Source organism: Antechinus flavipes, chromosome 4, assembly GCF_016432865.1.
Source record: "Antechinus flavipes isolate AdamAnt ecotype Samford, QLD, Australia chromosome 4, AdamAnt_v2, whole genome shotgun sequence".
Classification (NCBI taxonomy): domain Eukaryota; kingdom Metazoa; phylum Chordata; class Mammalia; order Dasyuromorphia; family Dasyuridae; genus Antechinus; species Antechinus flavipes.
The window spans coordinates 57600903-57672991 of NC_067401.1; positions in this window are offsets into that span (position 1 = coordinate 57600903).

Consider the following 72089-nt stretch of genomic DNA (forward strand, 5'->3'; position numbering starts at 1 on the left):
CTATACTTAGAACTTTGTTCAGATGGTTAGGGACAGTCAGAACTTTTCCTTCAATGGTAAAGTTTCTGGGAGACCTACATCTTTTTCATCCTATCAGGCAGTGTTAGAATAGAATTTTGGTAGAGGATTGTTCTCTGTGCTGTATTGGAAAGAGTGCTGGGATTGAAGACAAAGGAACTATGTTTGAATTCTGTCTCTGCTGCTTTATATATATATGACTTTGTTCAAGTCACAACTCTTCTAAGCCTTAGTTTCCTCATTTGTAAAATGAAGATTTTGGTCTGGATGACCTTTTAGATCCCTTCTACTTCTAAGCTTATCATACTATAATATGATCTTAATATTGTGTCTTAACTATGTCTTAAGGTATAGCAGAAAGAGTATTATAGTACTATTTTTGAAGACAGAGGCTATGGATTTAAATTCTAGTTCTGCAACATCTTGCCTATATGATCTTAGACTAGTCATTGGGCTCTGAAGTCCATTCTAGCTGTAATCTTATGACACATGCATTTATCTCACTGAACAAAATATTTAAAGTTCAAAAACATATACAAAACACCTATTCTGTTGAGAGCTTCAGCTTTTATTATTGAAGAACAAAGGTGAATATGGCAAGACAGAAATCAATAAGTAGTAGGTGGAAAAGTGGCACAGGTTAATGAGACCTTAATAGGAAATGTGTTTCCTTTGTCACACGAACTGCTGGATGCTGAAAATCTGGTCTTTCCTTTCCCTCCTCTCTTCTTGCCATCTTTTCCTCTCCCTCCCTCCCTCTTTTCCTCCTCCTCCTCCTCCTTCTCCTCCTCCTCTTCCTCCTCCTCCTCCTTCTTCTTCTCTCTCTTTCTCTCTCTCTCTCATTTATAACATTTAAAGCACTAAATATATAAAAATCAACTGTTATTTATTAAGTATCTACTCTGTGCAGAGTACTATGTCATGTATTTGGAGAAAAGTTTAAATTAGATAAACTGTACTCTTTGTATTTGAATTTTTCATCTTCAAATTGTCACCTGTTTTTTGCCATTTAATAATATTTTATTTTTTCCCAATGAGATATATATGTGTATGTAATTTTCAACATTCACTTTGAATTCCAAATTTTCTCTTCCTTCTTCTCTTCTCCTCCTCCCCAAGACACTAAACAATTCTGGTATAGGTTCCATATGCACAATAGTATTAAACATATTTCTACATTAGTTATGCTGTGAAAGAAGAATCAGAACAAAAGGGAAAAAAAAACACAAGAAAGAAAAAACAAAAAAAGTGGAAATAGTATTCTTTGATTTATATTCAATTTCCATAGTTCTTTCTCTGGATGTGGATAGCATTTTCTATCATGAGTCCTTGGGAATTGTCTTAGATTGTTGAGAATAGTTAAGTCTATCATAGTTGGTTATAATTGTTTGTCAGCTGTTTTGAAGATGCACATTTACATTTTATGAGCCTCAGTTTTTTTATCTTAAAAGTAGGGATAATAATGCTCTTGGAGAGTGTTGTGGGGAAAAACTATTTGAGAAACTCTAAAATGTAAAAGATGGTTTATTATTATTGATAATTTGAAGAAGGGCATGCTGGTGTCCAGACCTGCTCACTTGAGGATTTCAGTACCAGCCTGAATCCTGATCATGGGTGAGGAGTGAAGGAGCAGAACTCTCAAAGATGGTCAAAAGAGGAGTTTGTTCATTCAAAATTCCCTCAGCCTTATACACCCTAATACTCATATAACTATAGCACACTGCACATGCACTAACTATATACTGCGAATGTAGGACCACATATTGTGTGCAGATATTTTCTTGTTGTCTTAAAAGGCCTGTATTCTTCCCAACTGTAATCCTGATTGCTTTTCTGTTGGTTGATGACATCAGAGTTCTGAATTTCTAAAGTCTCTCTGGGTGTGACCTCAGCTGCTATCATGCCCCACCTGTCCTTTGATTGATACTTTAGAGCTGGGCCCTGCCTCTCATTCCTCTGGGTCAATATACATTTAGAGGCCCAGTGAAAGCCTCAGTTACATTTTGGACATGGGGTTTTGGGTTTTCTCTCACCCTGTCTTCTCATTGTATCTCTGTATCTACATTGGGCTCTTAGATGTCCAATTTTTCCGCATTGAAAACATCGACGAGTTTCTCTAGAATTCCTCTGCCAAGAAGGACCTTGTCTTTCCATGTTCATCATAGTCTGGGCATAATAAGCATTTGTGCCCACTGTGGCACAGTGTCTTATAATTTCCTCTAAAGGAGCATCTTTGTCTAGCCCCCATATAATTCTCTTGCAAATCTCATTGGCATTTTCTTTAGCCAGATGTCTGGTCATTATTTCTGTTGCTGCATTATCTCCAATGGTTCTTATTACAGCTATTTGTAAACGTCCCACAAAATCTGCAAAAGGTTCGTTGGGACCTTGCTCTATTTTTGTGAAAGCATTATTTCCATCTTTCTGTCCAGGGAGAGAATTCCAAGCTTTTATTGCAGCCTTAGAAATTTGCTCATACACTGTTATGGGATAATAAATCTGTTCTGAACTCTCTGCATACTGACCTTCTCCAGCTAGTTGGTCAAAAGCAACTTGTACAATAGCTCCTGTTTGCCTATAGCGTTGGGCTTGAACCCTACATAATTCATGAAACTCCGAAAGCCACAATAAATTTTGTCCCGGTTCTAGACAAGTTTTCACTATGGATTTCCAGTCATTCGGGGTTAGGATTTCATAAGACAAATTATCCAGTAACATCTTCACATAAGATGATGTAGCCCCATAAATAGTGCAACCCTTTTTCAAATCTTTAACTTTTTCCAAATTAAAAGAAGTGTATTTTCTCTCTTTTTGACCTGAAGAGTCAATCTTTTCAATCACAGGATATGCATTTATAAAATCAGATATATCTTCTCCTTCATTTTTTGCTTTAATTAATGCTTTTTCTAATCTTGTCAAATTCTGCTTTATAGGAGAAGCTGACTGTGTTTTTGCCTCTCTCCCTCCCCCTTGTTCCACCCATGAAGGGTTAATTGCGGGGGGAGGGTCATGAGATGTGGAATCACCTAATTCCTCCTGCTGTGAAGTATCATACTCAGAATTGTAATTAACTCCATTCTCATCTGATTCGTCCTCCTTTTCACCTAGTAAAGTTGGCATTTCTTCCTCCTGTACTTTCCTTTTCATCATTCTATCACTTAAATAACTTCTTATAGCCAATTGTATTACATTATATGTATTAATTATTGAGTTAGGCCCATTTTTATCATAGAATTGACAAAGATCCTCTCCAACCAATTTCCATTCACTTAGATCTAATTCCTTATCAAGAGAGAAACAAGGACATATGTCCTTTATAGTTTGTAAAAGTTCAGTGATTTGCTGTAAACTTATAATTAAACCTTGGCTTTCCATAATTTTGACAATGCTCTCTAAACATTTTCCTTGAACAGAAACAGAAGGCTGTTTTCTAAATATCTGTCCCATCTTAGATGAAATTCTACTTTAACTCTTTTAGCAAAATTTCTTTATTGCACTCACCCTAATTTCTGGGTTGAAGTTTTTTCCACTGGATCAGGAACAGAGGCTTTTCCACTTGAATCAGGATCGGAGCTTTTCCACTGAAATCCACTGAGGGGTCTGTTTGTCCCACGTTCAGGGCGCCAAAATGTTGTGATCTAGTTCAGATGGATCTGAATCAGTCCCTGTTCGGGCGCCAAGATGTGGTGAGCTTTTTCTATACCACAGCAATATTCCAACCCAAGAACATTCTATCTGAGAGATTATCTATGAAAATTTATTCCCAACTTCCTGCATTCCTTCTATTCTTGGTTGCATAAGTTTTAATTATATAAGAAAATTTTAATTTAAAATAATCAAAATTATCCATTTTATACTTCAGTAGCTTTCTTATCTTATAATATAGTTTAAGATATGATAGTACTGAATCTGTTTCCTTTACATGTTTTCCCCCTAGTTCTTTTGAAGTTACTGACTCTTTGTTCTTTGTTATTATTTTTCTAACTTAGTAAGATAATGTTTTAGTCTTTTAATTGGGGTAACATTTCATAAGCATATTAGTTCAGTAAAATTGTTATTTGAAAAAAATTATCTTTACCTACCCATGAACAATAAATATTACTTCAATTATTTGGAGCTAATTTTAATTGCATAAAAATATTTTATGTTTATATCAGTTCCTGTGTCTGTTTTGGTGGGATACTCTCAGGATTTTGTATTGTCTAGTTATTTTGAATGGTCCAAAACAATAATAAATACTATGGCTGATATGGAATATAGTTTCTCTATTTTTATCTTTTGATTAAATCTATTTTAGTTTTAAATTTGTCTGAAATTGTGATTGCTACCCTGTTTTTTTTTTTTTTTTACATAATAAATTCTTGTGATGAATGCATATTTAAAATCAGCTGGAGTCAGGAATTCAGATTAAGGGAAAAATCTTCAATCTTTATTCTCGGTAGAGGTGAAGAAGGATTGTGATAGCAATATGGGCAGCTGCGACAGGAAGCCAGCCAGCAGAGGTGAGGGGGGATTACAGGTGAAAAGGGGATCGGAAGTGAAGGGTCGCGATAGCAATGTGAGCAACTGTGACAAGACACCAGCCAGCAGTCTCTCTTTCCACTTCCCTCTCCACTCTCCTGCCTCCACCAACCAAAAACATCATTTCCTATACCACACATCAGGACTTGAACAAAGAGTAGGCAGGGACCATTCTTTCTCCAAGCATATATATTAATAAAGTATGGTCCAATTACTATTTAGCCTCACGTGCTTGGGACTTCAGTGCATCAACTCAAGCCTCAGCCCATTACAAATTCTACTCCTAACCTTTATTTTATGTTTGTGTATGTCTCTCATTGTTTTAGCATTTCCTGAAAGCAACTTATTGTTGAGTTCAATTTTTAAAAATCAGCTATCAGTTTCCATTTTATGGGTAAATTTATCCTCCTTACAATTTTTGCTCACTATCCTTCTTACTCTATATCTATCATTTTCATTGCTCTGCTTTATTTCTACCCACTACTTTGCCTTTCTATTCTTTAATCACCTCAAGGTTGAAAAGAGTCACATAAAACAGAACTGATCATATAATCTTGTTGTTATTGTGTATAATATTTTCTTGCTTTTACTCCCTTCACTTAGTATCAGTTAATGTGAGTCTTTCTAGGCCTTTCTGAAATCATCCTGCTGATTGTGACTTATAGAACAATAATATTCCATAACATATTCAGCCATTCCACAACTGATGGCCATCCACTCAGTTTTCAGTTCTTTGCTACTAAAAAAAAGGCTCCTACTAATATTTTTTGCATATAGGATGCTTTTCCCTTTTTTATGATCTTTTTGGGATAGAGATCCAGTGAAAACACTGCTGGATGAAAGGGTATGATAGCCCTTTGGGCATAGTTCCAAATTGCTCTTCAGAATGGTTGGATCAGTTCACAACTCCACCAACAATGTATTAGTGTCCCATTTTTCCCACATCCTCTCCAACATTTATCATTATCTTTTCCTATCACCTTAGCCAATCTAAGAGATATGTAGTGGTACCTCAGAGTTATCTTAATTTGTATTTTTCTGATCAATAATGATTTAGAACATTTTTTTCATGATTAGAAATGATTTTAATTTCTTCATCTGAAAATTGTTTGTTCATACCCTTAAACCATTTATCAATTGGATAATGGATTGTATTCTTATAAATTTGAGTCAATTCTCTATATATTTTAGAAATGAGGCCTTTATCAGAACCCTTGGATGTTAAGGTTTTTTCCCAGTTTTCTGCTTCCTTTTAATCTTGGCCAAGCCCTTTTTTTTTTTTCTTATACTACCAAAGTAAAAATGATAGTCAAAAAAGAATAGATAATATTTTCATATATAAGAAGTAAACAATTTGATTTTATTGAGTCCCTTACAATTGGTACTTAATGTTTATTTTATATTTAGTCTGATGTTGAATTTTCTCTTATGTACTGTTGTTATTTCTCACAAATATCTAAAAGTCTTTCAGTTCATTAAATGTCCATTTCTCTCTCCTTCTCCCCTCCCCAATTAGGATTATAATTAACTTTGCTGGATAATTTGTCCTTGGTCATAACCTCAGCTCTTTTGCTCTATGAAATAAAGTATTCCAAAACCTATGATCCTTCAAACATAGTGTCTGCTTGAATAATCTTTTTTTTTTTTTTTGAAGTGGTTGATATAATGGTGATGAAAAACAAAAACATTTTATGGAATATTTCTTATTTTTTAAGGCTCAAATCTGTTATTCTTTTTGTACTAACAATCATTACCTTAAAAAAAAATACCTGCATTTTACTTTAAACTAGGTAATGCTTCCTTTCACTTTACTTTTCTTTCTGCCATGTTTATAATTCTGCAGATGGTCACTGCTGGCTTCTATGCTGGAATGACCTACCATCAACAAATGCAGAATCAGCTACATAGATTAGCTCCCTAGAGTCACATTATTACAAATTCCCTTCTGTCATGAAGTAAGTGAATATTGCAAGGTTGAATAGACCCACCTTTGTCCTTCTAAAGTAATTCATAGATCTTGAAGTCAGGATAAGACTGATTCCTTTGTAGTATGTAGGACTTGCATTGCCAGTGGCAAAAATTGGTTTATTTAAATTGATTGGATTTCCTGGTGACTGGAATTTTTAAATTTTTTCTCACCTTATGTCTGAGAGCAACTGAGATTAACAATGAGACATCATCAGTGCCTTGTTAGATGCTTTTCTAGGGCATCAGAAAAAAACAAAAGGAGTTTTTCTCCATCTCAAAAAGCTTTACTATTATTTTTTTTCCTCACTAGAACCCTCACTGAAAAAAAAGATGGTATTAAATAATAGATTCATAGAATTTGAGGATTGGAAGGGAACTCAAATGCTGTTCCTACATGAAAAGAATATCTGCTTTATGATACTTGTCAAGCAGTTGCCCTGTCTCTATGAAGAAATCCTAGAGAGTCAGATCCTGCTACCCATAAAGACAACTTTTCCCCCTGATGTTGATTATTATTATTTTCTACTCAAGACAAAGATTTACTTTTATGCCAATTGGCTTTCATCATATTTGAGCCCAAACAATACTCTACACTTGACAAGATTTCTTTGGGTCATAACTGTTAGCTTTTATGTTAGCTAACCATTCCAACTCAATTCCCTATCAATTTATTGTGGATCATGCCATCTATGACTTTATTCAAATCATTCAAAAAAGCCCATAGTGTGACATGAGCATTTTTTCCCCATTCAGATTTCTTAATATTTTTAGTGTCATCTTAGATGTTTAAGTAGAAGCAAAGAATTTTCTCCAATTTGGAAAGTCTGGAAAGAAGCTTTTATAACCTGTGCCAATACAGTTTGTATTTCTGTATTTGATTTATGATATTATGACTATGTAAAATGTGGAAAATATTCTCAAATGTGTGGATTTCAGGATCACAGACTAATAGTATCAGAGCAATTGTGATTCTACTTGCATTTGTGAAGTCAACAGGTATGTATGAAGCATTTATTATGAGCTAAGCATTATGCCAAATGCTTGTAACACAAAAATAGACACAAAGAGATAGAGTGTCTGTCCTTAAAATATATAGTAAGAGAGAAACCAAAACAAAAAAGGAAGCTGGAATAGTAGGGAATGGAGGCTGGAAGGTAGGAGGTGATAAATATATCTGGTGCTAAACCTTTGTAGAGAAAGTATGGGTAAAAGGATGGAGTAGGGCAACTTCTGAGGGTGAAGCCACGATGGCAGAGTAAAGCCAGGAAGTTGTTGAAGCTTTCCCAGTTTTCCTTGAAAACTATATGAAACGAAGCTTCTGACTGAATGAAACTACTCTGCAGCTCAACATAGACTGAAAAAATCTCAAGAAAGGTCAATCTCACTGGGGTGAAAAAGATGTCCAGCCAAGCTCAGATAGATTCTGGAAAAGCCAGTGAATGGGTCTAAATGACAGCAAACTAGCAACTAAGACTCTCAGTCCTGCTTCATTGGAGAAGCAAATCAGTGGGGCAGCTTCCAGTCTCAATTCAGATAGAAAACTCTGGGAAAGACTGTTTCCTGAAAAGAGCAGACAAAGTTATCCACTGAGAACAGAAGGTGTCCCAGAGTTGCACAGGAAACTTAGGACAGTGCCCCTTTACTCTAGGAACAGAGCTCAATCATAAAAGTTAAAAAAAAAAAAGAAATATCAAAAGAAAAGAAAAGAAAATGAGCAAGAAACAGAAAAGAACCTTAACTATAGAAAGCTACTATGTTGACAAAGCAAACCAAAACATAAACTAAGATAAGAAAAATGTCCATAAGAGAAATCTCAAAGAGTGTTATGAATTGGTCTCAAACCAAAGAGTCTTCTTGGAAGTATTCATAGAACACTTTAAAAGGCAAATAAGAGAGGCAAATAATATGAGAAAGAAATTGAGAGGTATGAAGCTTGGAAAAGGTTGACAGCTTGGAAAAGGAAGGGAAAAAATTGAAAATGAATCCTTAAAAAATAGAATTATCAAAATGGAAAAAGAGACACAAAAGCTAATTGAAGAAAATCCACACATTAAAAACTAGAGCAGGGCAAATGGCAGCTAATGACTTTATGAGATAGCAAGAATCAGTCATACAAACTAAAAGGTATGAAAAAATAGAAGAAAATGTGAAATACTTCATTGGAAACACAGCCAAACTGGAAAATAGATCCAGGAGAGACAAGTTAAAAATTATTGTCCTACATGAAGGCCATGACCAATAAAAGATTCAAGAGATCATTAAGCCAACTGTCCTGGTATTCTAGAAATAGAAAAGGACGTACTCATTGAAGGAATCCATTGGTCCCTTTTGAAAAGAGGTCCAAGAAGGAAAACCCCAAGGAACATTGTTGCAAAATCCCAGAACTACAATCTTAAGTTAAAAATACTGCCAGACAAAAAGAATTCAAATATCAAGGAGCAACAGTCAAGGATTGGAAGCTTCTAAATTAAAGGATCAGAGATGCTGCAATACCGTGTTCTAGAAGGCAAAGGACCTAGGATTACAATAAAAAATTAACTACTCATCCAGACTCAGGGAAGTTTTGATGGAGAAGATTTTCAATCATTTCTCTTGAAAAACCAGAATTAAACAAATTTTAATCTACAAATATAGGACTCAAGAGAAGCCTAGAAAGTTAAAAGGAGATATATATTATTAAAAGTTAAAATGTTTATATCCCTAGATGAGAAAACTATATTGTAATTCTTGAGAACTGTATCTGTCACTGCGGCAGAGGAGACCATCATCACAGATACTGAGGGTATGGTTGTGAATAGACTCTCATGTGATGACATCAAAGAAAGGACATTAAGAAGTGAAAAAAGATCTATACTAGAAAAAAGAGGAAAGGGAAGACATAATGGAACAATTATTTCCCATGAAGTACAAAAGACCTATTACAGTCATGGAGAGAAGGAAGGAGGAATGAAGTTGTCTGAAGCTTGATCTCATCAATAACTTAATAACAAGGAATAATTTAATCCTTTAGTTGAGTATAGAAATTTATCTAACCCTATAAAAAACTAAGAGGAGAAAGAGGAAAGAAAAAGGAAGGGCAGAATAGAAGGGAGGGCAGAATTATGTGGGAAAAGGTAAGAGAAAGGATGAAAAGATAATAGAAGATAAGAATTGGGTTAAAAAAACTTTACTGAGAAGGGGGGAAGGGTGATAGAAGATAAGGCAGTGGGTGGGACAGATTAAAAAAAAGACAAGGACAGGATGGAAAGAGAGAAGAAAAGTATATACAAAGGAGAAAATAGAAAGTAGGAAAAAATACAGAGCTGATAATCATAACTGTAAATGTGAATGGGATGAACTCCTATAAAACAGAAGTGGAAGTGAATAGCAGAGTGGATTAAAAAAACAGAATCCTACACTATATTGTTTACAAGAAATATATTTGACACAGAGACATATACAGAGTAAAAATTGGAAAAGTTTAGAACCAAATTTATTAGATTTCAGCTGAAATTAAAAAAGAAAAGCAGGCATAGCAATTCTGATCTCAGAGCAAATGTTAAAATACATCTTATTAAAAGAGATAAGTAAGGAAAGTACATCTTGATAAAGGGTATCATAAATAAATAGTAATGATACTAAATGTGTATTCTCTAAGTGATAGACCCTAAGAAAAAAATCTGAATTCTACCAAATATTTAAAGAACAATTAATTCCAATATTATGTAAACTATTTGGAAAAATAGTAAAAGAAAGAGTACTGGCAAATTCCTTCTTTGACACTAATATGGTATGGATATCTAAACCAAGAAGAGCCAAAACCAAGAAAGAAAATTATCAATCAATCTTCCTAATGAATATTGATGTAAATTTTTAAAAATAAAATATTAGCAAAGAGATTACAGCAATTTATCAGCAGGATAATATCCTATAACCAAGTGGGATTTATACTAGGAATATAGGGCTGGTTCAATATCAAGAAATCTATTGTTATAATTGACCATATCAATAAGAAAAACAACAGAAATCATTTAATAACCTCAGTAAATGCAGAAAAAGCTTTCAACAAAAAAATAGCTCCTATTCCTATTAAAAATACTAGGGAGCATAGGGATAAAGGGAGCTTTCCTTAAAATAATAAGCAGTATTTATTAAAGCCAATGGAGAGAACTGGACATATTCCCAATAAGACGTAATAAGGATGCCTATTATCACCACTATTATTCAACATTGTACTAGAAATGTTTGCTTTATCAATAAGAAAAAAAGAAATTAAAGGAATTAGAATAGGCAATGAGGAAATAAAACTATCATTCTTTGCAGATGATATGATGATATACTTTAAGAATCTTAGAAAATTATCCAAAAACCTACTGGAAAGAATCCACAACTTTAGCAAAATTGCAGGACATAAAACAAACCCACATAAATCATTAGCATTTCTATATATTACTGACAAAGCCCATCAAGAGATAGAGAAATTCTATTTAAAGTTGCTGTAGACAAAATAAAAAACTTGGAGATCAACCTGCCAAGACAAACCTAAGAACTATATGAATACAATTACAAAACATTTCTCACACCAAGTAAGATCTGAACAATTGGAAAAATATCAATTGCTCATGAGTAAGCCAAACTAATATATTTTAAAAGACCATTCTGCCTAAATTGATCTACTTTTTCAGTGCTATATGAATCAAACTGCCAAAACATTTTATAGAACTAGAAAAAATAATAACAAAATTCATTTGGAAGAACAAAAGATCAAGAATATTAAAAGAATTAATGAAAAAAAAAAGAATGGTGGCTTAGCAGTACTAAATCTAAAACTATACTATAAAGCATCGGTCATCAAAACCATTTGGTCCTGGCTAAGAAATAGAGTGGTAGATCAGTGGAATACATTAGATACATGACATAATAATCAAGACCTATAGTAATCTCATGTTTGATAAACCTCCAAACTCCAGCTTCTAGAATAAGAACTCATTATTTGACAAAAATTCTAGGAAAACTAGAAAATATGTCAGAAACTTGACATAGACTTACATTATACACTCCATACAAAAATAAAGTCAAAATGGGTACATGATTTGGGCATAAAAGATGATACCATAAACAAATTAGAAAAGCAAAGGACAATTTATCTAGCAGATTTTTGGAGAAGGGAGGAATTTATGACCAAAGAAGAACTAGAGAGCATTATGAAAAGCAAACTGGACAACTATGATTACATTAAATTAAAAACAAATTGACTAAAAATCAACAGAAATAAGATTAAAAGGAAAGTACAAAACAGGAAAAAATCTATAGCCAGTGTTTCTGATAAATGTCTCATTTCTATAATATATAAAGAAGTGTGTCAAATTTATAAGAATACAAGTCATTCCCCAATTGACAAACAGTCAAAGGATATGAACAGATAATTTTCAGATGACAAAATTAAAGCATCTATAGTTACATGAAAAATGCTCTAAGTCACTATTGATTTGAGAAATGCAAATTAAAACAAATTTAAACACCCCATATCTCTCAGATTAACTAAAATGACAAGAAAGGATAATGATAAATATTAGAGGGGTTTTGGGAAAACTGGGACACTAATGAATTATTGGTGGAGTTGTGAAATGATCCAACCATTCTGGAGAGCAATTTGGAACTATGCCCAAAGGGCTTTATAGGGCAAAGAGTAGATACCCATTACATTTCTAGATTGCCCAATCTACTTTTGGATTAATTGTTAATTTTTCTTCTTTCAACTTTAAATATATGTTTTTGTAACTTCCAAGTAATATAAAGAGAAAAGAGAGAGAAGCTGGCAGAGTGTATTTGATAAGATACTGAGCTTAATGTTAGGAAGATCTGGGTACAAAAGCTGCTTCAGGTTTTATTATTCTACATAGATCAATTAATTTAACATCAGTTTTCCCATCTGTAAAATAGGCAAAATAATGACACTTACCCCAGAGGGTTTTTGTGAGGGCAAAATGAGATTATTATGTAAAGTTCTTTGTAAACCTAACACATTACAAATTCCATCATTGGAGCTGATGATTGAAATGATGACAATGAGCTATGAATGAAAAAGGATCTCAGAAAATCTTGATATTCTAGAATATTGTGCTCAATTTGATGAAATGAAATTTCAAGGTCAGTAAATTTTCAAAACTAGGTTCAAAAATTCAACTATAAGGAGGAGTTTAAGATGGAGGAATTGCTTGATAGCACTTCTTGCAAAAAAACAAAAACAAAAAATATCTAGAGAATTAAAAAATCACAAGCTACATGAGTTAGCGGAGTGATATTACAGCAAAAAAAAATAATTTAATGTAATACTTGGTTCATTAAGGAAAGCATTTTGTCCCAGAATGATATAATCCCATTAAGCTCTGACAATGCCAGATTACTTCTAGAGCATTGTTTTTATTTCTGGGTACCATAATTTGGAAAAGACATTGAGAAATTGGGGTGTCACAGAGAAGAGTAGCAAGTTTTATGTCAAGATTTGAAATCATGATAAATTAAGATCAGTTAGAGGATTTGGGATATTTAGCTAGAGAAGAGAGAAAGTGGGGAGAAAAGTACTTCAGATAAACATAGATAGGTAGCTTAGTGGGTAAAGTGGTGAGATCAGGAAGATCAGGTTTCAAATCTGGTTGAAGTGATGCTAAGTGAAATGAGCAGAACCAGGATATCATTATATACGACAAAAGCAAGATTAAATGATCAATTCTAATGATGACTCTCGTCAATAATGAGATGATTTAGGCCAGTTCCAATGGTCTTGTGATGAAGACAGCCATCTATACCTAGAGAGAGGACAGTGGGAACTGAATGTGTACCACAACATAGCATTTTCACTCTTTTTGTTGTTTGCTTGCATTTTGTTTTCTTTCTCATTTTTTACCCTTTTTGATCTAATTTTTCTTTTGTAGCATGATATTTGTCGAAATACGTATAGAAGAACTGCACATGTTTAACACGTATTGGATCACTTGCCAACTAGGGAGAGGGGGGAAGGCAGGGAAAAAAAAAATTAGAACATAAGGTTTTGTAAGGGTGAATGTTGAAAATTACCGATGTATATATTTTGAAAATAAAAAAAGCTTTAATTTAAAAAATTAAAAAAAAATCTGGCCTCAGATATTTAATCACCGTTTAACCATAGGCAAATCACATAGCTTCTTCATGTCTCAGTTTCTTGTAAAGTATATCTGTAACACAGTTTACAATAATAATACTACCTTCCTCTCCATGATGTAGTAAGGTTTAAATAAATAAAATATATATGAAGTACCACATTTAAGTATTAGAAATTATTTTAAATTATTACTAATAAAATACATCAATGGGCTTGTTAACTCATCAATTGTAGTAACTTCCCATGTTTTGGATGCTTTCCCATGTTTCATACTTTTTTCAGTCAATAAAACTCTTGTTTATAACAATTGATCATTGTTTTTTAAAAGGGACCTAGAGATTATAGTTAATTTTTCTCTTTTAACATTTCACTGGTATCTATGTTTTATTTGGGCTGTCCATCTGTCATCCCATATTTTCACTAGAAGATCATGACCAATTATATTTTTAAATTTTACTCATTCATATAAGATGTAAATTGACCAATTCAGTAGCAGATGAACTTAATTTCTGTTTTGTAAGGATCAATCTAGCTAAGTATGGAGAGACAGGTTGGCCCTACACTCACACTAAAGCTTAGGAGACTGTTGACCAATTTGTAAGCTAAAGGCTTACATGGCTTGTATGGAGGAATTAAGTGACCTATCCAGGGTCATAAAGCCTGAGGCAGATCTTCTTGACATCAAGCTCATAAACCTAAGAGAGAATAATCTCATCAGTAAAATTGAAGACATTTGAAGTAGGGTTACAAAAGTTTTCAAATCATTTGATCATCATAGTATTCCTGGGTATTAAAAGACAGTGCAAATAAAGATTATATCTAGTTCATATATGAAGAAGTTGGTTTTTTTTTCAACAAGTTATATGAAATTTCAAATTAAATTGGTGGGGAAATTAAAATTCAACCCCATATTTAATTTAATTTTATTATTTTTTTTTAAATAACTTTTTATTGACAGAACCCATGCCAAGGTAATTTTTTACAGCATTATCCCTTGCATTCATTTCTGTTCCGATTTTTCTCCTCCCTCCCTCTACTCCTGCCCCCAGATGGCAAGATAACAAGCCTTTACATGTTAAATAGGTTACAGTATATCCTGGATACAATATATGTGTGCAGAACCGAACAGTTTTCTTGTTGCACAGGGAGAATTGGATTCAGAAGGTATAAATAACCCGGGAAGAAAAACAAAAATGCAAGCAGTTTATATTCATTTCCCAGTGTTCTTTCTTTGGGTGTAGCTGTTTCTGTCCATCCTTGATCAATTGAAACTGAATTAGCTCTCTTTACCGAAGAGATCCATTTCCATCAGAATACATCCTCAAACAGTATCGTTGTTGAGGTATATAATGATCTCCTGGTTCTGCTCATTTCACATAGCATCAGTTCATGTAAGTCTCGCCAGTCCTCTCTGTATTCATCCTGCTGGTCACTCCTTACAGAACAATAATATTCCATAACATTCATATGCCACAATTTACTCAACCATTCCCCAATTGATGGGCATCCATTCATTTTCCAGTTTCTAGCCACTACAAACAGGGCTGCCACAAACATTTTGGCACATACAGGTCCCTTTCCCTTCTTTAGTATCTCTTTGGAGTATAAGCCCAGTAGAAACACTGATGGATCAAAGGGTATGCACAGTTTGATAACTTTTTGAGTATAGTTCCAAATTGCTCTCCAGAATGGCTGGATGTGTTCACAATTCCACCAACAATGTATCAGTGTCCCTGTTTTCCCACATCCCCTCCAACATTCCACATTATTTTTTCCTGTCATCTTAGCCAATCTGACAGGTGTGTAGTGGTATCTCAGAGTTGTCTTAATTTGCATTTCTCTGATTAATAATGATTTATATGTCTATAAATAGTTTCAATTTCTTTGTCTGAGAATTGTCTGTTCATATCCTTTGGCCATTTATCAATTGGAGAATGATTTGATTTCTTATAAATTAGAGTCAATTCTCTATATATTTTGGAAATGAGGCCTTTATCAGAATCTTAGACTGTAAAAATGTTTTCCCAGTTTATTGTTTCCCTTCTAATCTTGTCTGCATTTATTTTGTTTGTACAAAAACTTTTCAATTTGATATAATCAAAATTTTCTATTTTGTGGTCAACAGTGATCTCTAGTTCTTCTTTGGTCATAAATTCCTCCCTCTTCCACAGGTCTGAGAGGCAACCCCATATTTTAGAATTGTTAATTTATTAAAACATTTAGAATCTATTAGTAACATATATCTTGTAAAGTGCCAACTATTATGGTAAGCAGCAAGTGAATGATTTGAACCAAGATTTGAAGCTCTATCTTTACTTCCAACTTGGATAATTTCTTTGTATTGTTGAAAACTCACCACTAAATGGCTGGCTTAAAATGCTGTGGCAGAAAAGTATTCAGGGGGTGGTGTCCTATTAATGAAATAAGGTCTGCTTCTATTAGGAATTGGTCATTATGAAAAGTCATTTAGACCATTTAAACAAAGAGCAAACTCATTTGAAAATATTCACTGTCCTTGGGCAACAAAACACCAATATACTAATTAGACCTATTAAGGAAATTAAAAATTCTATAAATGATGCAAAAAGTTGTGTTGGGTAATTCATGGTATTAAGGGCCCAAAATACATAAATAAATAAAGCTAAGCATTCCCTATTTTTCTAAATGGAGATAAGGAGTCTTAGTGATTAATGTTAACACTGTTCTGTTAATTTGCAACAAGGCAACTGCAGAAAACATTTCCATGGGCACAGAGTAATGATTACAAAAAGCTGTCTTACCATTGGGAAGTCATTCTAGTGATTTGTCAGGAAATGCTTTAGTAACAAAGGGGAAAACACAACCCACCTGTTGGTTAGAAGGAATTAATGCTAAAAACTTCCTCTTGCTATTTCACAATCCTTAGTAATGGTTATATCTTTGGGAGCTACTTTGATTAGTGAATAATGTATTGAGTCACTTGTATTAGCTTAATACTTTTTTTTTTTTTTTTGTAAGGGACAAAGCTATTGTGAATTGTCTTAGGCCACATCAAACTCAATATGAATTTCACCCCCATTCCCTAAATGAGCTGTTATTAAGGAGGTTCTTCTATCTGTTATATATTTTGTATCATGGTACATCAGTCAGTTAAAAGACATTTGTTAACACTTTTTATGTGTTAGTCACTGTACCAAGAATGTACAGGGAAGTAAAAGATACCTGCTCTTAAGTTGGGTGAGACTTAATCTGGGTGAGAGTCAACATGCAACCATTATGTATAAACAAGACTATTTATATACACATATGATAAATTAAGAATACTGGATGAGAGACAAGCAAAAATATTATACATAAGACATAAATACATACATGTATATGCATATATATTTGATAAATTGAGAATAATACAAGTTCTTTAGTTGCTTACAATTTACTGCATGAGAGACAACATGCAAACATTATGTGTGCACAAGACTATATATGAGTGAGTGAGTGTGTTTGTGTGTGTGTGTGTGTGTGTGTGTGTGTGTGTGTTTATAAATACATATTTGACAAATTGGGAATAACATAATTAAGGTTAATGGTTAATGATGGGTAGGTCACTTTGATTTGAAATTAGGATCAAATCTCACTTGAGATATTTGCTAGCTTTGTGGCCCTGGGCAAGACAATTTCTCTGTGTCTCAGTTTCCTCATCTATAAAATGAGAGATGTATACTAGATGACCTGGAGGTCTCTTCCAGCTTTAAATATTTGATTCTACCATTCTCATCTTCTATTTATGTCATATATCTGTGATTCAAGGAATATTATAGCTCCTAAAGAATTGAAGTTGGGAATTGACCAGAAGATAAGGAGAGGTATCTGATGGGTACAAGCAAGCTGCCACAGAGTATACAGCAGAAGTAATATTAAAAATGCCATCAAAATATAGAGAATTCAGTGAAGGTAATTGAGTGGACTGTCTATGATAAATTGATGGGAGAAAAAGAACACAAATGGTACTTGGATAGGCAGGCATGGATTGTGAACTCTCATTGTCATGAATTTCCACATGTATCCAATCCCTTGGTATAGAAATGCATCTGGGATCTACAAAACCTACAAAAGAAGTTGTACAACCCAGACTTTTGAGAGACTATTTTCTCAAAGTATTTAAGAAGCGTTAATTAATTTTCACAAGCCCTCTATGAGACATCTGCAATAAATATGACTATTCCCACTCTTCAGATGAATAACAGACTGAAACATTAAGAAACTTCCCCAAGGCTTCTCAGCAAGGGAGGAGCAGAAATGAGATCAGGACATAGTGTTCCTTACTCCCAATTCAAGCACACGATGGCTGCAATGAGATGCTCCATGATGTTATGTCCTTATTTCCCCAGTCTTTACTGCCTAATGAATTTTCTTGTGGTTCTGCCTTGCAGCAACACATTGCGCAAAAGCATATTTAATATTATTCACAAGATTACAACAGATGTGCAAAGCCAGTCAGGGCAGAATAAGCGTGAAGGAAGGGCAACTGACAGCATATGTGCAGATGTAACATCTATTAGAGACATCCTCAGTGGTTTTGCCAGTGAATGGAAACCATCATTGCAACTGCTTGAGGCTGCAAAATCTCAAATGATGCTAACTTCAGGAGCAAATGACAGCATAGCAGCTTAGTTGTTTTGATTTTGCATTAATGATTGTCATTCCCATTCAACGTTTCTAAAAATAACAAATATTTGTTTATAGATTGATATATACAGCATGCCAAAATGAAAGGGCTTTAAAGATAGAAAAAATAGAGCTTAAAATTATTAATAGTCTTTCATAAACTTCCAAAATATAACATTATCATGAGTCCCAATTTTAATAGTTATCTGATTGATCTCATTTTTCCCTCATAGCTATTTGACACACATACTATATGAGGATGTCTTCTGTGAAATGATGTATAAAAATCAACTCTGTTCCTTTTTAGTGTCTAATGTATTTTAATTGATCCTGGTGAAGTCATTTAAACTCAGTCTCAGTTTCCTCATTTGTAAAATGAGAATAATAATAAAAAGAGAGTAATCCTACTTCAGGATTGTGAGGATCCAATGAGATTAATATATGCACAATACTTCATAGTCCTTGAAACTCTACATAAATACTGGATGTTGTCACTAGCTAGTAATCTTAAATGAACTTGAGAGAGAAATAAATTCCCCTGCCATCTATTGTATAGGATAGTTCTTGATCTGTTTGCTGAGATTACCTTCTGATTGATTTAGAGAATATTAGAGTTCCTATGGATAGGCACTAATGTATACCACCTACACATCAACAGTTTCCTTTTAGTATATGGCAACTCCAAATATTCATGAAGACCTAAGTACTATCTGCCTTCAAAACAAAAATTCTTATTGTTTCTATAGCTTGTGCTCCATTTTTTGTTTCCATCATACCCTAGACTTAAAAAAATGACATTAATTTATACAAATTGTTTCCATTTTCATATTTTATAAAGTTATTAAAATTTAAATCTATTGCTTGTAACATTCTTTATACATCATTTCTTTTGAGCTCTAGGGCTGATATATACCTTAAAGGCTACCCAGTCCAATCTTCTTATTTTACAAAGGAAGAAATTGAGACATAGGAGTATTAAGTAATTCACCTAATGTCATAAATGTTAGAAGTTGGATTTCAATTCATGTAATGACTCTGGGGCTGGTCCTTTTTTTGCTGTACCACCCATAAAGTAGGCACTATGGGTATTATCTCTACTTTACATATGAAGAAACATCCTCAGAGAGGTTCATAAGACTACAGATTTAGAGCTGGAAAGGATCTCTGAGGTCACTGAAGCCAGCTACATTCTTTACAGATGGGGAAATTATGACTTATGACTCCAAATGGGTATCTATGGAGTTCTCGTACCCATATTTTCCCAATTCCACATCTGGTGCTTTAATTATTTTGCTGTTAAGAGACATTCTATGGTTATAGTTTTGGGGATGATATTTATATGTATATATGTATACCTATGCCTATACCTATACATACATATGTAGGTTTAAGTAAATCTATACTTAAACCTTCCTGATTGTAGAAATTCTCTCCAGTAGGCCATAAAAATGTCACAATGTCTGTAGGATCAGGCATTCAGCCTCCATTTTTTCCCCCTGATTCACCAGTATTCCTTCCATTCTAACATACTGATTCCTAGGTGTCCCCTAGTTGAAAAATGGTGGTTAGAGTGTTTTTTCCTTAGGAATCAGTTAGGTGGCAAAGTGGATAGAACACTAGGTCTAGAGTTAGACTGGAATTTAATTCCAATTTTATCTACCTGCTAGCTTTGGCTTAACAAATGACTTCAGTGAGTCCTTTAAACTCTGCTTGACTCAGTTTCCTCAGTTGTAAAATGAGATTAATAATAGCATCTACTTTCCCCAGTTGTTGTCAGGATCAAATGAAATAAATAATATTCTCATGGTATTTAGCACATAATAGATTATAAAAATATTTTTATGATTATGATTAATATTTTTATAATTATAAAACTATAATTATTTATAATATAAATTTCATCATCATCATTATTATCACTTTATTTCATTCTGGATCTTATCTATAAATGTTTATATTTTCTTGATTTGGTGAAATTGATTGATAGTGGTGGCAGATTAATAGGTATGAAGGATTATGAATGCTCATGATAAAGGCAGGGAATGGGTAAAATCCTTGTGGTGTTACTTCAAGTGAGCCTTATTTATAGCATAATGTTTGAGATCAGGATAGTGCTTGAATGCCCATCCCTGCCTAGCAAATAACTTTGAAAAGTGTTGAGACAAAACCTGTCTTATAGTCTCCCCCATCTCTAGTGAATGAAAATTGTCATCTAATGAACACCTGTTAATTGTTTAAAGCTCAGTATTGTTCTCTAAACTTCTCCAGGGACAGACACTATGTAGATATAAGAAAATGACTGCAAATAGCAGACCAATTTAACTAACTCTCTCAGTCATTATTTTGTAGTGTCTTGCAGTGATGGAAAACTGTTGAGCCATCAATAAGATCTTACTTTATCAACATGTTTCAACTCATGAAAGTGTTCCTATGTTGGTAGACTTATTAAACACTATGTGGGTCAGTGATATTCAGTTTTACTTTTGTAAATTTGAAGGCAGATTTATTTTTTACTCAAATTTATATTCAAATTTTCTTGGTGCCTTGAGAGGAAATATATTTTCCCTGTTCACTTTAGCTTTTTAGCCTTCAATGATATATTTCTGTTTACACGAACTAGAGGATGGCAATAATGACACTTTTAGATCCTAAACATAATCATTTATTTAGTAAAAAAGCAAAAAAAAATACTATTAGATACTAAATTCACACACACACACACACACACATATACATACATGCATGCACAGAAATCTGGGTCATGGTCTCCCACCAATGCATGTGATATCTATAAGGGAGAGTACACACATGCAACAATCTGGCACAGAAACACAAGAGAGAGAAAAATTCATGTTTAGGTAAATAATAACTTTGAACTACAGGCTGTGATGTCATTGGTCTTTTGAGGAATACAATTTCATAAGAACTCACTTCTCTGCTGACTGCTTGTTTATTGCTAACTCTCCCTGAACAAATCCACTTCTCTGGGAGAGTAACATATTTATAAGCTTTTTCAGTTGACAATCACTCATAAAGAAGCATTCAAAAAGAGCTAATTTTTTTTTTTTCCTGAAGCAATTGGAGTTAAGACTTGCCCAGGGTCACACAGCTAGGGAATATTAAGTGTCTGAGGTCACATTTGAACTCAGGTCTTCCTGACTTCAGAGCTGGTGCTCTATCCACTATATCAACTTGTTGCCCTGAAAGGGCTAACTCTTAAAATTAATAGCAGTTCCTTTTAATCCTAAGAGCTACAAAGATCATCAGGTTCAATAACTCTGAGATGTAAAGACTAGATCAACTCAGGTTCTGAAATGTCACAATAGATATCACAATGAGCAATTCAAATTGACTCTCTAATCAAAGCAAAAACATACTAGCCATGTCTTGTTACCTAGTAAAAACCTAATAGTACTTGTCTTTTCCTTTTATATTTCCTCCCTCTTAAACCAGAGGAAATAGAAAAGAGCAATATTCATTTTTGAGAAACTGAATTTTTTTTAAATTAAAAAAAAGTTAGCTTTAGATGTTGCTGAAGGGCAATGTCTGAAACTGAAGTGCAGGTCCACTGAAGTTGAACCTGTCTTGAAACAATCAAAAATCTCACAACTGAAGCCTTCTGTTGGCTGACTGCTCTGTTGCTTCTTTCCAAGCAATTCTGCAACAACCACTTTTGACCCTTGCTGTTTAATTTTCACTTACAAGTTTTTTTTTTTTCTGTCTCAGTCTCCCATCTCCTTTCTCTTATGATTTTAATGCCTTTAAATTGATCCTTCTTTACTTTCAATAAATCACCTCGCCAAATTTATCCTGTGAAATTTACAGTTATTTTAAAATATCTGTCCCAATATTTATGATTTACCTATTTTTAAGTTTTGCCTTCTTCAAACAAGTTGATGGGCTTCAAACACTTACAAAGTGTTAAGTCATTAGAATTGATAGAGACAATAATTATCTAATTTAGCATGGTTCTGTATGATTGATCTGATCCTACAAGAAAATGTTATGGGCCAGAACTTAAAACAAGGTACTAAGTGGAATTAAGGAGACAATGTTTAAATCTAGTTTAGAATTGATTTAATCCTACAACAAATAATCGTTTCCCCGTGATATAATGATTGGTGTGTACTAAGTGTACAGCATATAAGCAAGAAGCTCTCAGGGCCAAAGAGCAATCTGGGAGAGACAGAAGCCTACTTTCGGAGGTGGAGACAGTCATTCCATATTCTACCTTAGTGCTGGCTGGAGACATTCGGAGAGAGCTAGGGGCTGAAGCTCAAGACTTTGAAGGACACAATAAAGGACTGGATTTTAACTCCTGGCTATGTTTAAAGTGATTATTACTTTGAACTGAAACTAAGGCTGCCTCCAGAAAACCTCCCCAAGAAACCTGCTCTTGGAGAACCATTATATTATATAAAAGAAGAGAACACCACAATGGGCCATAATATTTTGCAGCTTTAAATTAAAGTCTCCAATATATAGCCCATTTTGTGTCCTTGAAATTGTTTTTCATATTATTCTTTTTTATAATTTTTTATATGCAAAATTTAATAAATGTTTTTCTCTGTCTTTTAAGCCATCAAATCATTTATAAACAACTCAAATATCCTATATTCAGTCCCCAGTTCATTTTATTCCCTCAACAGCTCAACTCCCATCTGAAAACTATGTTTCTTTATATTTATTTTTAACAGTTTTTGTTAAACTTCTTTTTATTTCCTGCTCCTTTTAGACATTAAAATGTTCATTTTTAACATTGACTATATCTTACACACTTGCAACAGTTTATTTAAATGATTTCCTTTGCATAAAACTTGTTTTTTTGCCCTTTCGAACTGCTTTATATGAAAAATACATTTTAAGTATACTTTAAAAGACAATATATTACATGAAGATAAGAATTTAATATGTTTTCTCTAATATTCCACAAGCAACTGTGATTTTTAAAATTTAAATTCTATGCCTTAGGAGATGCTCTTTGTCAATTTCTGTTGTTAAAATGTATAATTTTCTGTGTCCAGACTAGTGATTTTCCAAATTTCGCTCAACTGGTCTTTGAACAATATATTCAGACAATTTCTGACTCTAGAATTGCTAGCTTGGCAGGATATGTCATATTTATTTTATTCTCCAGACCTTTAAGATACCAAGTCACCTGACTATTAGACTTAAAAGTCTTATTTTAGTGAAAGAATATATGTTTAATCATTTTTACTTAGAGGAGAGAGAAGTCCAGAATACATGTAATATGTTCCTATTCCTTCTGAAAGACTAGATGAATCACTTCAAACAGATAGATATCTGTCACATATTTTAAAAAATATTTAGTGAACAATATTCCAAAATATTTTGTTTAAAATGGTTAAAATGGCATGTAGCATTTCTTTAAGGCTAACCACAATATTTCATGTCTTAATTTAAATTAATAACTTTACTAACAATATCTTAGTCTTTTTTTCCTTCCTAAGTATAGAGACAAGGGAAGTGTTAATTTAGAGTACAAATGATAAAGACAATTAGCAGTATTATCTAATGGGAAAAGATACTCTAGGAGAAATCAATTATAGTAATACATTTAAAATGGATTATGCTGAGGTCATTTGTATATGAAAATAGGAGGACAACACAAAGATGTGAAATGGAACAGATCTGCCAGCATTTTTATATTTGTCTGTCTCTTATGTAGTGACTTTGGAGCCAGTCATCAACCCACTGGCCATCTAGCAGCCCTGAAGTAGTAATTCTCAAGAAAACAAGATTGGGAAATACTGTTGAACTTGGCTTAGCAAACAAATCTGCATTTGGGATTTATATAATCTCAAAAGAATATAAGTATTGATCTAGATATTTAAAATAGAGAGAGGATTTCAAAAGAATGCTAAAGATCATGGATGGTGATTTTGTTAAAAAAAAAAAAAGGTTATAAAAACATCAACAGCTGTCCATTATACACATATACACTGTGTATACACACTATGGACATACACATACACGCACACATGCAAACATTTATACACAGCACCACACACAAGAATACGCACATGTGCACAATATACTCACACACAACACACCAAACATGCAAACACATGTGCACACACACAATACATGCATTGCATGACATCAGTGCATGTGTGCAATGCATGATAGCTATACACATGCATGTGCACATGCAAATACACACATGCACACACAAGTTTCCATGTGTGAACACAATATATATGTGGGCATGTGCACACATATACATGTACACATACGGGTATATATGCACACATATCTTTATATGCCTGCTTTTCCAAAGATATAAGATTTTCAAGCAGATGACCTGGGTATACTCTGTGGAAATTTTTTTTTTAAAAGGAACCTGCAAATTTTTAGGATCATTTTCGTCATTAGGACATCTTTAGTCAAGCAGTTGACTGAGAAATTTACAGAATTAGGATTCTATAGGCTTTATTGGTTATTGATTATAAGAAAGAATTTACCTAAATGGAGCAGAAGAAAGCCTTGAAAAATTTGTATTTGAAAACTGCATTGTTTTTATTTAGTGGGTGAGTGTAGTGAAAAAAATGCCAGCCTAGAGAGTTAAAAAGACTGGGTTTAAATCCTGCTGAATATGTTTACTAGTTATGTGACCATGTGCAAACCACTTAGATTCCCTGAGTCTTAGGAAAATGGGAATGATAATATTTGGGTAACCTATTTCATAGCTGTTTTGGTTGTTGTTTGTTTTAATGCCAATCATATGACATAATATATTTTTTAAAATTTCCATTAATTATTCCTTATGTAGCTACTATGTGCCAGACCCTATACTAAAGCACTCAGGATTTTGTAAACTTTAAACCACTATCAATGTGTTGTTAATTGTAGAACTCTATATCCTGATATATTCTTCCTCTGGTTTTCAGTTGTGGTTCATTCATTTATTAACTAAACACAAATTATTTAGAATTGTAGTCAGTTGTATGCCGAGCATTACACTGGTTCAACCATTATCTAACTAGGCCACCATATCCAACTTGTTTCACTTTTCCATGGTTTAAATGTAATGTCTAAGGTCCTTTCTGTTTCTAATATTTTACCTAGAGTTTTATAAAATGCATGCAAGTGAAACAAAACTAGGAAAATTACAAAGTAACATATACTCTTCTAATTACTAGAAACTCCAAAACAAAACAAAGGAACTATTTTCCTCGAGGAGCTTTCAATCTATCAAGAAAAAAAACTGCAAAGTACAAGCTAACTAAATAAAGAGTAATTTGAGGATGCGGAATTTGTTTTTAGGGGGATCAGAAAAGGATTAATTTAGGAGATGGTACTTGAGCAGAGCTTTGAAAGAGGCAAGAATTTTAAAGATGAGAAGTGAATGCATTACAGGTAAGAGAGACATCCTGTTTAAAGTCACAGAGACAGGAAGTAGAATGCCATCCAAAAGGAGGTGCAAATAGATCATTTTGGCTAGAACTTAGGGTGTATGAAGAAGAGTAGTCAGCCTGGCAGGTATGTTGGGATCAGTTGGTTCTATGGACTTTCAATGCTAATCAGAGGGAATCTGCGTTTTATTCTAGAGACAAGGAACCTCTGGAGCTTGTTAAATGAAATGATAATACCTATGTTTTATGAATATTACTTTGATAGCTGTGTTGGATTGTAGTGGAGAGAGACCTGAGGCAGCAAAACTAAGTAGTAAAGTGTTGCAATAGTCTGAATGAAAATTTTTAGAGGGGGAGGGACAAAGGGGACGAATGAGAACAGGTATAAAATTGAGAGTACAGGTGATAAAGTAGATGTAGAATAAGTTAAGTTTATGACATTAAATTGTAGATACCAAAGGACATTTTGGGGAGGTATTGGAAATAGAGGGATGGATTCAAAAATTGTTGATGAATACATGGTCATAGAAAGAACACAATTAGTTGTGAATGTAAAAAAAAGATTAGGTGTTTGGGATAAGGATTGAAATTAGGGTATAGGAAAAGCATAAGGAAAAGGAGCATAAAGAAAAACCTACCTTTAAGAGTTGTAAGGTAATCAGAAGATCACAGGTGATAACAAGCCTAAAAATAATTTGGGTAAGAGGGATAGATAAATTCAATCACTAGGCAGTATGCTATCTGTTGGAGATGCAAAAACAAACAAATAGAATAATCTCTTGTCTTGAGGTATTTAGATTCTATCAAGGGAGATAACAAATATTGTTATCTATAAGCATATAGAGAACATACATAAATAATAGAAATTTTTTGTTTGTCTTAAAGGCAAGGCACATATTACCATTTTGTGTAAAAAGACTTTTAATTAACATATTTCAGGTGAAGTGTATTCATCTGGAAATAGAAACATCAGGCTGTCAAAGATGTAACCAGAGAACATAACTTCCCTGATGGGGTGCTGCTCCAACATAAAGGGAGAATAGATGGCTATTGACCACTTTGAAATCATATAACATGGTAATTATTGAGCAAGATTTTCATTAATATATGTTACTTATGAGAACTTTGAGAGTTGCATTAACTATTTCTTGAGTACTAAGTTACTATTGAATACCCCAAAGCAGTGCTGTTATTTACTAAACAAGTCAATTTACAAACATTTAATGAGCACTCATGTTTATGGAGGACAAATCTACTCAGGTACTACAGAGAATGTCAAGTGCTATTCAAATAAATCATTTCCCTAACTCCCTCAGACCTAAATTCCTGTCTTTGTTAGTTTCACCAATATCTGGAGACCTCAAAATTCTAAAGCATCTCTCCCAAGCTCATCTGAAATGAGCAACATCAGGGTATAGGTGGAAAAAACATGGCATACTGCTGGGAATCAAAAGATCAAATCTATCCTTTTCTTTGCCATTTTGTACATGTAATAACACAGCTTTATGGAATCTCTCTGTGCCTGAGTTTATTCATTTCCAAAATAAAGGATTAAATAAATATTTCAAAGCAGGAAAAATAAAATAGTAAATGAGGACAAGAAAGATGAGGTTTGAAAGATAAGGGGGAAATAGCACTTCTTGATTCTTCTCTAAATGGTGACAATGTGTAAGATCAACCACATGAAAAAATAATCTGGCAACTGTTTTTTCAAGAGGCTTGATGGACTGTCCTGAATCCAAATCTATTTAAAAGAAATATTTTAAAATGTATTTGTACTTTACATTCTTGGTTTGCAATCTTCAAACAAGCATAGCTTAGAAAATTGTAGCACAAAAGCAAATCCTGCTAAGCTAAACTATTTAAATAATTATTTATAGTTTGCGTATCCCATCTCAAGATTCTGAATTGATAAATTTTCAGTAAAGTTTTGTGTTTAAAGATAAAGTAGCACAAGTCTTTAAATAAATAACAAATTATTTTTCCTTTTCTGTAGAATGAGGAGGCTAGACCATGATCTTTAAGGTCTTTTTTAGCTCTCACTTCCTGTGTTATGTGATTTACTTACCTAATCATCTCTGCTTAGGCCATTGGCATTTACAGACCTGCCTAGATAAGAAAGATGGAAAACTTCAAATACTCACCTCTTCCCCCCCCCCACTCCCTCATCTCCATCATTCCCATTTGCATCTTTATGATTACCCAAAAGTCAGACCTTCTCTTACCTCAGTCCAATGAAAATCTGAGGTTTTAATTGGTTTGTTCAGATTCTCTTCTGCTTTTTTTTTTTTAAATTATGGTTTCCACAGATCTGTTCATAGCTTGTTAATTACCTGAGGTCTCCCTGTACCCCATTAGTGGTATCTTAAGATAGAAATGTATACTTCCTAAAAGCAATTTAAAATTGCATACTTTCAAAAATTATGCAAATTTTGCATATTAGAGCCAAAAGATTTGCTGTTAAATGGAAGTCTCCTAATTAGAATTATATAATTTTGTTTGTAATTATAGACTATCTCAAATGTTTCTAAAGATAACTGGCAAAATTGTGTTTGACCATTCACATGAGCCCATGCAATGAAGATGAGGAAATTCTGACTGTTCATGACAGTCTCCACCCTTTCCCTTTCTGCTTTTTCTGGTTTGGAAATGTTATTTTATCTACTGATTGGCAATTACTTTCTCAGCTACAATTCTTAGATTTGCCTGGTCAGCCATCTATAAACTATAGTCTTAGATTTACAAGCTAACATTGAAATATATCCATCATTATACAACTTCCATGTATCAGAGTTAGGATTTGAATCCAGGTCTTTAATCTAAGACCAGCCTTTTAGAAACTACATTACATGATTTCCCAAAAGGAGTCATCTTATAAATCAGAAATTACAAATCAATTGAATAGAAACTGAAGCAAATGGCAGAAAATATTGTATTTACCAAAATATGATGAAAATGATCTTTAAAACATAAGAAAATGTGACATGGTAATTAGAATATTGTATTGGAAGTCAAAAAGAACACTGACATTTAAATTGATTTACACACACACGCTAAATTTTTTTTTAAATTAATTTATTTTAATTTAATTTTTCCAGGTAAAATATTTCCAGGAATAGTTTTCATATCCATTTTATTAGATTTTGAATTCTAATTTTTTCTCCCTCTCTTCCTCCCTCATTTATTTATTATTTTAAAAGCTTTTTATTTTCAAAACATATGCATGGATAATTTTTCAACATTGACTCTTACATAGCCTTGTGTTTCAGATTTTCCTCTCCTTCTCCCACCCCTTCCCTTAGATGGAAAGCAATCCAATATATATTATACAAGTTAAAATATTTGTTAAATCCAATATATGTAAACATATTTATACAATTCTCTTGCTGTATGAGAAAAATCACATCAAAAAGGAAAGAAAACGAGTAAGAAAAAAAATGCAAGTGAACAACAACAAAAAGAATGAGAATGTTATGTTGTGATCCACATTCAGTTCCCACAGTCCTCTCTCTGGGTATAGTTGGCTCTCTTCATCACAAGGTCATTGGAACTGGCATCAATCAACTCATTGTTGGAAAGAATCATATTCATAAGAATTGATCATCCTCTAATATTAATATTACTGTGTACAATGAACTCCTAGTTCTCCTCATTTCACTTGGCATCAGTTTGTGTAAGTCTCTCTAGGCCTCTCTAAAATCATCCTCCTGATCATTTCTTATAGAACAATAATATTACTTAACATTCATATATCATAACTTTTTCAGCCATTCTCCAACTGATGGCTTCCACTCAGTTTCCAGTTTCTTGTTATTACATAAAGGAATGCCATAAACATTTTTGCGCATGTGAATCCATTTCCTTCCTTTAAGATTTCTTTGGGATATAGGCCCAGTAGGAACACTGCTAGATCAGAGGGTATAAATAGTTTGATATTTTTTGAGCATAGGTCCAAATTGCTCTCCAAAATAGCTAGATCTGTTCACAATTCTACCAAAGCTCGAGCTTTGCGTTTACAATTTGGGATAACAAAAGAGGAAGCTAAGAGCATAGTAAAAAGCTGTACAGCTTGCCTTCCTTTCCATGCTCCTACACTGCCTCCAGGGAAGAACTCTCGTGGTTTGAGACCCAATGAAATCTGGCAAATGGATGTGACCCATTATAAATCTTGCGGTCGTCTGTCTTTTATCTATGTTATGGTAGACACCTTTTCAGGATTCACTTTTGCAATATCAGCGGCAAAAGACACAGCCCGAGTGGTCACTGAATTCCTCACAGAAGCATTTGCCATTATGGGTGTGCCACAAGCAATAAAAACAGACAATGGTCCTGCATATACCTCTAAACATATTGCACACTTTTGTGCACAGTATAAGATTTTACACACCACTGGCATACCCTTTAATCCTCAAGGACAGGCAATAGTAGAGGGGAGAAACAGAGACATTAAGATGCTGCTCCAAAAACAAAAGAAAGGGGGAGCTACAGGTAACCCTAGAGAACTACTAAATCTAGCCCTTTATACTATTAACTTCTTGATTTTTGACAAAGATGCACTGGCTCTGGCAGACAGGTTTTATAACCCACCGGAAAGGCAGTGTCCAGTGCGAGCAGCTCCACTACTTTTAGATAATCGCCAGGTGAGACCCAGAAAGTGGTGAATGGAAGGGACCAGATAGGCTAACTGCTTGGGGTAGAGGGTTTGCTTGTATCTCTACAGGTGGAGAAGGAATCAGATGGGTTCCAACAAGTTTTATTCGCCTTGTCCATTGCAGAGAGATGGAGCAGACCCTTGAAACGAAGGAGAAGACCCATGAAATACCGGGTGATTCTGTTGCTGATTGTGCTCACCATTGAAAGAGCGTGGCAGTTATGACATTTAACTCATGGACATAGAAAATTGTTGAACTTCAAAACCCTCAGGAATCATTGGATTCTCTGAGATATGATAAGATTGTTGTAGGACTTGAAAACCCTCAGGAATCATTGGATTCTCTGAGACATAAGACTGTTGTAGGACTTGAAAACCCTTAGGAATCATTGGATTCTTTGAGACATAAGACTTGAAAGCCCTCAGGAATCATTGGATTTTCTGAGAAATGATAAGACTGTTATAGGACGTCAAAATCTGCTGGAATCATTGGATTCCCTAACACATAAAAAGACTTTTGCAGGATTTCAAAAACTTGGGAGGATCATTGGATTCCCTGATATGTGAAGCAATGGACAATAGATTGGTTTCAGACTATCTCTTGGCTGCTGAAGAAGGCGTATGTGTGACTGCTGTTTACATACTCTCCTTCTAGGACTTCTGGCAATCTTTTACAACACCATTTTGATTTATATTGTTTGTTATACCGTTACTTGGTGTACAATTTCATGTTTGTTACACCACATCAAGCCTGCACTGACTGTGGGGAGAGTCATCACTAATAGCCTCTGCATTATTGCTATGTGCTTGTGTAATACCTCCCATGCTGATAGGTTTGTGCATAATAAGACCCTTCAGCCCAGAAACCCGCTAGCAACCCCCACTTCCCTTTGGTGCTTTTCATCTCCCTTCCTGAGATGGCAGGGAGGGCGTGATTATCTCCTTTTTAGTGCTTTCACCTCCCTTCCTGAGAAGGGGGTCGTGATCACCTCCTTTTCGGTGCTTTCACCTCCTTTCCTGAGAAGTCAGGGAGGGTGTGATCACCTCCCCTTGGGGGCTCTGACCTCCCTGAGGAATCAGGGATGGCATGACCACCTGTGTTCTAAAACAAAAGAAAGCGGGAGATGTAATGGGCTGAGGCTTGAGTTGATGCACTGAGGTCCCAAGCACATGAGGCTAAATAGTAATTGGACCATACTCTATTAATATATATGCTTGAAGGAAGAATGGCCCCCGCCCACTCTTTGTGCAAGTCCTGATGTGTTATATAGGAAATGACGTTTTTGGTGGGTAGAGGCAAGGGAGTAGAAAGGGAAGTGGAAGGAGAGACTGCTGGCTGGTGTCTTGACACAGCTGCTCTCATTGCCATTGCGACAGCCTTTCATCTCCAATTCCCCCTCTGCCAGCTGGCTTTCTGTCGCAGCTGCCCATATTGTTATCACAATCTTTCTTGCCCATATTGCTATTGCAATCCTTTTTCACCTCTTCACTTCAATAAAGATTGAAAATTTTTCCCTTAACTTGGATTCCTGACTCCAGCAGATTTTAAATACGCGGTCATCACATTAAGTATTATATGTAAAGAAGATAAATTTGAAGTCTTCCCAAAGAGATAAGAAAGTTATTGCAAGGGTGTCCATTATCATGACCATTTTTTCCATATTACATCACCAATGTTAGTTATATCCTTAAGACAAGAAAAATAAATTGAAAGAATAAAAATAGACAAGAAGGAAACTTGACTTATCATTCTTTGCAGATGATATAATGTTATACTTAAAGAACCCTAGGGAATCTACTAAAAAAAAAAAAAAAAAAAACTAGTTTAAATAATGAACAACTTCAGCAAAGTTGCAGGATATAAAATAAAATTACATAAATCATCAGCATTTCTATATCCCATTAAAAAAAAAAAACCAGCAGCAAGAGATAAAAGGAGGAATTTTACTTAAAACAGCTATGGATAATATAAAATCTGAAAATACAAAGACAATTCCTAAGTACATATCATGAACTCCAGAGAGAACTGATTGAATGCAGATTGAAGTACACATTTAACTTTATTTTTTTATTTTTGTCTGTGTTTTCTTTTTAACATGACTAATATGGAAATAGGTTCTGCATCACTTCACATGTATAATTGACATTTAATTGTTTGACTTTTTAAGGAGAAAGGAAGGAAGGGGGAGAATTTATAACTTTAAATATTTATAAAATAATTGTTAATTTTTTACATGTTATTAGGAAATATTTAATAAAATAAATGGAATATATGAAAATAAAAGATATAGGAAGAACAGTGTACATTCTTGTAGTGTAGGAGCTGAGGAACTCATACCAGATTAGAGGTATAGTCAGAGCAAGAGGCCATATAGTGTCAATAGTTTGATAATTTTGGATTTTGCAAGATGGAAAGAATGACATTATGAAATATGACCTGGAAGGTGGCATGAGTCTTTGTACCCAGGTTATGGTGCCATAGTGAATCATTTTGGCTGTGACGTTTGGTGGTTCATATTGGCATTTCTTGTGGTAGTTAAATGCAGGATGGATGATTTATCTTATTTTATATTTTTTTCTTTTTTGAATTTTGAATTTATATCTATTTCATGAATTCATTCTATTGGTAGTCTAGTGTGTTCCTCTAATTAATGTGAAGTGTTGTTGTTGTTATTGTTTTGGTACACAATACACATCTTTCCCTTATACTATACTGGAAATTTTGAATTAATTTCTACTCATACTGGTCACTAAATTTGTTGGATGAGAATTCATACTGAAAGAATATGATAACTATTTTAAAACTATTTTTTCTTTGAATGAGTCAGACTATATTATTTTCAATTTATTGAGACATGACAAATACATGTTGACAAGCAGTTAAATGCTGTAGTTTCACAATAGATGCATTTGAATTAAGTTATGGAAGATGTTTTAATGTTGCTTTTTTAACTGTCCCATTTCCATGGCTCTAGAGACTCATTAAAGTCCTTAGAACCACTGAAGGAGCCCCAGTAGGTTTGGGTATTAACTCTTTCAAATACGATGCCTATTTGCAAGAATAGCCATTTTTTTTTTCTTGCAAAGAAATCTGTCACGTTTCCCAGATCATTGTGGTTCCTTTATTTTGAATCCACTGAATGAGTAAATATTTACTCATAATTGTGTGATTAAGTCACCAGGAAATTAAGCCTACACAAAGAGTAAGAATTGTAACTATAAGGCAGGGTTGGAAGGAGGCCAGAGCAATGTGCTTACATGATGTGTCATCCTGGAGCATCCAATGGAGTTTGAGTTAAATCTTAGAAGTTTGCTTTCTTGTTTATTTAATTTTATTTATTTTTAATTTTAACAGTATTTTATTTTTCCAAATACATGTGAAGACAATTTTCAACATTCGTTTTTGTAAAACTTTGTATGCCAATTTTTTCTCCCTCTCTCCTTTACAAAACATCTCTCCAAGACAGCAAGCAATCTAATACAGGTTAAATATGTTTAATTCTTTTAAACACATTTCCCTGTTTGTCATATTGTGCAAGAAAAATCATACAAAAAAGGAAAAACCCCAGAGAAATAAAAAAAACAAACATAAAAAGGTGAAAATACTATGCTTCAATCCACATTCAGTCTCTATAGATCTCTCTCTGGCATTTTCCATCCCAAATATATTGGAATCGCCTTGAATTATTGTGTTGCTAAGAAGAGTCAAGTCCATTACATCATGTAATCTTGTTACTGTGTACAATGTTATCTTGGTTCTGCTCAATGGAAGTTAACTGCCAACATTTTTTCCCTCAAAAATCAGTTTTCAAGTGGAGAAATGAAGGCAAGATGAAAGAAGGCACAATACATGAATTGAACACAAGTTCCTATATTCAGGATTAATCACATACCTCGAAGCTGTGTTCATTTAGGGAAAAGGAAAAAGGCGAATAAACATTTATTTAGATTACATGTAACTATTATTCCTTTGGAATGTGATCAATCTCATTGCTGGGAGGAGCTGAAAATACACTTGTACAAAGAACAAAAAGAGGTAATCAATTTGTAATGAATGTCCTTATTAGCATCATTCATATAGGGAGAGTTTGGTTGTTAAAAAGAACAAGAAATGGACTTATATGGCCTTAAATTGACAACACTTATATGAAGAATCTGTTTTTATTCATGAACATATGAAGAAGATATACAGGATCTTAGGAGGATTGGATAGAGAATTTTTACTTGGAAGAGTGGATCTGTTTGAAGGCAGAGAAATGAGTAAGTGTGCTGAGAATGTAGTTCTCATTTACATGCAACTTGTTTATTTCTTTTCTTTTTCTTAGAACTTGAGAAGTTACAATTTATAAACCAAATAACTCTTTGGAAACTATGAGAAGAAGAATAAAAACTATTATATCTTACTCAAATATAGAAAACCCAGTTAGAATATTTGATCCTCATTCATCCACCTGAACTTTTTGTAGTAGTCAAATTTAGATTAATGATTTAGAGCTGGAATGAGCATTATGAGAATATTTGGTTGCACTTATTTATTATGCAAATAAAGAAGCTAAGATCTAGAGATGTGAAGTTACTGACTTGCAGTGAGTTCAAAGTAAAACTGGGATCACAATCAGTTCTCAGGCGCTCCATCAAAAGCTGTACCTCATTGTGATTGCTTTATGTGAGGATTTTAATCTGTTCTTTTCTGTAAGAAGCTGAACAGAAACTGTTACCAAAAATGTCCATAAAACCCTAATCAAAGACCCTTTTTATCTATTCTGTTTTGATAAAGGTTTTCTTTTTAATTTTATTTTATATATAGAATTTTTATCACTCTATGAGAATATTTACAAAGTGCCTTCTACTAGGCATTATACTAAATCCTGGAGTTACAAATGCAAAAAGGATATAGTTCTCTTCTGCCAAAGAGATAACATTACATAGTTAGAGATGAGTGTATGTACATATTTCATGTGTGTGTGTATAAATGTGTGTGTATATGTTTGAGCATGTGTATATACTTTCAGCAGCAAAAACATAAATGTTTTGTTTACCTTCCTTCCTTAGCACATAAGTGTTGTTTTTATCTGTACAAAATAAAAGAGAAAAACAGAATAGTTATAAAAAGTAAGCAAATTTAATCAAAATAAATTCCCATATTTATCATGTCTAAACATGTAAATATTATTTTAAACCTAGGATCCATCGTTTCTTTTTTAGGAAGTAGGTCCCATATAACATCATTAATATTTTGGAGTTGTGATTAGACATAATATTGAGCAGAACTTTTGACCTTTCCAAATTATTTTTCTTTGCATTATTTTTATTATGGTATAAGTAAATCTGGTTTGGCTAACTTTAGTGGGCACCACTTCATACAATTCTTCCCAAGTTTCTTTGAAACTGTGCTTTTCATTATTATTATTATTTTTAATGAAAGAACAATATTCCATCACATTCATAGCCATATTTTGTTCATCTATTTTCTTAACTAATGGATAGTTCTTTTAAGCCTAGTATTGGTATTTCTCAATCAAAGGGTATATGTAGATACATAGTTGAGTAGATTTTTGGAGAAAGCAAAGTTTTTCAAGGTGACTTTAATAGTCAAGATGTTGTTTTGCTATTACTTATGTTATAGAATAGTGTTTGTAGTTCATTGAAAAGTTTTGTTAGCACTGGTGATCTGTGCTTGAATATTTGGTTTAATAACTATGATAGTTACTCAGGCTTTTAAAGATTAGTGCTCATTGATGTGATTGAGCACACAGGAGAAAAAATCTCTCAGTTGTGTGCTGGCTTAGTGTCCTTTTTCTTAAATCTTAAGTCATTCACCGATTTACTCACTCAAAAATTATTTCCTGCGTTTATGCAAGGAACAAATCAAATAGATTCTCTGAGGAAAGAATGTGTGGCCTCAAGTACAGGCTCAATGATTTACTATGTTTTATAAGACTAGAAAAAAACTTTTCTATATATATTTATAATATACATATATACACATATATATTAGTATATGTATATGTGTTATATACACACAGAGAGAAAATTTAATGTATATACATATTAAAAATTTTATGAGAATAATCTATATAGACTTTGAAGGTATCATTGACCAGATATTGCAAGAAAACAGGCAGGCTTTCACAATTGACATTCCAAAGTAGGTTGTATCTTTTTCTTTGGGTAATTGACTCAAAAGATATAGACACTATTGGATTCCCCTTTGATTATTGTTTATTAACAATAAATAAAGTCATCTGATTCAGGAGACAAAAAGAGATGCCTTTAAGACTCTCTTCTCACAAGGTATTTCCTATTCACTGAAAACCAAAATAACAATGCTATCAACAAAAACTTGATCAAATGAGACTTACAGCTAGAAGATGAGGTTTAGATCCCAAGTCCAAGAGGGATTCTCATTATAAAGTGAAGTTTATCAGCTCTAATTTTCTTTAGTGAATGACATTTTTTTCTGATTTCATCAGGCCTTAGAAAATTGTAGAGCCTCTTAAATATGATACATAAATATCTTAAAAGCAATTTGCTTTACAATTCACACAGGACTGAAAAAAGGGGATGAAGAATGCATGTACATGTATTTATATACACATATACACACATTGCATTTTTTATAGATACATAAATATATGCATAAATGCATCCCTATACACATGTATACACAGAAACACACATAAATACATACAACATGTATGTGAACATGTAGAAAACATAAAGAATTCCATTAAAGAAATATCTATTTTAAAAAGAACATGTTTTGGTCTCAAGGTGAGAGCAAAGACTATTTTAATGGATAAGCCCATTTTTATTTGACAACTACAATGTAGGTGGGCACATCATAGTGAATTTGTGTAGGAGGATTTGAATATAAAGAGCATAGGATAGATGAATTTAGTGAAACTGTGTTTCTTTTTTTACTGCTAGGTGACCAAATTACCACAGAATTACCTTAATTTGGGTATCAAAATTTCTAGGTCTGAAGTTTGTTTTTGTTTTTTAAAAGCATAATTGAATAAATTTTCCCACCCTCTTTTATCAACAACCAATTATTTCTAAATGAATGAGTTTTTGGTAACAACACAAAACCAAAGAGATAAGGAAATTCATGTACAAGACAAGTTTTCATGAGTTTTATTGAAAGATAATCTTTGCAACTAGTGGAAGCTTTAATATGTCTAAAGGCAAAAGACAAGAGTGTGTTTCATAAAACCATAAATTTTTAGTGGGAAGAGACTTTAGGTCAAATAGGTTAACCCCATAATTTTATAAATGATCAAACTGAAGCTGATGGAAGTTAAAGACTTGGTCAACATTACGCAATTATGTAGCATCTGAGGTGTTAATTTTAAGTCCTGATTTTCCAGACATAGCACTTTATTCACTTTAGAGTCTTGAAGATCACACACTGCACACAAACAGAGATATACAGACAAAAAAACACACACCATACTCTTTATAATCTTCATCTTGAAATTTTCTACCACCTCTCAGGGCAGCACAGGAGCTGGGATTTTCAGATCAGCTCATGTAAGTGAAATTACCTTAAGGTACCTCAATCAAAGTGAGCTTTCCATATTTCCTTATTTATTGAGGAAAGATTTCATCTGTCAATGGTATTTAATCAGGTTTATTTGCTTGCTTTTTTCACTTCCTAGTGGTTCTATAATGTAGTCATTGGTGGGGTAACAAAATTTTATCTGTTTTCTTTAAGATCTTTGCATCTGATCGTTTTTTAAAAATAGGATTACAAAGAAAACCATATTATTGAAATAACATAATTACTATGTATATGTGTATATACACAACACACATATGTATGTATGTATATGTATATGCAAATATGCATGTGTATACATCAAAACATGCATGCACACACACACAGAAATGTTCATGGACCTTAGGTCAAGAACCTCACCACTAATGTGATTCTTCATGTTCAATTCCAGTGTTGCAACACTTCCCATTTAACTCTCATCTTTCCTTCTTCTTCTTCTTCTTTTTTCTTTTTTTTTATATATATAATAGCTTTTTATTTTTTCCAAATACATACAAAAAGAGTTTTCAATATTCATTTTTGCAAATTCTTGTTTCAATTTTTCTTCCTCCCTCTCCCCTTCCTCTTCCCTAAACAACACACAATTCATTATAGATTAAACATATATATAGCTGAAGTCACTTAACCCCAATTGTCTCAGCAAAACAAAGCAAAACAAAAAAGCATGTGTGCATCTGGAAGGAGGATCAAAAGAAAGAAGAAGAGGAGTGAAATCTGACTCATTTGATGGGTGATTTTACACATTTATTGGCCTGATTCTCATGGCTTTTACCAGTGTATAAGATACTGTCCTGAGTCCCAGAGACTGAGTCCACTTTCAAATAACCAGCAATGGTTTATTAGAGCAGGGGTTTCAGAATTGGGAAAGAAAAAAATGGCTAATAATAATTTCTAATTTGACACTTAGCTCTCTTGGTCTTCAGTTTCCAATAAATGGATGACTGGAGACAGACCAATAGCCAATTGCTAGTGGCTGGAATAAATCCTACAATAGTGGAATGAAGATGAATTTGTGCTGTGCATTGTTGATGGGACTGGCCACCTTAATAAGGGCGAAACTAGTTCTTTCTATGACTAAAAAGTTTCCTCCAATAACCAACAAGTGCTCTTTACATTTCTGCTTGACGAATTCTATTGAAAGGAACCCCATTCCTCCTATAGATAACTTACTTATTTTTAGAAAGCTCTATTGTAACTGTTAGAATTTTTTTTGGAACATAGACTTGGAATTTGGCTCTTTGCAACATTTACCTATGGCTCCTGGTTCAGTCCTCTGGAACCAACGAGAACAAGTCTAATCGAATCCCTACTTTATTTGATAGCCCTTTGAATATTTGAACACAGTTAACATGTTGAATCCATGTTGTTTGTTGGGTTAGTAATGTTAATTGCCATTATCTGGATAGTCTCTATTTTATCAATATCTTTCTAAAATTAGATTGCACAGAATGGAACACAGAATATTTTAGGAAGGGTGACCAGAGAAGAGTAAAGATTCTCATCTCCTTATTCATATAAGCTATGTTTCTTTAGTGCAATCCCAGATTTCATTAACAATTTTTACCTGGCATATTACATCAACTCATATTGAGTTTTTTGTACATGAAGACCTCTTCAGTTCTCTTGACAAAATAGTATACAACTTTGCTTTGAGGTTCATTTTTGATGCCAGTTTTAACACTTAATATATATTCCCATTAAATTTCATCTTATTAGTTTCAACTCAGTATTTTAACTTGTCAAGATCTTTCCAGAATGCATTAGTTAGCCATTCAGCTTTGTGTCATTTTCAAATAGAATAAGCATCAACATATTATGCAATCTACAACAGGATGGGTAACTATTTTCCTCATACCAACTCAATTTAATAAACTCTAAAAAAGAAAATATGCATGATATCTAGAGTAATTAATGTTGAATTCACAGGACAAAACAGAAACATATACATTTTAAAAGTCTCATGAAATAATATTAGGGAACCAAAATGCTTAGAACTCCCACCACTATCATTGTTTTCTGTCTATACTATGTATTAGGCTTATATTTTAACCTCTGGCTGTAAGAACCCCTTCTAAGATCTCTTTGGACTTAAGCCTGAACCTTCCCAGACCCAACCCACAAGATGTCAAAGACAGTATTTCTGCCCAGTCCAAAAAGAAAAGCAACTATAAGACAGAAGTGGGAGTTAGATGGCAATAATATAGAGAAAAAGATAGGATAAAGCCTAGGGGTTTCCATTCCTCAGAGAAAGGTGAGTAGATATCCAATTGGACTAGAAATCCTTCAGAGTTTATTCTGTGGACCTAGCTGGACCCTCCTTATTCACTGTAGTGGAAAAAATTGAGAACACCTACCTTTGCAAGTCTATGCATTAGTGGAAGGTAGAGGGGCCAAAGGAAACCTATGAGGGAATAACATGAAAGGATGAAAAACCAAAAGACCAAGAGTTATAAAGGCTAGGAATAAGCCATACTATCAAGCAAATAAACCAATAATATAATTCATAAAGACAGAAAGAAAAATGAATAAGGGTTATATAGCACATTGAACAAATTTTATATTATGATAGAAAATGAACCAAAAATCCCTGATGGAAAAGAAAATCTTCAGACAACTCATAGGTCAGTTTCTTTTTATTACTTATTTCTTCAAGACTACTTACAAATGTGCTCAAATTTTACCATTTTAAAATAATAACAAAAACAAATAAAAAAGTGAAGCAAAATCCAACTTGGCTTGATCCAATCTTCTCTCAAGGTATCTCATATATCATTTTCCTTTTATAATTATTCTTTTAGGAAAAGCTATTTATATCTATTGTCTCCACTTGCTCACATCCCATTTGCTTCTTAACCCTTTGAAATTTGATTTCTGATGTGAAGAGAAACTTTTTTACAGGATCTTACAATAATTTTATAGTTGCTAAATCTCATGTTCTTTTCTTATTTCCTTCCTTTCTTGAGCTTTCTGAAACATTTTATACTGTTGATTTCATCTTCATCCTCCTTTTCATTTAACTTATATTTATTTATTTATTTTTGTTTGCATCATGTTTTCCTCTTATGATATGTCTTCCTTGAATACAGAGACTATTGCTGTCTTTCTTTTCTTTTTTTCTTTTTTGTCTATGTATGCCCCAGCACCTAAAACTGTACATGGTTCATTTATTGTTGTTCAGTCATTTCTGATCATGTCCAACTCTCTTTGAGTCCTTTTCTTGGCAACGATGCTGTAGTAGTTTTCCCTTTCTTTCTCTAGCTCCTTTATAGATGAGAAAACTGAGGAAAACAGGGTAAAGTGACTTGTTTAGAGTCATATAGCCAAATACTTAAGGCCAGATTTTAATTCAAAAAAAGATAGGTTTTCTTGATTCTAGGCTTGGTATCAGCTAACTGCTCACCTAGTACAGAGCTAAACTGCCAAGTGATTAATAAGTAATTGTTGAATGCTGAAAGCTGAACAACTCTAACAAAATTAGTATTTCTTACTATCCATTTTCTGTTTACCTCTGGAATGGGAAGGTATATCTTTACCTCTTTCTGTCTTTTGTCTCCCCTTTCCTCACCTAAAAGATTTCTCACTATTTTATTTTTCTTCCCCTAATAATAATATTACCATGTAATCAGAAGTTTTTAGTTATAAAGACTCAACAATCTGAATGATCTGGAATTAGTCCAAAGCAATTAGATATAAGAATGGAATAGGATGTCTCCCAAATTAAAGGAATTCAAGATGCAACTCAAAATAGCCTATCATGAAAGCTGAGCATAATCATGAATAAAAAAAGACAGACCTTAGAGAAAAAAAAAGTAATGTGAGTTATTATTGGTGAAAAAAAGACAATAAGACAAAACTTACCCATATAACACTAGAGTTTAGCAGGACAAAATTGAATTGAGGTGCAAAATAAAGAACAAAGAAGGATGTTGAAAGGACAAAAAGATTATAAAGCACTAAAGAATTAAGGAGACTAAAGAATGAAAAAAGGAAAAGATGAATAGTTGAATGAATATTTCCTGAATTCAATTGCATGGTCATTCGTAAGTATTTTTTGAAGAAATGGGAATCATGAATGAGGAAATTAGAGGCAAGAAATTTAAGGATATGGCCCCCATCCAACCTGTAGGTGAGCAGAAATAATAATTTCTTTATTCTTTCAAGAATTGGGGGGGGTGCTATTATAGAGCATAATAAAATAATTAAAAGCAGGAATTAGAAGGCAACTTTCATCTCAGAATAGGAAATGAAAGAAAGAAATTAAATAATATCTTTATTGTGGGTTTACATGCATGAGATCAGACTGAGGATTTTCAGATTGAATTTCATTTGGGGAAAATAGGAAACATGAAACCATGCTCTCTGAGCAGTGATTGTATCTGCTAATAGCCTCTGGTCAGCCCAATATCTTAGCTTCACTACTTTGTGTCTAGCAGGCTAGTCCAAGAGAAGTGAGCAATTCAAGGATTAGCATGTATCTTTGGATATTGATTTGAGACCTTTCCAAGCTCTAATTTTATCATTACTCAACTAGTTCTAGTTCTAATTGTACCAATGTAACCCACAGTTCTATATACTGTCCACAAAAATAGCAGGTTTAGCTTTACCTAAAAGGTCAAAATTTAGGTAAATTATATAACATTCCCCTAGTCTGCTAGTTTCACTAATTGATTTATCAGGGTAGTTTGCCATGATTTGATTTCTATGAAGTCTCCTGGACTCTGTGATCACATCCTTTTTTTGCATCTAAGCAAAACATCTTTTGATGATTCATTCTAGAAATTTTTTTTTAGTAATATATTAGGTTAGTTGCCTTAATAGTTTTTTAGATTCTATTCTTTTTCATTTTCTGAAAATAGAAACATTCAGTCTTCTCTAATCCTATGATCTTTTTAATATTCTCCATGATCTTTCAAACAATAGGTTAGTAGTTATGATTCCAGTTAGAACTCTTCCTACCAGTTCTTTTAGTACCTATGGAAATATTCATTTGAGACAAGTTGTTTGAATTCATTAAGGCTATCTTGGTACTCTCATAATCTCCCTATTAATGTTGGGTATCAAATCTGTATTAGTTATTTTTATTCTATCCTTTTAAAGTCAAAATAATGTTATTTAGCCGGGAAAACATAAGCAAAATAAAATTGAGATGCTTAGCCTTCACTCTGTCACTAGTTACTATTATTCTATCCATCTCAAGGTGATCCTATCCTTTTGACTATCTTCTCTCAATGTGAGAGGATGTGAGTTACATTTGGAAAGGGCACATATTGGGTTGGAAACATGGGCCTGTCAAGGTCAAGCAAGCAGATGTTGGAATAAATGTCAGAGATTGGAAGACTCATCTGTTTTCCACTACTCAGGATACAGAACTGGATTAGGTTTGGGTTGGGAATGTAGGAAGGCAAGAGTTAAGCCTGAGGAATCTAAGCTGAGAATGGGCTGTAGGCTAGTCAGGTGGGCCTCTGCAGGAGTTCTGGCAAGAACACAGAAAGGGTTCTGTGCTAGAGCAGGCCAGATGGGAGAGGTTGGATAGGGAGAGCTGAGGCAGAGGTGATTGCCAGACAGGCAGATTTGAGGTTGGAAGGCCATAATTGAGTCCAAAAAAGCCAAGAGGATAGGGATGCCATTAGCCATGCAAATTCAGCAGGAATAACCTGGATTGTATTCAGAGGCCTGAATTATGCACATGGGCCTGGATGACTAGAGTAGCCTTTCCACTCTGAAGGGGTCTTAGTACATGGAGTGTTAATTAGGGGTTGTCTGAATTCCCATTGGCACTAGCTTTATCTCCTTTGACCAAAAGAAAATCTATCCTCAGAGAATGGTATAGCTAGAGACATAGAATATTCTTACTTTCCAGGTTTTTTATTATCTGATTACTCCTCTATGACTGAGACTAAAGTCTCAACAATGGACTATCTGCTTCAAGCTCCTGTCCGGATGAAGAGTCACTGAAGAGTCAGTTTGTTTTCTCTGCTCGTTGTTATGCATAAAAGTGCTAGGACTGATGATTACAGATTTTCCCTTCATTAGCTACCTTGTGAGGTAGATAGTTCATGTGTTATTATGCCCATTTTACAGATGAGAAAATTAAAGTTCTGTGAAGTCAAAGAGCTTTCCTACCAGCCAGAAAATATCAGACACAGAACCAGTTTTCTTTCCTTATATCCCCTCAGATTGCTGATGAATGGTATTCACAATGGGCAGAGGTAAACAAACGTATTGTAAGAGGAAGAGAGGGGGAATCTATTGTCCTCCAGGAAGAACCAAGCAAAGAAAAATTCCCAAGTACACAAAATTTCTCTACTGTCTTTCCTTCTCTCCTTTCCCTTTCTTTCTTTCTCCTGCTCCAGACGACCCCTTATCCCACCCCTCCCAGGAGCCTATCTCTAACCTATGTATTCTGTGATTGACAGCTACAAGATCATGCTTTCAGTTGATTGTAAGCTAAAGCATTAGCTGGTGAGGCTTAACACCTCCCAGGGGGGTATTTGCATTTTAAAAGAGGACTTTTGGAAAAGTGAAAAAGCCTTCCAGACACAAAGAAATGCAGCTGGGGTATTGGGCTGACAAGAGGCTATTAGACTACAGAAAAGAACAGGTGCAATGCTCAGCCTTTGGAAAGGTGAGTAGGAGCTATCAGCCCTTTCACACCTCCAGATTCTATATCTCTGTGAAAAAAAAAAAAAAAAAAGAAAAAAAAAGAAAAGGTCGTCTTCACTTTCAGCATTTGGTTTTCTTTAATTTGGCACACATCAAGGAAATGTGCCCATAGCTGCCTGTCTTCAATTAGGATAAGACATGACTAACTTCCTTCCTTTCTCCATTAATGGACTTTTGGATTTTCCCAAGAGGTCAGACCTTCTGGCTTGTAGATGTCCAAACATAGTGCATGTGCTAGCCTTTGGGCTTGCTACTTTAGAGCAGAGATTCTTAACCTGGAGCCTATGAACTTAAAAAAAAATACAGTTTGATAACCAAACATAATTAGTTATCTTTATAATTCTGTTCACTATATTTTATAGGTAGTCTGGTTGGCACAGAGAATAGAATGCCAAACTTGAAGTCGGAAAGGATGGAGTTCAAGCTGGGTGACCTTGGATAGGTCTTTTAAGTTGTCACAGCTTGATTTTCCTCATTGGTAAAATGGGGATAATGGCACCTAACTTACAAGTTGTTATAAGGATCAAATGTGATATCTAAAGTACTATGGAAATCTTAAATCGAGATCTAAATGTTAGTTAAAAACTATTATTCTGAGAAAGGGTCCAAACTCTGAAAGAGATTAAGAGATTTATCACACACACACACACACACACAGAATTAAAAACCCTTACTTTAGAAGATCCACTTTAGGCTAGGCATCTTTTGTTAGTCACTTATAGCTATGTCTCCAGATCTTTGGATACTAAACAACCAGTTGAAAGTATCCTATTACTTGAAGGTATCCTATTGAATCCAAAGTATGATATTACTGGCATTATCTCCATCTATATCTTCTGAATGCCTTCTGGATGCCTTGGGCATTTCCATTGGTTGAGAATGTATAAAGCAGGGCTGGCTAAGTCTTTGGCTGGATTGGAAAATTAATCATAAACTATAGATAGACATGTAACCTTGCAGGTAACTTATCTCCAGAAACATCTTGCACAAAAGCAAACAAAAACAGATCCAAACCCCAACACAGCCCCCAAAACAAAGTATAACAAAAACCCAGTATTATTTATTTTATATAGCCATAATATATGTATATGAGCTATTAAACATTTAATAATCAAGCAGAAGTATCACATGCATATTTATATATGTGTACATATGCTACCTAATACAATAATTTCTATTTTAATAAAAAATCTCCCCATACAAGAGCTTGATTTTGCAGTTTTAGTATCCAGATATGATCAAAACTTCTCTATTAGTGTATATTATTTTACCTGATGGTTTATATACATAGACATATATATGCATATATATACATAAACAAATATATATACACATATATACATACATACATGTAAAGGACTATTATGCTTATTAGGTAGGGTGGCTTTGGTGCTGTGCAAGGAAACTGGTTGCCCTTAATTAGAAGAAGGATAGATTTTTTTTCATCAACTTCTACGTTATCTTTGAAAGAAATACCATCCATTGTTAAAACATTACTTGAGTTGCTCAGTATGGTTTAGAAGTGAATAATTTCTCCATGACTGGAATAGTCATTCAATAAACATTTGTAAAGCACATACTATATTAAGCAGGCTCTGTGTTAATTGCTGGAACATAAACTCTGCCAAAGCCTACTGAGAATAAAAGTCTTTGATTTCATGTCTATTTTCTAATCTCTCACCCTAAATTCAGAGAAGCTTGCCATTATCACCATCGCTAACATTAACACAGCACCTACTATGTACCAGATTCAATGCTAACCACTTTACAAATACTGTTTTATTCAATCTTTACAACAACTTTATGACTGTTATCCTCCTTTTACAACTGAAAAAAAAAAAACTGAAGCAAATAGAAAAAGTTAAATAACTTGCCCAGAGTCACACAGCTAATAAAGTGTCTGAGGTCACATTTGAACTTGTTCTTCCAAATCCAGCCCTAGTGCTCTCTCCATTACACTATTAGCAGTATGATGATAGACTGTTAAATATTTTTTCATCAAAGCAACTCAGAAAAACCATCCAGTAAACTTTAGAGAAGTTGTAAGCAGCATGAGTGGAGAGCTTACCTATAGTAAGGAAATCAAAAAGCCTTGAAGGTTTAAAGAAATATATCATTATAGACTTCTAGAATTTGAGGACCTTAGAAATTGCTCCATGAAATCATTGTCCAGTGTATGTATATAGTCTATGCTTTCCTTCACAAGTGAGGGTCTAGTTTTTGCTTGAATCCTTCCAAAGATAGGGACTTCCTTATTAATCAATCAAACATTTTTAAATGCCTAAAATGTATCAGATATGTCCTAGATGCTGGGGATACAAACACAAAAAAGGAAACAATCCTTGTTCTCAAAGAGCTCACATTCTATTGGAAGAGACAACATTCATACAAAGAGATACAAGGTAGTGTTATTTTGTTTTAATTTTTTAGGGAACATTAACTGCTAGGGGCTGAAGAAAGATTTATCTTAGTATATGATACTTGAATTAGGGATATGAACATAGTCACTGTGATCCTTCCTTCCTTCCTTCCTTCCTTCCTTCCTTCCTTCCTTCCTTCCTTCCTTCCTTCCTTCCTTCTTCCTTCCTTCTTCCTTCCTTCCTTCCTTCCTTCTTCCTTCCTTCCTTCCTTCCTTCCTTCCTTCCTTCCTTCCTTCCTTCCTTCTTCCTTCCTTCCTTCCTTCCTTCCTTCCTTCCTTCCTTCCTTCCTTCCTTCCTTCTTCCTTCCTTCCTTCCTTCCTTCCTTCCTTCCTTCCTTCCTTCATTCTTTCCTTCCTTCTTCCTTCCTTCCTTCCTTCCTTCCTTCCTTCCTTCCTTCCTTCCTTCCTTCCTTCCTTCCTTCCTTCCTTCCTTCTTTCCTTCTTTTTTTCCTTCCTTCCTTCCTTTCTTTATTTTCTTTTCTTGATACAATGGGGGAACTTGGCTTTTTAAACTAAGGTCTTCAATAGGTCTCAGTTTGACTGAGGCCACACCCAGTCAAGGCCATAGTAATTGAGGCAAAGAATCTCCTCTTTACCTAGTCCCCAAGAAATCTAAATAAATGAATGAATGAATAAATTAATTTGGGAAAGGAAGACCTCACGATTTCTGTCCAAAGCAGAAATGATTGCTACTTATATTCAATCTGAGCCAACCAGGACCCAAACAATGAACAAATAAGGCTTGGTTTAAGACCTATTGGTGGCCAATTGGAATCAGATTGGTTTTTAGTTTAAGGCCTAGTCCATAAGAAATAAATATAGCAAGTAAACCCCAAGATATCTTTGGAGAGTTCAGAGTTGCAAAAGAGAGGCAAAAAAAAAAATAAAAAAAAAAAGCTTTTTAGAGCATCTGTAGGTAAGGGAAAGAAAGTGTTGTATAATAAATCTGGGAAAGTGGGTTGGAATAAGGTTATGAAAGGATTTAATTGTCAAGTAGTGGAGTTTCTATTTAATTCCTGAAATAAAAAAGGGACTGACATGACCAGACTTTTGCCTTAGTATTTCTGAACTTTTTGCCAATTGTGAAGAGGGATTGGAGAAGAGAGAAAGAGTACTTAGAACAAATATTCAATTTTCTTTTTTTAATTTTTTTTCCAATTATATATGACAACTTTTAACACTTCCTATGTTATTCCTATTTATTTATTTGTTTGTTTGTTTACAATGTTGAGTTCCAAATTCTCTTTCCTTCCCCCCTTAATTAAGAAGGCAAACAATTTGACATAGGTTACAGGGGTAGTCATGTAAAACACATATCCATGAAGATACTCAATTTTCAGACATTAATAAGACATTTCATGTATTGAATTCATCTGCTCTCTTATGATATTTATCCATTGGTTTTAGGACTACATTCCTTTTTTCCCCTTTTATATTTACAAGATACATGTGTGGGCAATTTTTCAGCATTGACAATTACAAAACTTTTGTACCAATTTTTCCCTTCCTTTCCCCTACTCCCTCCCCCAAATGGCAGGTAGACCAATACATGTTAAATATGTTAAAGAATATATTAAATACAATATATGTATATATATCCATAGTTATTTTGTTGTGCAAGAAGAATTGGACTTTGAAATAATGAACAATTAACTTGTGAAGGAAATAAAAAATACAAATGGACAAAAACAGAGGGATTGGAAATGCTATTTAGTGGTTCACACTCATTTCCCAGAGTTCTTTTGCTGGGTGTAGCTGGTTCTATTCATTATTGAACAAATGGAACTGATTTGGTTCATCTCATTGTTGAAGAGAGTCACATCCATCAGAATTGATCATCATATGGTATTGTTGTTCAAGTATCTAATCATCTCCTGATTCTACTCTTTTCACTCAGCATCAGTTTATATAAGTCTCTCCAGGCTTTTCTGAAATCATCCTATTGGTCATTTCTTACAGAACAATAATATTCCATAAGATTCATATACCGCGGTTTATTCAGCCATTCTCCAATTGATAGGCATCCACTCAGTTTCCAGTTTCTGGCCACTATGAAGAGGGCTGCCACAAACATTTTTGCACATACAGGTCCTTTTCCCTTCTTTAAGATTTCTCTGGGATATAAACCCAGTAGTAATACTGCTGGATCAAAGTATGCTCAGTTTGATAACATTTTGAGCATAATTTCAAATCCCTTTCCAGAATGCCTGGATGTATTCACAATTCTACCAACAATGTATCATTATTAGGACTGCATTCTTAAGATTCTCAGAAGAAGGCTTTTTTTTTTTTTTTTTTTTTTTCCTTCATGAGAATCCTTCACATTTTTGAAGATATTGGATTTCTCCCAAGGTTTCCATTTTCCATATTAACTTTCCCATATTCCTTCAAGTTTTCCTTATATGGTCTGGCTTCTTGATCTCTCACCTATCTGCTCATCTTTCTCTTATTATTTATTATTAGAATCCTTACAAGCTGTTAAGTTATTAGAATTGATAGAGACAATAATTATCTAATTTAGCATGGTTCACTATGATTGTTCTGATCTTACAAGGAGTTGTTATGGGCCAGAACTTGAAACAAGGTACTAAGTGGAACTGATAGAAACAATGCTTATGTTCAAATCTTTAGAGAGCTCATATAAACAAGAAGCTCTTAGGGCCAAAGAGCACTCTGGGACAGACACAGAACATTCTGGAAGGAATCCCACAAGCCCACTCTTGGAGGTGGAGTCAGATTCATTCCAACTTTCACCTTAGTGCTGGCTGGAGATATTTGGAAGAAGAGAAGCCAAAGCTGGCAGAGGCAAAAGATTAGCAATGAGAGCTCTCGGAAGCAAGGAAAGAGATAAGAAATAAACGTTTGGATTTTATCAGCTGGCTGTATTTGGAGTGATTATTACTCTGAACTGAAACTAAGGCTGCCTCCAGAAAACCTCCCCAAGGAACCTTATCTCACAGAGAGAACCATTATATTTTAAAGAAGAGAACACCACAGTTTATGTCCATCTTAAAATATGACTCCCAGAATTCCACTCAACTCTGATTAATTCATGGTATAATGGGAATATTACCCCACTTAAATTTTGATATTCATTGCCATTTTAAAGCTAACAAAACTAGAGTACAAGTAACATCAAAATAAATTGAAATAATAGTGGGTCTGAACTTCCTATTCTTTTTTCCTGATAGCTATATGACAAAACAACCCACAGGCAAAACCAGACTTTTTCATTACATATTCTGATCCAGTACCAAGATTAGCTTATGGTGCCTTCATATGATAGAGTTGGCATTAGGAAGAACTGAATTCAAATTCTGCCTCAAAATTTGATAAATAGTTGTGAAAATCAAGACAAGGCACTTATTCCCATCCTAAATTTCTTCATCTATAATATGGTGATAACAATAAAACAGATTTCACTGAGTATTTGTGAGAACCAATTTAATAAGCATTTATTATGTGCCCACTATGTGCCTCCTGTGCTAAGTACACCAGGGATACAAAAGAGTAAAAAAAAAATCTTTGACCTCATGGAGGTTACAGTTTAATGGAAGAAACAACATGTGAAGAAATATATACAAGGAAGCCATATACACAAAAATAGGAAATAAATAATGGAGGGAAGAAACTGGAATTAAGAGGGATTGGGGAAGACTTCCTATAGGAGATAGGATTTTTATTGGAACTTAATGGAAGCTAGGGAGGTTAGTAGTGGAAATGAAGAAAAGAAATAAAATTATATTAAATGAGATAGTACAATATGCTATAGGTGTTAGTTTTTTATTATTATTATTGTTAAAAATTTAAATGTATAACTGGAGTAGTCAATAGGATTTATGCTCTATTATAATGTTAGGGAGAAATATAAGTAGATAAAGCAACAGAGAATCATATTTTTTCTATATTTGTTTAATGGAATCTCCCATAGTACTTTCTGCAACAACAAAAAAGAATGGACTTCTAAAGTGGACAAATTCCAGCTGAGTAATTATATTTTACCTAATTAAAAATTCCTTCTCTAATTTCAACTACTCTATGTAGACAATGTTCTTTACCTTCTGTCCTAAATTGTTGCTTACTGTGGTTTCATGCTGCTAAATCTTTATTGGATTTCACCCTGGAGGTGGTTGTGTTTTGGTACTGGTTGAAATGATTCTGTGCGTAAAATATGTTTGGAATATGTAAATATTTGTACTTAAAGTCTTTTGTTCCATTTGAAATTAAAACGAATAAATATACTATTGTCACTACTATTCCATGACAGTCTTCACATCCCCAGGATTCTGAATGAAAGCTGGAAATTGGACATGCAGCTGTAATTATTTATTAATCATACATTTCATATTCCCTATGCTGCCATAAAATGTCTGAGGAGACGTGCCGCTAAGAATAAACTTGCTCAGCATTGCAGTACAATGCAGACAATTTTCCATAGGGATAAGGAAAAGAAGAAAAAAAAAGCATCTCTCCCCAACCCCCACTGGGCAAAGCAAACAGCTAACTGTTTTGCCAATGTGGAGCTAGGAAGTAATTAGTAGCGTGGAGGTAAGGGGGGGAGAAGATATCAGTACCTTGAAAAATATGTTTCCTCAAGTGTATTGACATGTCCATTTTGTACTTATCCATAATCCTACACATTTCATGAATTTTTTTGATTTTCGTCACAACCTTTACAATATTGAAATTATTTTTTTCCACACTGGGCACAATCATTTAAAAAACAAAGGTAACATTTCTCATATTTTATAGAGACAGATCATAACTGTCAGCATTCTATGTAAAAAACAGACAAACAAACAATAGAACCAATTAGATATGCATATTAATTTCTTTTTGGAAGACAGTTTAATTTGAGTTTCCTTCCTTCCACAGTAATTAAGCTTCATGAGTAATTCTTTTGAATTTCAATGCACATACCTGAATTCAAGTTATGCTAACAGCCAATGGGTATGTCTTAATGGGTTATTCACTGGAATAAAAATGCTAGAATCATAGAAAATAGGGCTAAGATGGACTTCAAGGACATATGTTTGATTTCCTTTTTATTCTTAGTATGCAGTTATTGAAATGAATTCCTTTAAGTGATGACCTAATTTAATCTTTATAATTTTCAAGGAAATATCATGTATAACCTTCCTAGGTAAATGGTTTCAGAGTTTAATTGGCCTAACATAAAAAGTAGAATATTCAACCTATTATTATCCCTTTTTATGCAGATGAGATGACTATTTTGCTTTCTAGCTTTGAACACTATCTCTATTTTATATGATTGAAGATTTATCAATATCCACATATGAACCATAAACTTTCAAGAATCTGAGGGAAGTTCTATACAGATCAGCCATCCTAATCTTTTGTCTCATGTAGAAATCTTTTGCAGAAGTATTTGGCTACCATTCTGGAGAACAATTTGGAACTATGCTCAAAAAGTTATCAAACTGTGCATACCCTTTGATCCAGCAGTGTTTCTACTGGGCTTATACCCCAAAGAGATACAAAAGAAGGGAAAGGGACTTGTATGTGCCAAAATGTTTGTGGCAGCCCTGTTTGTAGTGGTTAGAAACTGGAAAATGAATGGATGCCCATCAATTGAAGAATGGTTGAGTAAATTGTGGCATATGAATGTTATGGAATATTATTGTTCTGTAAGGAATGACCAGCAGGATGAATACAGAGAGGACTGGCGAGACTTACATGAACTGATGCTAAGTGAAATGATCAGAACCAGATATATAATATATCATTATATATCTCAACAATGATACTGTTTGAGGATGTATTCTGATGGAAATGGATCTCTTCAATAAAGAGAGCTAATTCAGTTTCAATTGATCAAAGATGGGCAGAAGCAGCTACACCCAAAGAAAGAACACTGGGAGATGAATATAAACTGCTTGCATTTTTGTTTTTCTTCCCGGGTTATTTATACCTCCTGAATTCAATTCTCCCTGTGCAACAAGAAAACTGTTTGGTTCTGCACACATATATTGTATCCAGGATATACTGTAACCTATTCAACATGTAAAGGATTGCTTGCCATCTGGGGGAGGGGGTGGAGGGAGGGAGGGGAAAAATCGGAACAGAAGTGAGTGCAAGGGATAATGTTGTAAAAAATTACCCTGGCATGAGTTCTATCAATAAAAAGTTATTAAAAAAAAGAAGTATTTGGCTACTATGAACTTGCCTATTTAGTCATCATTGGCAAGAGATAATAATCAGTTACCTTGGATCTTTAGAATGAGGGATCAACTATCCTATCCTTAGTTTTAGTCCCAATAATAGGTGCCAGGAAACTGAGCTTTAAAATGTTATATGTAATCATTTGAGGAGATGGCTTTCTGTTTAATAATTACACTAGACCTTCATTTATTTTTTTTTAGATTTTTATTTTATTTTATTTTTTAATAATTATAACTTTTTATTGACAGAACCCATGCCTGGGTAATTTTTTACAACATTATCCCTTGCACTCACTTCTGTTCCGATTTTTCCCCTCCCTCCCTCCACCCTCTCCCCAAAATGGCAAGCAGTCCTATACATGTTGAATATGTCACAGTATAGCCTAGATACAATATATGTGTGTAGAAACGAACAGTTCTCTTGTTGCACAGGAAGAATTGGATTCAGAAGGTAAAAATAACCCAGGAAGAAAAACAAAAATGCAAGCAGTTTATATTCATCTCCCAGTGTTCTTTCTTTGGGTGTAGCTGCTTCTGTCAATCACTAATCAATTGAAACTGAGATCTTCTCTTTGTCAAAGCAATCCACTTCCATCAGAATATATCCTCATACAGTCTCCTTGTTGAAGTATATAATGATCTCTTGGTTCTGCTCATTTCACTTAGCATCAGTTCATGTAAGTCTCGCCAGTCCTCTCTGTATTCATCCTGCTGGTCATTTCTTACAGAACAATAATATTCCATAACATTCATATACCACAATTTACATGTAGCCACTACATGTAGTCCACATCTTAGCCAATCTGACAGGTGTGTAGTGATATCTCAGAGTTGTCTTAATTTGCATTTCTCTGATCAATAGTGATTTGGAGCACTCTTTCATATGAGTGGAAATAGTTTCAATTTCATCATCTGAAAATTGTCTGTTCATGTCCTTTGATCATTTATCAATTGGAAAATGGCTTGATTTCTTATAAATTAGAGTAAATTCTCTATATATTTTGGAAATAAGGCCTTTATCAGAATCTTCAACTGTGAAAATGTTTTCCCAGTTTGTTGTTTCCCTTCTAATCTTGTTTGCATTTGTTTTGTTTGTACAAAGGCTTTTTAATTTGATGTAATAAAAAATTTTCTATTTTGTGATCAATAATGGTCTCTAGTTCATCTTTGTTCACAAATATCTTCCTCCTCTACAAGTCTGAGAGCTAAACTATCCTATGTTCCTCTAATTTATTTATAATCTTGTTCTTTATGCCTAAATTGTGGATCTATTTTGATCTTATTTTGGTATACAGTGTTAAGTGTGGGTCCATGGACCTTCATTGATTCAAAAGTGACTTGTCTATTAAAAAGGGTCATTTTTTTCAAAATTAGTAGAATGACTTTTAAAATGAAGAAGATTCAATAATTTCTCTAATTCTCAAAGGACCTTAGCCTGTGATTTGATTTTATTGGAAGTTATCAGTAGGACTTAAAAGTCACAAGTCTCTTAGTTTATTTTCTTCTCTCTTCTTTCTGTTCTTGGTAGTGAGAAAAAGTCTTTTTAGCTTTGTTCTTGATCTTTCCTTCCTATTGGGAAGGAGGGATATTGATAGGGAGTAAAAGAGGGAAGTAGATCAGAAAAGTAAAATAATAAAAGACCTAAGCATCATGCCTTCTACAGAGCAATTGAAAGAACTGAGAAAGTTTAGGCTACAGAAAAAAAAAATTAGTAGAGTTGGAGTATAATAACCATTTAAGTTCTGATACAAAAGGAAAAGGAATCAGCCTTATTTTCCTTTGTTCCTTATTGTACTATTGAGAGAAATGGGTAAAACTTACAAAAAAAGGAAAATTTATATTAAATCAATACTGTCTCAAATATCTTAGCTCAGTTTTTAAATTGTTAAAGCCTAAAACTTTTGGGATATCCTGTACAATAAAATAATTTCCTAATAATTAGAGATATGTAAAATGGGATAGATTATTCTGTAACATTATGGTTTCTCAGAGATCTTCAAGAAAAAAAAAAGGTAAATACCAACTGGTTGGAATATTATAAGGGAAATTTTTGTTCACATAATCAGTATAAACTATTTGGATGTGAGTTCAATCAGATGGCCTCTGAGGTACTTTCTTACTTAGAGATTAATGATAATAACAGCTAATATTTATATATTATATAATATGTATATAGTGATTTATATATTCATTTTATTTATTACATATTTATATTTATTTATAATAGAATATTTATTTATATACTATGTGATATTTATTATACTAAATAACATTATATCATCATTATTATTACCATTATATGGTGATTATTCTGTATTAAATAGTATATTAAGTACTTTATAATTATCTCATTTGATCTTCACAACAATTCTGGGAGGAAGATGCTGTTATTAGTCCCCTTTTATAAATGAGAAAACTAATGGCAAGTAAAGTAAATGACTTGCCTGGAATCATACCGCTATTGTCTGAGTCCAAATTTGAACTCAGGTCTTCCTGAATCCATGCCCAGAGTTCTGTGTACTATGGCACTACCTACCTGACAGGTTTTGAAAAACAATATTTTTATTTTGGACTTTCTTCTTTTAGAAGGAATGGTACCAAACTGCAGCTTGGTTTTTCTGTTTATATTTTGATTATTCTCATGGCTTTCTGGAAAGTTTCCTAAAGGGAAGGTAAACATTGGTAGCCCATTGGCACCTTCCTTTCAGGAAGATATGTGTGTCATATATTTTAGGATTATTGCAAAGAGTTCTACTTATATCATATAGGAATGATTTTTGATGCATTTATATGTTTGTACTGAACTAAGAATTTTTCATATAATTCATGTACTATTCATTAATAAATATCTCTTCCTCAAGTAAAATTGTATATTTCTTTTATTTTGTTCAGCTTGTCAGGCAACTTGTTGGTTATTTATGAAAAAGATCCCAAGAGAACTTCCCTTAATAGACTTTGTATGTTGTCCTACTATTTGGTGAAAGTGACAAAGAAATGGGAACAGTAAATGATGTCAGAGAGACTGGGGTAAGACAGGCAAACTCATATACTATTGGTCCTATGAATTAGTTTGACCATTTTAGGTTTCACTCTGTGATCATGTGGTAAAAAGAGACTAAACTTTTCACACTCTTTATACCACTCCTAGGAATAAAACAAAAGGAAGCTTAAAACAAAGCTCCATGATACATTATAATACTCATATCAACATTCATTTTTTGGTGATAGCACAGTTCATGAAGATAATAGAATATATCTGTATAGTAAGAAATGACAGATATGAGACAATAAGAGAAACATAAAAAGAATTGCATAATCTGAATAGGCATGGTGGTGCAGGCCAATAGCCCCTGCTGCTGGGGAGTCTGAGGCTGTTGAACAGCTTGATCTGGAGATTTCTGAGCTGCTTGCCAGACAGCTTAAGCCAATTAGGTGTCCACACTGAGTCTGGCATCAATATGATAAGTTCCTGAGAGTGGAGGACTACCAGGCTGTTTGAGGAGTGGCAAACTGGCCCAGACTAGAAAAATGGAGTAAGTCAAAGATTCTTTGCTAATCAGTATTGCGAATCTGTGGCTGCTATATTTCTAGCTTGGATGAAATAGAGAGATTTAGTTTCAAACAAATGAACAAAAACAAAAATGAGTAAAATAAGAATTATAAATGGTTCTTATTTAATTATATATGTATGCATATAATAATTCAATATAATACATATGTAAATATGATGTTCATATAATTAGAATATCAATGAATATATAACTAAAATATAGCCAAACTGAAAAAGTGATCAAGTAATGAAAACTCATTCACCTAGGCAAGAAATATCCAGCTGAAACATGATGAATTTTAAACTATCCCTTTTAATATGAAATTCTTATGAGGAAGATCTCTATAATTCTACAGTTATATAGGAAATTGTTGAGTCCAAACAAAATAATTTCCGTTTTTGCCAGCTAAATTTGATTTTTGGCTTCATTAGTTGAGAACTTTTTGGTGTTTGATTTTGTTGTCCAACTTATGAGTCCTCTATAGGAAATTCTAATGAGAAATCTCAATAAGTCTTGGGCATGTCTTTGCATAAATTTGTTTGCTGAGAATTTTGGAATTTGCTCCCAGTTATCTAATAGATCTCTGGAATCATTAGGAAGATTGGCCATCTTCCTGGTGCCTTGATTAATGAGCATCCTTTATGTTTTATGTTTTTCCTTTGTGTTTATACATAAAATCTGGGTAGTTTCTGTAGTAAATATAATCCTCCTATAGGAAAAAAAAAAACTGATATTCTCTTTAATGGAACTCTTGTGATAGAACATCCCTGTACTTGAGCGGGGCTGTTCTGCCTCAAAGATCATGTATGAAATGAGAATATTTAGCATAGTGCCTTCTTTGTTCTCAGTCTATAAAAACTCCTTAGTGGAAAGGGACTTTGAGAACTCAGAAGGTTTGGTACAACTTGCCTAACAAAATTTCCCACTTGAGATTCTGAATAACTGTGATCTGGGTTCTGCCAGATGTTGGAATTCAGATGTTGGTGCTTCCTCATTGTGGTGATGCTGTTTGTTGTTTGTTGACTGTTGCCTGTTTTTTATATTGTCTTAGGGATCATGGTATTTGTTAATTGTGCATTACTTTTAGGCTATGTTTCCTCTTTTGTTACACCTTGTTTAAATCAAAATTCTGAGAAGTAATAAACTTATACCCACTCTCTTTAAGACTATGCCTATTGAATGCAGATTCTGAAGCTAAGCTAATCTTATCCCCTCTTACTTGTATAGTTGTGTCTTCCAAAGACTTGATAAGTAAAATAATTTCATAATGAGGGGCTTCAGAGATCATCTAGTCTAACCCATTCCCTTTTTCTCTTCATTAAATTTCTTCCTTTTTTCTTTATTATATTCTTACTTTTTCCATTCCTATTTTCTCTATTCTCTTATTCTTTGAATCATGGTTAGTATGCTTTTTTATTCCTTCTTTAGATTCTTTGTATTCTTCATGGAATTAAGACTCTTAACATTCCACATTTAAGTTCCTTATTCTAATGATTTTTCTTTACTTTTGTTTTTATTTATTTATTTTTTTAGATCTTGTCCCTTCAGTTCCTTTTTGTATTTCACCTCATTCTTAGAAAGTTCAATCCATAATAAAAGTAATGAGCATAGAACGATTGGCCACAAAATTTTTCTTTGTTTCATCATGTGTTCCAATTCCAACCCTACCCCTTTTTACTATCATTCTTTCTCCCATTTGCCATGAAATCTCCTTTCTGCTCTATGACTGACTATCATTCTGCTTACTGGTTTGTCCTAATAGTTAAGATTTCCTTTCTCCTAAAGAACAATATTATCTATGAAGGTACAGCATTCTCTGAGAGCCCTGAATATTATATCTATTATAAGGCCTCATCATCTATTATAGAATATTCCCCTTCCCCCATGATATTACTCTTTGATGATTTTAGTAATTTCAATTTTTTCTTTGTTCTCTTATTGCTGACTTTCTGGCCTTTCTCTCTTTGATTACAGGTTTCCCTGTAGGGCTTGATTTCAAAGCTATATCAACCTCTTCCTACATTGTCAAATTCAGTTTTTACCATGCTTGGTCCCTACTCCAAGTGGTTTCCAGGCGACAAGGAGAGAGTATTAGTCCCAGCTGGATGTCTCTCAAGTTTGGTGCATTCCCATGCACATGCACATTGGCATCCTGTCCCACACCCCTGTGTTCTTTAGTTTTCTGCTTGAGTAGAGAACACTCCTATTTTCCTCTATAAAACCCCTCCTCTTCAATTGTGTAGGTGGAGTTAAAGTCTGCTATTGATTGTCACAGAATAGTGAAGAGTGGGAAGGAAAGATATGACAGAAGAGACTGAAGCAATAGCAGGGAAAATTCTGATTACAAGCTAATTAATTGTAGGGGGAGGGGGTTAAGTGAGAGCAAAAGGATTAAATATTCTCTTTTGTTAATAAATAAGATTGGTACTTTGTTATCTTACTTAATTTCTCAGTCTATGAAGACATGATGGAGATTAAATTTAAAAATGAGTCATTGCGTAACCCACCTGCAAACATGATTGTTAAACATTTATGCAAATATCCTTGATCATATAATTTACCACAGTCATACATAAGTTTCAAAGTTTATATTGCAACCTAGGACTTCTAATTCAATTGTCTTTTTATTTAAAAAATGAAAGAAATGATAGTAAGAACAAGAATAAATTTTCTTTAAGAATTATGAGATTCTCTGGAGCTATACACAATTCCTTGAATTTTTAAGTTTTCCAGTGACTAGATAAGTGGAACAATAATGTACCTTCACACTAGAAATGCCTAGTGACTTGGCTTAATGGCAATTATATTGGTAGATATGTGAGGATAGTCCAAGCTTGGTAGAAGCCACTTAAAAATTCAAATATGAATTTACATCTTGATAAAATGTTCATTCTGTCATCACTTCACAGGAACTTCTTTTAAAAAATCTGCTTTTTTTTTTTAACATAGTCACCTTAAGTAAATAATTTGTTAATTTTTCTTTTTAATGAAGAAAATTCCATGTGTTCTCTGGTTAGAGAGTAAATCTTATTTGAGAGTGCTCAGTTAAAACTCTCCATTAAGCCCATCAACACTATCTAGCAAATATTCTCCCTTCTCTATTTCTTCTCAGCTAGATTTCTACCAGTCTCCTTGTAATTTATTTTATTGTATTTGCTGAAACAATTGGAGTTAAATAACTTGCCCAGGTTCACACACCTAGGAAGTGTTAAATGCTTGAATCCCTTGTAATTTATTTTTTAAAAAAATCATTATGAACTTAAACATACTTCGAAAAAACCTTCTATAAGCACAACAGAAAAAAAAAAGAGATAGTCTTATGTGAAACTGAATCTTCATTTTGTTCTAATTGCTTAAAAAAGGAAATAATACATTTCATATATTGCTTTAAAACTCTCCATTCTTGTCTTTCATTTGGAACTTCCCTCTGTTCTCTTCAGTTCATTTAACAAATTTGTCAGTGACTCCTTTTTGGCTTCATCATTCCTAATCCTCCATCACTTCCCATACGGCCATAATTAAAAAGAGGTAAAAGCAATCATTGTAACAAATAAACACAGTTAAAAATGAAGACACAGAGTTTCCATGTTCATAAATGTGTCTCTTTCTGCATTTGTGTTGTTACCTATCAAGTTAGTAGCATGCTTTAGATCTTTTAGAGACATGGTTGTTCATTGAATTGATTAGAGGTCTTAAATCTTGCAAAATTGTTTTTATTTACAATGTCATTCCACCAATATAAATTATCCATTTAGTTCTTTTCACTTTCTTCTGAATTAGTTTTTAATAACCAAGATTCTCGAAATAACTCCACTTGCCATTTCTTATTCTATAGTAATATATGCAATATGCCATAATTTGTTTAACTGATCTCCAACTGTTTAAAAAGCAATAGAAAGGATCTCCTCAGATTTTAGTTGTGTCTCTTCTTCTGTCCTTTCCTCTCTTCTCTTTCTTTCCTTCCTTCTCTTCTCTTTCCTTCCTTCCTTCCCTCCTCTTTTTGGGGGTGGAATTTGTTATATTTCTGCACAAAATTATGTATATATATCAGTTTAATCTTCCTTTTCCATTTAAATAAGAGATTCATCTAATTCTTTCTCCCCCTACTCTTTCCTTTATATCTGTATATTTTTCTTCTCTCTTGCTCCAATTATGAGAAATAGTAAATGCCCATCCTTATTTTCTAGACAAGTGTATTCATCTTACCCTGCAATCTCTTTCTCCATTTCGAAGCCCCAAAGCAGAATCAAATCTATCCTGAAAGGATTTGGTTTTTTAATGTAACTCCTCCAATACCTTTGTGTTTGCTTGTTTGTTTATTTATTTATTTTTAAATAACTTTTTATTGACAGAACCCATGCCAAGGTAATTTTTTACAACATTATCCCTTGCATTCACTTCTGTTCTGATTTTTCCCCTCCTTCCTTCCACCCGTTCCCTGAGATGGCAAGCAGTCCTTTACATGTTAAATAGGTTACAGTATATCCTAGATACAACATGTATGTGCAGAACCAAACAGTTCTCTTGTTGCACAGGGAGAATTGGATTCAGAAGGTAAAAATAACCTGGGAAGAAAAACAAAAATGCAGTTTACATTCATTTTCCAGTGTTCTTTCTATGGGTATAAGTACTTCTGTCCATTCTTGATCAATTGAAACTGAATTAGATCTCTTTATCGAAGAAATCCACTTCCATCAGAACACATCCTCATTCAGTATCATTGTTGAGGTATATAATGATCTCCTGGTTCTGCTCATTTCACTTAGCATCCGTTCATGTAAGTCTCGCCAGTCCTCTCTGTATTCATCCTGCTGGTCATTTCTTATAGAACAATAATATTCCATAACGTTCATATACCATAATTTACTCAACCATTCTCCAATTGATGGGCATCCATTCAATTTTCAGCTTCTAGCCACTACAAACAGGGCTGCCACAAACATTTTGGCTCATACAGGTCCCTTTCTCTTCTTTAGTATCTCTTTGGGATATAAAGCCCAATAGAAACACTGCTGGATCAAAGGGTATGCACAGTTTGATAACTTTTTGAGCATAGTTCCAAATTGCTCTCCAGAATGGCTGGATGTGTTCACAATTCCACCAACAATGTATTAGTGTCCCGGTTTTCCCACATCCCCTCCAACATTCTGCATTATCTTTACCTGTCATTCTAGCCAATCTGACAGGTGTGTATTGGTATCTCAGAGTTGTCTTAATTTGCATTTCTCCAATTAATAATGATTTAGAGCATATTTTCATATGGCTATAAATAGTTTTAATTTCTTTGTCTGAGAATTGTCTGTTCATATCCTTTGACCATTAATCAATTGGAGAATGATTTGATTTCTTATAAATTAGAGTCAATTCTCTATATATTTTGGAAATGAGGCCTTTATCAGAACCTTTGACCGTAAAAAATGTTTTCCCAGTTTCTCCAATACCTTTGTAAGACATTAAGGTCCTGAAAGAAAACATGCTGCTTCTCTTCTTATTAGAATGTCAATTGTATATCATCAGATAGCTTTTTACAAATGCTAAATTAAATTTACATTTTTGGATTTATATGAGTATTATGAAAATATTTCAAAAAATTTTTAACTCTAGAATTTTCATCAGAAGTATTTAAAAAGCTTTATCCTATGATGACCACGTTTAGCACCCAGAGTATATTAAAATCAACCAGAGTCAGAAAGTCAGGATAAGGGAAAATCCTTGATCTTTATTCTTTGCAGAGGTGAAGGGAAATGTGTCTGTGTCTCACTATGAAGTGAGAGAAATCCTGACGCGAATCCCGCCAGCAGTGCCTCTGGCTCTCACACTCCACCCCTTAAATCCTCTAAGCAATCTCCTATACAACACATCAAACTTGCACAGAGAGTGGGGGGCCCATCCTTTCTCCAAGCATTATTAATAGAGTATTGTCCAATTGCTAATTAGCCTTAAATTCTTGGGACCTCAGTGCAACCACTGAAGAGCTTCAGCCCATTACATTATCCTACTAAAATTTTATTTTTATAAAAATCTGTAAGATTATACTTAGTTTTGCTAGGTTTCATGTGTTTTCACCTCTGGTTATTTGATACTCACTTTTCTAACTGGATTTTTCTTGTTGTTTGGTCTGTTTAGTTTTTAGGGCATACTTTTCTTGGGCATACATTACCATTTACTTCTCTAAACCATTTTAAAAATATTTTATTCAGATCTCTTATTTCATTTTTTTAACTGAGGCAATTGGGGTCAAGTGACTTACCCAGGATCACACAGCTAGGATGTACTAAGCATCTGAGACCACATTTCAGCTCAGGTCCTCCTGACTCCCTCTATCCACTGCATCACTTAGCTGCCCCTTCTAATTTCATGTTTTTTAAAAAAATATATAAAAAACTTACTTCACTTGTTTTAGATATTTACATAATCCTTTCCTCCTCCCCCTGCTAACTCATTGCAATTAGGGAATCACTCCTTCCTAATGACTACATTACAATTTTAAAAGATTTTTCATTCTAGTTGGTGGATTTTTTTTCTTTTAAAAAAATTATCTTTTACACTTTTGATTTCCTGAATTGGGGCTTTGTGCCAGAACTAAACTCTGTCCTCTGTTCTGTTGCACTTTTGATTAGGCTGGTCTGTTCTTATGGATATTGCTCTGGTTCCCTTGAGTTCTTGTGCTGACCTTCACTTCCCAGCCTTAGGCCCTCTGGATCTTTGAAGTTCATAGCACTGAATCTTCTGAAGGGGAGAGTGCTAGAGACCTTGATGTCCATGGGTATAGACTAGACTGCTCAGAATTCTATCTTGCAGATCACTTTGATCACTGCTATTTTTTGGAAGTTTTCTCTTGTGATTTCTGACCACTCTGTGTATTTCTGACTTTGCTGGACCTTTTCTTGGAGACTTATGTTCTTGCTACCTCTATATTTAGAATTTTCAGGTATACAAATTTCTAGGCTTTATAATTGAGTTAGTTTGCTTGTGCTGGTGCTAACTTTTCTGATAGCTCCTTTTCTTATTGCTTATGGACTATAGATAATTTGTGAACAATTATGCGATAAAATAATTCACTTATTATAGGTTTTAACTGGATTTCTTGATCATAATTTGGTCTGATTCAAATTTCAGAGTTTTATAAGCATAGGTTTATGGCAGAGAGTCTGGGTATTCTGTCTCCTGTTCAGGCAGCATTCCTAGCCAATGGTCATAGTCTCTTTGTATTTTACTCCCTTTTACCATCCAGTTAAACTAGTTTGGGTGCTGTTTTTCCCACAGAGCATTTCAAATTCTGACTTTTATGTCTTGGCAGTAGCCAAGACATTCATTGCTCATTCTCTGCTTAATAGCTTTATTGTCCTGGTTCAATCTTCAAGACTTTAAGACCACCTTTAAGAGTTATTTCTTGTCCTTTCCCTCCATTTTTTCTATGATAACCTTGTGTACAGAGTTACATACAGGTCATATCTTCTATTAGAATGTGAGAGCTGAAGTCAGAGACACTATTTTCCCCTATCTTCATCTTCCTGACACTTAGTATAGTGCCTGGCTCTTTATAAGTTAATGAATACATGTTGATTAAATTACTACACCCTTGGTAGATTGCTCCCAGGTTTGCTCCTTCTAAAATGGAAAACAAAACAGGTATTCCTCCAGAACTAAGCAGCCCTCATAAGTGTCAGAGCTAGATCTGATAACATTATTATCTAAATTATTTTCAGGGTACACTCAATTCCTCACATGCCTGAAAGCAAATCTGCTCAGTCTGTAAGCTCATAATTCCAGGACACCATGCCTACACTTATGATCTTATACCTTATATACTATAGCCACACATAGAATTATCATACATTAACAGTCAGAAGTATCTTTGAGTCTATTAAGTCTTATCCTCTCATTTTATAGTGAAGAAAATGTGACACAGATAGATGAAGGGTCTGTTCTCAATACATCACTCCATACAACTTTCTCCAATGTTATAGGGATGTGGAAAAAGCTTCAGTAGTACAGTTTTGAAAGGACATTCAGAGATCTTCAAAACCATGATGTTATATAAGAAATGCCAATTACAACAAAGTTGTTTCTATCCTAAATTAATAAGGTCCTAATGGTAAAAGACAGATCACTCACTAGATTTTTTTTTTCCTACAGGAGGCACAATTTTGTGTATCTGTGTCTTTGAAACAGTGGTATTATACATAGTTAGTAAAATGGAAGTATTAATAAAAATTCTAATAAGCTTCCTGATTAGAATAAAATGATATTCTGATACAATCCTTTAATTAGAACAGTGCATTTACCAACTGTTCTCATGGGGGATAGGAGCCAATATTCATCAATTAAAGTAACATCTAATTAATCCTACTTTGTAACACATGTCAGTTTTATGTTTAAATCTTTTGTATCTAATATATATGAATCTCATTTTACTTATCTATGCTGGTTTATTTATATTTAACACTTGTGATATATGATGAAGTGAAAAAGGTTATTTGCAGTAGCAGTAGCAGCAGCAACAGTAATAGTAGTAAAAGTAGTTGTGGCAGTTGTTGCTATTGTTTTTAATCTTGCTGCTACTCAATTTTCATGCTTTTGATCATGTTGCTACTCAAAATTCAAGTCTCGGATTCAAATCTTGTCTCTGTTATGTCTGTATAATCTTATGTAAAGTTATTTTTCCTCAATGAAATTCATTTTTCTTTTAAATGAACAATTGCATATTGTTGCATATCAACTTATAGAACTACATATTAATAACATCTATATTTTTATTTATTTTGTTAAATACCTCCCAATTACATTTAAACTGGTTTGGGCCACAATTGGGAGTGTTGTGGGCCACAGTATTGATACTTCTGCTTTAGGATACTTCTACTAACACTCAATTTGCAGAACAGGTTCTGACTTACACTGGTAAATGTCATTTCCTTTGTATGGAGTTCACAGTACTATTGAAATCACAAATTCAGTCCCTAATTCCTATTCTTTGCTCCCATTTCATTTTTTCTCTTTTCAAATTTCCTTTTAAATATGTGGATATTTGCTGATTTGTTTTTATTTTTGTTTTGTTTTGGTTTTTCTATTCAATGAATGATATTTATGCTTTTGTTATCAATCTCTGTTCAGGTGAGAAAATCTTGAAAGGCAATTAATTTATTCCCTAAATTAAAGTTAGTTCTGACCAAAGACTGAATGCTTTTATAGTTATAAATAAACAAACAGTTTTCTTTACTCAGGTGAAAACAGTTACTAGAAAAATCCTAGGTGATGATTTCACCATGTCAAACATGTTATATACATATAATTTACACTTACACTAATCTCCTAAGTAAGCATGTATGAGAATACTCTCTTGTAAAATGTCTAAAAAAGACAGACATCTTGTATTTTTCAAAAATCCCTACCTTTGAGCATGAAAGGCTATAATTGAAAGAAAAACTAACTTTTTCATCTTAGCCTCAGAAGACAATGGTTGGAAGTTACTTGGAGACACGTTTCAATTTTTGCATTCAATATTCTTTTTGGTGATTTAAAATGACTATGAAACATGGAATATTGCTACTTCTGAAGAATGAAAATTGAGCAGTGGAAATGTGAATGACAGGTACCAACAAGTTGCAATATACAAAAAACAATTCACTAGAATTGTTCACTGTGCTGAATGGCACAGTAATTGAAGGATAGAACACTGGACTTTGAGTTATGAAAACCTGGGTTTCATTCTAGCCTCAAACATTTCTACATTATGTGACTTTAAGCAAGTTCTTTAACTTCTGTCTGACTCTGTTTCCTCCCCCCCCCAAAATGGAAATAATAACAGTATCTACTTCTTAAGTTTGTTTTGAGAAAAAAATTAAAAAAATTTGTAAAGTGCTTTGTAAAGCTAAAGTACTACATAAATGTTATTACTATTGTTATTATTACAAACAAAGAATTATTTAAGAAAAGGAATGTAGAGGACATCATCAAAGAAATGTATAGATGGCACAAAAATAATAATGTGGCAAGACAGAGGGATAGCACCCTTGTAATTTTGAGACACTGGAAAAGTTCTTAATTCATTGAATAGATTCCCTAAGGTGAATTTAGGGGAAGACATAGATAAGAATTGAATAGTTTAAATAGGTATGGATGGGTTGTGATGTTCACTCACTGAAGGTTATACCCACACTGATGAAACAATAGCTGCATTGGAGAGAATTGGAGTATAAGGAATAAATCTCTAGGGGTTAAAACTATTCAACAAGAGAGGGGATTGCCATTTAAAGTAGTTAAGTCTATCATCACTGAAAAATCCTGTTTCTCTAAAAGGCAATCTATCAGGGATTTTTGAGGATGAAGAAAGTAAGAACTTGGGAGATTAATTTTCTGGTCATAAAGCTAATAAGCATTAGGACTAAAATCTAGTCCTTTTTACTAAAAGAGGATAGGGAGAAGAGATTGGAGCTGAGATTTTCTTGGAATTGGAAACTCTTAAATTAAAAAAAAAACAAAACTCCCCACTACTGATTTAGCACCTTTAGTTGTTGAAAGTGACCCAAACACTGAGAGTTTAGCTTTCTTGTGCAAGTTCTTGCAGCCATTATGAAGATACAAATTGAACCCAAGTCTTTGGCTCCACTGCAATTCTCCATCCACTATTCTTCAACTAGGAAACTTATCTCCTTCTGTAGTGAAACTCACTGTTAATAGAAGATGGCAAACAAGACACAAAGAGTAGAAAGTGACCTTTATAGGACAAAGAGAAATCATATAATCTTGATATGAAGAATTCATTCATCCTGACTTTTGTTTTGCCATTGAACTTGGATGACTCTGTTACTGTTATGACTTTGATAACTCTGGAAGAAAGAATGATGTTGAAGATTTTGTGCAAATGCTTCATTTAAATCCAATTCATAAGGAAGTCAAGATATCACCCAAAGGTCTCATTGGTCCTCAAACAAAAACCACAATATTTGGAAGCAAAACAAAAAACAACAATCCACAGGCAACTTGCTAATATACATTTTACATGTAAATAACTTCATCTAAAGATCTTTTTGTTATACAAGACTTTAGCTGGTCTTGTCAATCAGTGTTACCTTCCTTTCACATGACTGCCCATGGAATTTAAAGACGACATATCTGATTGCATTCCCTCACATATATGCTGATGTGGCTGAAAATGCCAGTGACCAATCAGCACTTTTGCACATCCTGGTTAGGAGCAGGGCCTTCCCTTTGGGAGTGGTTTGTGATTATTGCTTGCCAAGCCCCAGTTCTGTCTGGGGCATTCGCCTTGAAGTCAGCACAATGTCAAACTGAATCGTGCCATCTCTAATCACTGAACTCATGGGGGGGGGGCAATTTGGCTGCTGCTGTTTCTTTACTGTTCCCTGCAAGGTTACATTATTTCACACTCAGTCCTTGGAAATGGTCCTCTTGGAAACTACATATTAGTTTCCTCTCTTAAAAGTAACTACCTTCTGTTATCTAGAGAGACTCAGTTCTAGCAGACGGGCACAGGATGCAAGAGTTTTTCTGTTTGTTTGTATTTTTAGGTTCATTGACTTAATATTTACCAGGAGATTTTAAATCATTATGAACAAGATCAATTCTGTTTCTACTGGTTTCATAATAAGGTCCATCAGGAGCTATATTTCAATTCCACAAACTTTCATACATTTATTATAAGCAACCCACCATTGTTTTAGAAAAAAAAACCCAACAACATTTTTAGAGGACAATTAGCTCAGTATATTTGGGTGTACGCTGAATCATTTGTGTGGATGCCAAGACATGCCACAAAGGGAAGGTAGAGTGCATAAGGGCTTCCTTGCACCAAGTTAGTGTTTTAAATAAATGTTTGTTGTTTGCAGAACACAAATCTCTCTGGGAGTTATAAAATAATCTGGGTCTCACTCTTCCCTCTCCTGAAATAGACATTTCTTTGACTTGTAATTAAGATATTTGTTTGTCTTCCTTCTAAATCACTCTTATGAATTTCTTTAAAATGAATAGTTTTGAAATAAATTATTTCTTTTCCTTTTTCGCCTTCAAATACACAAGTTTTTACCTCATTGATTTCCCCCTCTACATCAATGTCCTTGTTATGGTATTTTTTTTTTTTTAAGTTTAGAATGTTTAAGAGCAGATTTAGTACTTGGTTCTTCTGTTTATGGAGATCTTCATGGATTATAAAACAGTTTTTCCATGAGAATGGAAAGATGAACATTCCAATTAGATTATGTTTTATCGATGATGGTACATCCATATTACATAAAAGTGTTTTGTTGTTATTTTTACTTCAGAGAATTTTTAAATTGGCAAATGAAACTTTAACCCCATCATTTTTTAAGAATTACTTAAGAGCAACTTGTTAGTGCAAGAGCACCAGTGCCGAAGTCAGGAGGACTTGAGTTCAAATCTGGTTTCAGACTCTTAATACTTTCTAGCTGTGTGACCCTGGGCAAATCACTTAACCCCAGTTGCCTCAGGAAAAAAGAATCAATTAAGGGCAGCTAGTTGGTGTAATGGATAGAGCCTCAGCCCTGAAGTCAGGAGGATCTGAATTCAAATCTGGCCTCATACATTTAATACTTCCTACCTGTGTGACTGTGTCACCAAATGCCTCATCAAAAAAAAAAAAATCATTTAAGTTGTATAATGTAGTTAAAATAAAAAAGGGAAAATAGTTGGATTCATTTCTTTAAAAGTCATGAGAAAATACTTTGTAAAATGTACAGAACAACATAAATATGTTGTTATTATTATCTTTGAAAACATTGATGCAGGTACATAATCTTTAAATACTGAAGCTTATTTCATCACTTGATGAACAACTGAATGGCAATGACTGACTCTAAACTTATCCAGTCTTGATCTCTGTCTTCTTCCCTACCAAGCCTGGTACCCCATCTATTTCATCATGCTACTTCATTTGCAGGGTCTATTAATTCTATTAGCCATATTAAAAATATTACTATATTCCTTCATTACTTTTCTTCTATGTCAGTGACTTTACCACTTCCTAGTGTTTCCGAGTCAGAAAAAAATCTTGTTGTGAGTGAAAAAGAGGAAGTTGTATCTTTTTCCTTGGGATGCAGTAGGGGACTTCAGAATGTCAATGCAAATTTGCTTGCTGAAATATAGGGGGCTAGAGAAGATAATCTCTAGTGTTTCTTTTCTACTATGAGTGTCTAGAAAAAGAGTCCTACCTAGCATTCGTATTGATCAGAGTGGCTGATCAGGAATAGGAAATAGTATAGAGTGAATATTTTATAGTTTTAGAAAATCATGTATGTTTGATGTGCTTGAAATTCATAGAAAATCTGTTTATATAAGACAGATTTGTTTACATTATATGAACAGAAAAAAGTTAAAAAAAGATTTTTTTGAACCCTCAAACAGTTGAAATGTTTTTCTTTTCCAAAAAATTGTGTTCTTGAGTCTCATCTTCTTGTGCCAGTTTTCAGGCTAGAGTGAATTTTTATGGTTGAGTCATAAACCTCTGAAAATCATCCCAGCAGTTTACAGTGGAAAGGCTGACACAACTTTAATTACAGTGTTGCAAAGGCTGGCATAGAAAAAAATCTTATTAACTCCTTATATTCAACCATATTTCCAATACACACTTGCTTTGGGATGCTGTTCTGAAGTTTTGGGTTCCTAAATTGTTGATTCTGAACAGTTGGATTCTTTTAAATAACTATATTTTTAGCATCAGTATGAACACTTAAATCCTTGCAATAATTTGAATCAATACTTTCTATAGTTTTAGAATCATGCCAATGGTACCATGTTGCCACAGTAGAATATGCTTTTGTACTGAACTTTAAGTGCTATTTAATATGTATTATTATCTCTGAGATTCTTCCTTTGCTGACACATTAAAAATAACATGTTAGATATTTAACTGACATATTAGATGGGAATTTTGCAGCATGCTTTTTCTATAATGCCCTAGAAAAAGGGAACCTTTCAAAACCTTTGGCTTTTGGATTTTGGATGATATATCATTATGAGTAAGGAACTGATCAATCAACTGTTTAAGAAGATCAATGAACTCACAATAAGTTTCCTAAAATAACTGGGTCATTAAAGCAGAAAAAACATTTTATGGCACCTGATGGTCTCAAGCACGGAGACTGATTCCCTTTTTAAAATTTTACTTAGGACACATTGAAAATACACTCTTTTCAAGGATTAAGATCAGACGTTTTGAATGTGGTCTCTTTGGCCAAGTGCTTAATATTCTGTGAGGGTTCAATGTATATAAATCAAGACTAATGACATGCTAAAATGAAAAGAAAAAGGAGAAAAGCAAAACAAAGAAAAGCCATTCTGAGCTTTGGAAGAAAGTTATCTGCAATATGGCAAGTTATTTAGAAAATTTCATCCAAAAATGCCTGGGAAAGGAGCCCTAATGATATAAGCCCAGCTTGGATAGATCCATCTAGTCAATAACTACATTAGCAATTACATCCTTTTAGTGAAAAAGCAATCTTGGGCCATGTCTCCATAGCTATTGAGAAGATGTCTCTATAATTCAAACTGGGGTAGGCCAATGACTTTGACTGCCTCAGCTTGCTAGGGCTTTCAGTTAAAGCAGTTGATGAATTAAGTTGGCAGCAATAACTAACAGGGCCCAGCCACCATGAAGGCAGACTCCACTATAACTTAGATTTGCATGGGAAATCTTAAAGAAAATTTGAACAACTCCATAACTAAACAAGGTTTGCCAACATAGTGGTCTATTAACTCTATATACTCAGCCATATCACAGAGAAAAATTTCACTGAGAAGTAACCATGATTAGAAGAGGTCATTGTTCTGCTTGAGAGAGGGAGGTAGGGAGAAAACACTAGCTGAGCCATCAGAAACCCTGACCTCAAGTCCTAACTTTGGCATTAATCACCAATATGGCCTTTGAAAAATAACCTTATCTTTCTTTACCTTAGTTCTATCATTTGGAAAATCAGGGCTCTACACTAGATAATCTCTAAAATCTCTTATCACATCTCAATATATAATCTCAAAATTCTAAACCAAATTCTAAAATCTAAAATTGCTTAGACTGACAACAGGATTATTACAAAAATAATCAGATTATTGGGATGTGATAAAGTATAAATTATGGGGTAAGAAAGAGGTGACACTGAGTCTTATTTTTGTAGTAAGAATGAGAAATAATAGAAGGATACTACAAATGGAATTTGGGTACCATTAAGATACCCAAAGAATAAGCATATAATTATATAATGAACAGATAGATCCTCTGTGGAACATTAATGGAAAGATATGGACAAGATTTGAATGAGGGAGATATGGAAAAATCAGAATTTGCATTTATGACATGAATACCTACATCAATGAAATAACTAATTCTCCAAAGATTTGAAAAGCAAAGTCCTTATAAGATCACAGAATATTTGAATTAGAAGGG